General features: G+C 44.3%; 4 protein-coding genes across 10 annotated transcripts in view; 3 read left to right on the forward strand and 1 right to left on the reverse strand.

The window, feature by feature from the left end:
- The window catches only part of LOC133902212 (nicotinamide adenine dinucleotide transporter 1, chloroplastic-like), an 11,420-nt gene extending 9,725 nt beyond the window's left edge, over positions 1-1,695 (forward strand). Inside the window, exons 4-7 of one of the 7 annotated variants that reach the window (XM_062343815.1) lie at positions 373-464; positions 576-660; positions 756-840; positions 1,216-1,695. In XM_062343815.1, the coding sequence (XP_062199799.1) occupies positions 373-464; positions 576-660; positions 756-823 (245 nt within the window). In that variant the 3' untranslated portion in view covers positions 824-840; positions 1,216-1,695. Of the gene's footprint in view, positions 1-372; positions 465-575; positions 661-729; positions 843-1,195 lie in introns of those variants that run through there. The other 6 variants (XM_062343823.1, XM_062343831.1, XM_062343839.1 and 3 more) reach the window with 6 other exon arrangements.
- Positions 1,696-13,155: 11,460 nt separating this feature from the next.
- On the forward strand, positions 13,156-19,690 carry LOC133902305 (probable protein phosphatase 2C 3). The gene is made up of 8 exons (XM_062343908.1): positions 13,156-13,646; positions 14,090-14,261; positions 14,355-14,508; positions 14,974-15,037; positions 15,191-15,298; positions 15,414-15,539; positions 15,704-15,936; positions 19,144-19,690. The coding sequence occupies exons 1-8, from the start codon at positions 13,179-13,181 to the stop codon at positions 19,361-19,363; spliced, it is 1,545 nt and encodes a 514-aa protein (XP_062199892.1). The 5' UTR covers positions 13,156-13,178; the 3' UTR covers positions 19,364-19,690.
- Positions 19,691-24,904: 5,214 nt separating this feature from the next.
- Positions 24,905-34,341, reverse strand: LOC133902316 (protein ROOT INITIATION DEFECTIVE 3-like). The gene is made up of 8 exons (XM_062343916.1): positions 34,107-34,341; positions 33,154-33,267; positions 32,229-32,362; positions 31,959-32,118; positions 31,271-31,476; positions 25,458-25,585; positions 25,151-25,371; positions 24,905-25,060 (listed from the first exon to the last, which is right to left on the reverse strand). Exons 1-8 carry the CDS (start codon positions 34,326-34,328, stop codon positions 24,905-24,907), a joined length of 1,341 nt encoding a protein of 446 aa, XP_062199900.1. The 5' UTR covers positions 34,329-34,341.
- Positions 34,342-48,033: 13,692 nt separating this feature from the next.
- On the forward strand, positions 48,034-48,387 carry LOC133903504 (uncharacterized). Its single transcript, XM_062344917.1, has one exon. The coding sequence runs from the start codon at positions 48,034-48,036 to the stop codon at positions 48,385-48,387; it is 354 nt and encodes a 117-aa protein (XP_062200901.1).
- The last annotated feature ends 23,702 nt before the right edge of the window (positions 48,388-72,089 follow it).

Raw genomic sequence — 72,089 nt, forward strand, 5'->3', positions numbered from 1 at the left:
TGCAGAGATCACGCCTGGCCTCCAACCGTGCCTTCCCTTGATCCAGTTTCCATAAATCTTGAGGAGGATAGCATCGGTTGTTGGCCTATATATGTAACCTGTGTTATCTCCAGATAGATATCTCAATCACCCATTAACAGCCTATTAAATTTTTGGAGTACTACTTGAATGTTTTTTTAGCAATGATCAAAACTTCGATTCGCTCTATATGTTATCATTAAAGCAGATTTGATCCTTGACAATCTGATGCTCATGTCTTGAATTAGGAGCTGTCACTTATTTGAGGGAACATATGTTATCTTTAACACTTGCTTATCTGTGTTGCCTTGGATGATGTTTAACCATTCTTGTATCCTATTTTTGCTGTTGAAGACTCAAGGGATGAGAGCTGGTTCAGTGCGTTACAAGAGCATCTTATCTGCTTTACAGCGGATTGCAAAATAAGGACTCTGTGGATTGTACAGGTAAATTGCATCTAACTACAATGCACATCACGCAGGTCGGTTCATTTTCTCTGTTTCATGAAACTATGTATTGACCTAGTATGCCCTTGATTCTTTTCTCCATGATGATAGTGGTCTTCTTGCTTCTCTAGCTGGGGTTGTTCACGTAGGTATCCAGTTTCACGCGAGAAGGTGAAGCTATACTTTGCTAAAAGAGGTGACAATTTTTTCTCACTACAGCAAACATAGATAAAAGATTGATCATCTGTAACTAACAGATGGCCAGTAAGTGCACACTATTTTTTTTCCCAGAGAATACTACAGTTGATAATCTCAGCCCTAAACAAGTAGCTATCTGTTCGAAGTCACAGCCTCGATAATGACATACCCATATGAGGTATATTTATTGATAAAATGCATTTCCTAGTACCTTTTCCATGAACATTAGTTTGTTCCTTCTCAATCCTTTCAAATACCTGGATACCGTATTATTCTCTTCTCAAGCCGGTCACTGTGTCTATTGTATTTGGTATGTGACATGTGTCCTCCATTTTGGTATAGTGAATGTGGGGGTGGGATAATTGCTGATTTCTTTTACTTCCTTACTAGGATCTTTTAGGCTTTTGCTAAAAGGGGTTAAAGGGAAGAAGCAAGCATTTTTTGGTCGGTTGGCTCTTTTAGTAATGCTTTGGAGATGTGTAATAGGCCCTTGAAAAGGCACTTTGTTTTTTGTCCAAGTTTTAAACATTCAGATATTGACTTATGATGGCAGGTTGTACGATCCAAATTGCAAGGACAAAGCTGTGATCATCATGGTGCTATGTGGTACAGTGGTGTAACTGACTGTATCAAGCAAGTGTACAAGGAGGGTTTTGCTGGCTTCTACTGAGGCTATGCTACGAACTTGCTGAGGACTACCCCAAATGCTATCATTACTTCTACCAGTTATGAGATGATCAACTGGCAAAGTTTCATTGAGATTGAAATTCCGACGAGACAATCTTCAATCAAGCTGTGGGTGTAATCGTTGGTTATCATGGATGCATTTCTGTTTGCCCGTTGTTGAAGAAAAGGTGGAACACAGATTTTGGTGAAAGAGAGTGAAATGGGCTGAAATACTATGTTTTGGCATGATATAGAAACATTCTCCTTATTGCATGTGTTCCAAATTGTTGATAGGAGCCAATCCTTGTCTCCGAAACATGCTGACATGCTAATTACCCATTTATACTGATTTATGCTTTCAGATGAATATGTCTCCGGACGTTACGGTTGATCATATATCGCATATATAAGTGTTCGCCAGTTGATACGCCTAGAACTCTCCAAGAAACAAGGACCCCTGGGAGTCAGGGACATTGACATGTATCCGTTCATTGTTTCGTAACATGGTATACTTTATTTCTCTCTAGATCAGCAACTGATGCCCTGTTTTCCTGAGTTTGCTGTCTGGCTATGCTATTTATTCTTTTTGCAACGATATGAACTCAGGTTTTCTTTGAAGCAGATGCGATATGTGTACTGAGTTGTGGCCATCCCGACCGTCATACTGCCCATGGTAAGACAGAACGGGTTGCCATAACACATTCGATCATATGCAATGCATCCGCAAGGGTTCGTCTATTCATCTGCGAAAGGACGTATTTGAACCGGAATACGATGCGAGCATATTGGCACATGCCCACAGCCCAGAGTATTCCAGGATGTTTGAAGTCGATCCGGCTATAGTTTTTTTAATTTAGTGGAAACAACACACACTATGATCATGGTAACCAACCTTGACATTCCTTTGTCCAACTTTTTGGTGAATTAGGGGTGCTATGCCAATATTTATACACTATTGGGTGTTGCTCGTATCTTATGAGGATACGGAGTACAGACTTTTCACAGCTTACCAAGGAAGAAAACTCCGATTTCAAGAAGAGTTCAGCTAGGCTCTTCTTCAAAATATAAATTGCGGCTATTGGACGGGCATCTGTGAGAAATCCAACCACGGACCTGTGTGTTCTCCGTTGTCAGTAAAGAACTTGCCCTCATCATCCAACTGAAACATCTAATCAATAATTTTGAGCTTCCAGGTAGGTAGATTCAACCTTATGGATCGGCAAATTCAAAATTTAAATAGATAAAATTCGGAGCTTTTCAACTGGTAAATTTCACTTTCAAATCAGTGAAAATCGAGTTTCCAATCAGGGGCACAGAACTTTCAAATGGAAATTCACTGCATGGGAAAAACTGTACTTGCAAAGACCAACTAAAGTTTTAAACCATGGTCCTTGAACATTTCAATGAAAATATGGAAACACTGAATGGAGCAAGAAGTGAACTTGCAAATGCCGATTCAAACTCTCATATGCGTCTGTGAGGATTCGAAGCATTGATTTCGAATTCTCAAGCGCTGCCAAGGAGGAGTTCTAAAATCTTGGCATGCAATAAGTAGGTGCCTTAGAATTAGCGAAACCATTGCGTTACTTCCATGTAGCTCACACTAGTTGATGGGGCCATCGTGCATGGAGACACCCTGGTGAAGCAATTCAACCAATAGCGAAAAGCTGTCTGTATTAGTGATTTTGGAAAAAAAACATTTCTTTGGTACTCACTCCTTTTCTTTTTATATGGTGTATTAGAATTTGAATTAATCTTTAAAAGTATACTTTGACCATTAATTTCTTTTATAATATATTGTAATCCCTACAACATTAATATTATATTAAAAGATCAATGAAATATAAATCTATTTATATAACTTTACACTAAATTTGTATATAATTTAATTAATTGTTGATCAAAACTTACAAAGTTTAATTTTTTCAAAAGCTAATACCCCTGTAAAAAGAAAAGGAGTGAGTAGTACCTCCAGTCAAGAAGTCGTTGAGGCTGGCTGCAGTCCATAGATGTTGTCCTTGTCGTTGGGGGAGTTTTATGCTCATTTTTGCTGGGCGTGCCTCTCAATAGTACGGCAGCTGCATGCTTATATCTTAACGTCGTGAATTCACTCGCCCGTACTCCCAAAGCAGACCAAAGGCTGAGATAACTCTAAGATCATTTTTAACGGATACTCTAAAAATTTATTCCCTATAATACTATTATAACATCGCCTTACACTATTACAGTACTTTTTATTTTTTTCTATCTTCAGCAACTAACTTGTTTTATACCTTCTATTACTCTTCTCCTCTTTCCGAACCTACAGTCAACCTCTATGAACAGTTTGAGATGGTCTATGCTTGCTAGAATTACCTCATCCTAAATCATGGCCAAAACAAGAGGATTATAGATTTTGGAAAAGGATGTAGAGAGGAATGATCTATGCAAAGAAAAAGAGAGAGATGCAACTTTACATTTCGTACTGTTAACCATCTCTATTTTTTCTGTACACAATTTGCAAGTCGGTTGGAACAAATATGACTCTACATAAAGGGGAACCCAAATGTAAATGGGACTGCTAAATTATACCGGGCAGTTTAGGGGAGGTTGGCACTCGAATTTCGGCTAACGGATTTCTGCCACGATTTGAGTTTCCGAAGCTTCTTCTTTGACTCTGGTGACGCTCTGACAACAAGGTTATGGTTCATAGTCAGGGGTTTAGGGTTATGGGGTTCACTGAAACCGAGTAACTTAGGAAGCTCGTGGCGGCAATGCTAACCTGGCAATGGGCAGAGCAATGAGGCAGTGGTAGTGGAGGACCGGCGGTGGACAAAGAGGCAATGAGGCGGACACCACCGGTCGTGGTGGTGGAGGACCAGCGGTGGACAAAGATGGAGGCGTCATTGGCGACAGATTAGCAAGGCATGGATGGCTACTTGCAATAGCAGGCCCGACAACAGAAGTCGCTGGAGATGAGGAAGGAGTACGAGGCGTTAGTGATGACACAGTGGGATAGCTTGTCGGAGGCGAGGAAGGCGCAGAGGCAATGGCTTGAGAGGGATGCTCAAAAGGTCAAAACACTCGAATGGGTGGCAGAAGGCTCCAACTTAAAACACTACCATCCAAATTAGGAACACGACTTCCTCGTGACATAAAGTTTCTGATAGGTGACGATCGCCTTGACCGGTAGCACGTGACATCCCTTTAGCAACGCACGATCATCGTGTGATGGGGCAATGAAGAGGCGAGCAAAAAGCGGAAGAAGCCGAGCGGAGCCAAGGGTGTCTCTAGCTATCCACCACCATCAAACTGAGCAACTCCCCCGAGGAAGATAGACACAAATAAAAAAACAACAAGAAAACATAATGCATCAACGAGGAGGGGAGGAGAGGATTGCAGGCAACATGACGATGTGAGGCCACCACAAGACGGTCACTTGCGTCGCTCCAGTAAGAGTGTGATTGGCTATATGTATGGATAGTATACGTAGGTTAAAGGGAAGCAAGTTGAGTGGAGTTATGCTTGTTAAAAAGAAGAGTGTTTAGTTGGTTATAGTTGTTTGGACAGGTTGTGTAACAGTCCAAATGGCTTAATCATGTCATTAAGCATCATAAACATCATTGGCATCATGCTTAATTGTTTTGGTGAATTATGAACATGCATTATCAATTAAACATAAATTGTGAAAATCAATGTTAATTGGCACATTGTTAAGCAACTCACAATATTGCTATACAACATAGTGTTGGAAACAATTTTCAAAATTAGTCCATGTAATATGAAGAATATAAATAAAATTTCCCAAATTTTTGGGAATTATTTTGAAGGCATAAAAATGACCACAAGTTAGAAAAGCTGGCATCTTTGGAGGATTTTAGTTTGAAATTGGCTCAGACATTATTGGTCAAACTAGTTAAAATGGGTTGCATATGAATTGTAGTTTCACATAAATTTGTCCCATAATTTTTGGACCACGGGAAGATATTCTTCTGAATAGAAGAAGTGGAGATGATATTTTCTTTAGTCGATCACTGTTCATCGGCCCCACCTGTCATCCCTCTCTCTGCCTCTCACCTCCCCTCTCGCCGAGCACTGCTTTGGGCGGCCACCGATTTTGCTAACTTCGGAGGCCAGCCACATCGCCAGCAAGTTGAGCACGGCGTCGTGCTCCTTCCCGAGGTGCTGGCATCGCCCTTATCTCTCCCTGGCCCTCTTTCTCTGCTCGCTCTCCCTCATTCCTCTCGCGCGGGCCCAGAGCAGAGCCGAGTAGTGCAGAGCACACGCACGCACCCCACCGCTCAAATTCGCCGGAGCTCTACGGTCTTGAGCCCGCCCAACAGCCAAGAAGCTCAAATGATCTTCGTTGAGCTCTCCTCACGCGATTTCTCTAGCCGAATTTGCCCTCTCCTCCACTGGACCGAGCTCCCCGCACTCCTGCCTCTTCTCCGGCGTGTTTCCTCCGCTGCTGTCACGTCCCAAATTCCATAATAACATAATTAAGCATAATTATGCTTCTTAAGCATTATGTTTAATTTTGTGTAATTCATTTTGTGACACTAATGCAATTTGTTTGAAATCATTTGGATGAGAGAAAGAAATTCGGGAGAGAAAAGGATTGATTTCGCAGCAAAAATGAACCCTTTTCACTTACCTGTGGGCCCCACATGTGGACCCACTCCTCACCCACCCTCTCTCTCATGTGGGCAGCAGCCCACCTGCTCCCTCCTCACTCTCCCCCACGCTCCACCCGTGCTCCCCTTCCCTCTCACTCTCCCTCTCACTCCCTCTCTCTTTTCTTCCAAAATCCGAGCTCAAGAAGGGGATTTGAGGTGAGTATGTGGTACCATTGCGATCACAAGCTCATGAGCTATCCATTCCCCCAATTCATTTTCGTTTTCCCGGAGGATTTGAGCCGAATTTGGTGTCTTTTGGTGTTAGGGTTGAAATGTGAAGAACACCGGATTTCTTCGTCTCCCAAGCGTTTCCCTCGTTTCCTCTTTCAATCGGCGGTCCACAACCTCGGCAAAGGTCATTGGGTGAGTCCCCTAAACTCCCATGGCAAGAATCCACCTTTTGGATGGTTGGATTTTGAATTTGGAGCTACGGGTTTGAAGTTCATGAGTTCTTGATGAATTAGAAGCAATAGCCGAGTTTTTGTAGATTTCGGCATATGCATGTTGTCCTATGCAATAGAGAAAGTCAATGCGATGCTCTAGGTCCAAGTCAAAAGCTCGGTTTCCATAGCCTCTTGAAAACTCCTCCATAAATGAGAAGTGAACTGCGTGCCTCGATCAGAGACAATCTTCTTTGGAATACCATGAAGGCAAACTATCCTGGTGAGGTACAACTCCGCATATTGCTTGGCCGAAAAGGTGGTCTTGACGGGCAAGAAATGAGCGGACTTCGTCAATCGGTCCACAATCACCCATATCGAGTCGTACCCATTCGAGGTCTTCGGCAAGTCGGTAATGAAATTCATTCCAATTTCCTCCCACTTCCAAGAAGGAATGGGCAAAGGCTGAAGTGTACCGGCTGGCTTGAGGTGCTCGGCCTTCACCCTTCCGCAGACATCACACTCGGAGACATACCGAGCAATTTCTCACTTCATGCGAGTCCACCAAAACCGTGGCTTGAGGTCTTGATACATTTTCGTGCTCCCTGGGTGAATGGATAGCAAAGAGTCATGAGCCTCATCAAGAATGTTTTTCCTCAGTGCTTCGACCTTCGGAACCACGAGACGGTTCCCAAACCACAGAATGCCCTGCTCATCTTCAGAAAAGCATAAGGCTTGACCGATCTTCATCTTCTCTCTGATTCAGACTATACCTTTGTCATCCTTCTGAGCTGCCTTGATCTCATCCAGAAGAGTGGACTTGATCTCCAAGTTGGCAATGAATCCATCCGTGACCATCTCGAGCCCAAGCCGTTGGAACTCATCACAAAGTGTGGAATTTCCGAGCTCGACCCTAAGACAATGGCAATGAGCTCTCCGGCTCAAGGCATCGGCGACCACATTCGCCTTGCCGGGGTGATAATGAACTTCCAGCTTGTAGTCCTTAATCAGCTCGAGCCATCTTCGATGCCTCATATTCAAATCTGCTTGAGTGAAGATGTACTTCAAACTCTTGTGATCCGTATAGATACGGCACAAGTTTCCCAACAAGTAATGACTCTAAATCTTCAGAGCGTGCACGACAGCAGCAAGCTCTAAGTCATGTGTCGGATAATTCTCCTCGTGGCGCTTCAACTGTCGTGAGGCATAAGCGACAACCCTACCTTCTTGCATAAGGACACATCCGAGGCCCATGCGAGAAGCATCGCAATAGACATCGAAACTCTTGCTCATATCGGGTTGAGCGAGAATTGGAGCGGTCGTGAGCAACTTCTTCAAGGTCTGAAAGGCGGATTCACACTCACTTGACCACTCGAATTGGTTGCCTTGCTTGAACAATTTGGTCATTTGCTTAGCAATTTTGGAGAAGTTCTCGATGAATCGGCGGTAATAACCCGCAAGTCCGAGAAAACTCCGGATGTCAGTGACATTCTTAGGCTGCACCCAATTGAGCACATCCTGCACCTTGCTCGGGTCGACTGTAACACCGTTTTCTGACAGAACATGACCCAGAAAAGCTGCCTCCCTAAGCCAGAACTCACACTTGCTAAACTTGGCATAAAGTTGATGATCTCTGAGTCGACCAAGGACAATATGGAGGTGCTCAACATGTTCTGCATCAGTCTTGGAGTATATAAGAATGTCGTCGATGAAAACCACGATAAACTTATCCAATTCCTCCATGAACACCGTGTTCATCAAGTACATAAAAAAATGCGGTGCATTCGTCAATCCGAAGGACATGACGGTGAATTCATATAGGCCATAGCGAGTCAAGAAAGCCGTCTTCGAAATATCCTCTGGTCGGACTTTGATCTGATGATAGCCTAGTCTTAAGTTAATCTTTGAGAAAACCCGGGCTCCAGTCAATTGATCAAATAGAATATCAATCATAGGGAGAGGATATTTGTTCTTGATAGTGACCTCATTCAATGGACGGTAATCAACACACATCCGCAGGGTACCATCCTTCTTCTTCACAAAGAGTGTCGAGCATCCCCAAGGCGAGGAGCTCGGACGAATGAACCCCTTCTCCAGCAACTCCTTCAACTGCTTCTTCAGTTCCGCTAATTCATTGGGTGGTATCCGATACGGCCTCTTCGAGATTGGAGCTGCACCAGGCACGAGATCAATAGAAAATTCGACTGCTCGGTCGGGCGGCATTCCTGGCAACTCATCCGGAAAGACATCTGGGAATTCCCACACCACAGGAATACTCATCATGTCTACGATAGGGACAACCTTCAAGGCGAAGAGACAAGATTTGACACCCTCAAGCTTCAATTGAATTCGGGTGCCGGACGGACCATTTAGAGTAACTGTCCACTGAGCACAATCTAAGACCGCCTTGTTCTTGGAGAGCCAGTTCATCCCCAATATGATGTCTATCCCCTTCAAGTCCATCACCAGCAAGTTTGCACCAAAATGCGTCTCATTGATAATGACCGATGCTCTGGGCACACACTGACTCACTAGAATCTTGGCCCCAGGTGCATCGACGACATACGGTGAAAAATCAAACTTCAACTAATGCTATTTTGCTATGTCGGATCTCGCTTATTTGAATCCATATACCACATAATGATGAAAATGCATGTTCAAAGTCATGATGCAAGATGAGCAATAAAACATGAAAGTATGCTCGTTCCTAGCTACCGTTTCTTTCTCGGGCACTTCTCTCCGCAACAAACATCGAAACTCACAAGCAGTTATACTTAGAGGCATAATATAGCAGATTCATACATATTGACAGGGAAATATATAAGTAAACTTTAGTTGGTTGCTTAGTGGGTTTGACACACTTACTAAACAACGTTCTAATTGTGTTTAGGCTACTTAATTAAACCAAGCTCTGATACCACGCTGTGAGGACCCGTCCAAACAGTATTCAAATTAATCATCAGGCGGATCATTATTCATAATCCAACCCCGACGATTAACCCGAATACCATTCCGGCAGTCCCGACACGTGTTTTGTACCCAAGGATCGGAACACATGCCTTCCAACATGTACATCACAACATAGCTTAATAGAGGGCAAGTAATAAACATTTATATTACAAAAGTTAAGCATGCAACTGATTTCAACAGTTTTACAACAAAAGCGAGCTAGGAGGAGACAAAACCCCTCAACTCCTAACCAACAAAAGATCTACGCAGCGGAAGAAAATAAACTATACAACAAAAGGATATGGGGCCACATGCCCTTAGGCTCCATACCAAGAACACCGAGTTCGGAGTAGAATGTGCTACTCCTGCCCGCCACCCTGATCAGCAGGCACAAAGTAGCCAAACACCGCCTCTTCCTCACCGACCTATGAACCTGCATCAACTTAAGGGTAGCATCTTGAGTACGAAGGTACTCGCAAGTCTTACACAATATGGGTATATAATATCCCGACTCCAAGGATTATGCATTGAGCTGTTAGCAAGAATAGGCCACAAGGTTAAGTAAAACATATGCGGTAAGCAACCTAGACATATGTGTGAGCAACTAACTTAACCAACATATATGAAACTACCCTGCAACTACCAACTGATCATATGAAACTGAAACCACATTAGTATCAATGTATAACAAGTACCATCTCGACCACCTCCCACATATTCGAACCACAACCACATCTCCGAACCGTACAACCGAATCAACCACGAGAACTCTACGACCGGGTGCAACTGAAACAATAGCATGCTCATGACCGAGAGCGCGGCATTTCGAAATGTTTATACACCCTGCAGGGGGATACTCCTGGACCCACAAGACACGAGGACCATACGGCTTGTGCCACTCGCTAAAGTGCACACAAGGGGGTACCCGTGACAACCTTTCCCAACTAGCCCCAACCATGTGCGACATGCAACGCTCGGCGTGGCGGTACCAGAACTACTCCCGGAGCAAACTAGTACCGCTTACAAGCCCATCCGCTCACACCGTCGTTGTTCAGGCCCCACAAAGCCACAGCTGCGAAGGTATTCGACTCGCCTTACCATTAGATTGGTATGTGGTGAGTAAGGTAAGTGCTAAAGCCAACTACCCCGACGATCGACCTTAAACGACGCAAGCGGCCTACGGTGTCCGGGTTCCCTTCCCGAACTACCCCTGGACTTTCCTTGAGGGCAGATGGCACCTCTAACACTGCCCACATCTCGTCTCATACTCACCACTCGACCAACCAACATCATCGACCTAACATTGTAATCATTGTGAAGGTAATTAACCTACAGCTCACGAACGATGGGACGTTCCACAGCTCGACTTCTACCGAGGATCTATGCATTGCTAAGCATCTCACATTACTTTTAGGTTAGACCTTAACATGATTAAACCCAGGCTACAAGGATATGGATCAACAATACATCAAGGTAGAGACAATGCAATTCAACATAGGATCTACCCAACAAAACCCAACATTGACTTCCTATACATGCAAACCTATATATAAGCATAATTTATCAATATTTAGACTCCATTCAATACAACCGACAGGGTTCAATATGATAGATGCTTGCCTTGATGCACTGGTTCACAAAGTGCGGCGCCTCGGGATCGACCTCGCTTGCCGGAATCGTTGGTTCGGCGATGGTGCAAATATATGCCACAACATGCATATAATGGATGAAAACATTTTTCCTAGATAGAACAAGTCATAAGGAAACTAGAAAATTGAATTCATCAATTTTGGACTTATGATGAATTAATGGTGAATTAATGAAGCTTTAACCTAATTAATTAATCTCAGAAATTTAATTCATTATTTCATGGCTGAGGATATTTTGTTTCATAATAACCTACTCTACCTATTAAAAATATCCTCAGCCATGAAATAATGAATTAAAGTTGTACCCACTGTAGGGTGTAAGAACAATTCGAATTGCCTCGCTCTCGGTCATAAGTGTGCTATTGTTTCATTTGTATCGATCGTAGAGTTTACGAATGTGAGATAAGGTTATGGTATGATGGTTCCGGATGGTGGTTTGTTGATGAGGTACTATGGTTACTATACATACATGTTCAAGTTGTGGTTTACAGGGTAGAAAGTGTAGTTGTTTTTGAGTTAAGTATAGATGTTCACACATATATATCTAGGTTGCTTACCGCATATGTTTTATTTAACCTTATGGCCTACTCTTGCTAACAGCTCAATGCATAGTCCTTGGAGTCGAGCTAAGTATATATGCTCTATATGGATTAAGTCTTGCGAGTACCTTCGTACTCATGCCTGCGCTTTCAGGTTCTATTGGTGATGGTGATGTGGTGTTTGGCTACTTCATGCCCGTCGATGCAGGTGGTGGGTAAGAGTAGTGCATCCTACTCTGGTGAGACGCAACTTTTAAGATGGAGCCTAAGAGCATATGTCCACTCTCTTTTTTTGGTTGTTAAGGTTTTATTTTTCCGCTGCGTAGTTCCTCCTTGCGTAAACTGTTGCAAATAGTTGCTTGTTTAAGAAATTGTAATATAACTTCAATTACTCGCTCTTTCTTAAGCTATATTGTGGTATGCATGTTGGAAAGACATGTGTTCCGATCTTGGGCATAAAACACGTGCTGGGACTACCGGAATGGTATTCTAGTTAATCATTAAGGTTGTGATTATGAATAATGATCATCCTGATGATTAATTAGAATACTATTTAAATGGTTCCTCACAGGTTGATCTGACTTTCTGTTTGGTTGATTGAATCTAAGGTCGTATGAGCGAATATAAGAGCTAAGATTCTGATTAGTTGCTCGTATGAAGATGATTTTGTGACACTGATAAGTGGATCTCTCTGCATGAGCGGATGTAATAGATTGTATCTATCAGGTTAGACTACGAAGGGAACTGAGCTCCCTCCTAGGCTAAATTATAGGTGTACATTTGTATTCACCAAGTCAGACTGAAATAGTATACATATATCTAAATACATTTTTATCTAAGGTTATAAGCATTCGTAATGCCAAAATCTATTTACGTGGGCAACGAATCCTTAGTCGGGAATGCTCCTAGCTGGTGTCTGACATCGATAAAATATCAGACGTTCTCGGCTCCCATGCCCCACCTCCTAACGACTTAAAAAAAATCAAACGCTCTTTCCATCCTTATCCTTTCCCATTCGTTTCCCCCCACAGCTCTTCCTCACTGGCCAAACGGATATTGATATTTCCTATGTTCTTTTCCTGTCTTTCTCTCTCAATCGCTTCAACTAATCAGTCCATGATCTGCTGCCATCACTTGTCGTACTCAGTAAGGGTGATGAAGTAATATACATATGAAGAAGACTTGATAATAATAGTAATTAAGTAAAGGAGCTCAAGTGTTTGAGATGTTGTAACTGATGATTTCAGATGTTGCAACATGTAATTAAGGATGCTGCAACAGATAGTTAGAGATGTTGTTATATGTGATTTGGTTGGACTGATGTGTTTTGAGATGTTGCAATAGTAATTTTTGGATGTTGCAGTTGTTTAGGATGGATGATATTGTATTTAAGGGTGGAAAACTTGATTTTATGGATATAGGACTTTTTCATGCTATTTTTAGTAGATTAGCGAAGGAGTCAATCTCATTTAAAATCTATTGCACGAGCTTACAGTCGAGTGACCGAATAGAATTTCACTTAAAAATATTAAGTGTAACATATGATATTATAATGAGAATTTTTCCTAAAATCGAATACATACAGTAAACTATTTTAATGCATATTTTTATGGTTGCACCGAAGCGTCCTATTATCTGACGTCAGATAACTGGCATTTCCCATCCCTAGTACGCCGCGATGATAAAACCAAAACCGCGTCTCGCCCTCGCCTCGTCCACCCTCCTTTCCTCCTCGTGCTCGTGCCCTGTCCTCGATCCGATCGGGGACGGGTCCGAGGGCAGGGGAATGTCGTCGTCCTCGTCGGCGGCGCAGAAGCACCACCACCGGCGCCAGGGAGGCGGCGGCGGGAGCGGGCTCGTGCCCCTCTCCGCACTCATCAAGGAGGAGGGCCGCACGGAGCGCCGCGTCGGCGCCGGCGGCGGGAGCAGGATCTGCGCGCGCGACGAGGACGGGGGCAGAGTTGGATGCGCAGGCCCCGGGGAGGCGGCGGAGGGGGCGCGGCCGCTGCGGCCGCTGCTGAGGTACGGGTGCGCCGCGCAGTCCAAGAAGGGCGAGGACTGCTTCCTGCTCAGGACAGACTGCCCGCGCCCCTCCACCTCTGCCTCCTCTTCCGCCTCGCCGCACCACACCTTCGCCGTCTTCGCAGTGAGTAGCCAGCCATCTATTGCATCTAGTCTCTGTATATCAATCTAGTATTCGGGGGTGAGTGCGCGATTTAGCATTTGGGGCGCCTGCATCTGTTGATTCGGTGCTGGTGCTTAAGCTCGGGTGTAGCATAGTAGCGACCTAGTGGGCTTGGATTCGCTGGCCCAGCAACTGCTGCTGCTTTGGAAGCATCGATCTTGCTTCCATCTATGGGGTTGGTCGGTGAATTGGTGTGCTCTGCTGGGGATGTTGCTTGGTTACAGATCTTAGTTGGCTTGTTCTTCGTTTAGGACCTAGGGTATGGGACTATGAGCTCAGAAATCGCAATTATGCACTTAGCTGCTGCATGGGTTACCTGTAAAGTGGCATGCTTGACGCTGGAAGGGCCATGGGTAGGCTGGACCGTGTTGCTATTCACTAATCGGATGTTTCTCTGTCTTCAGGTTCTTGATGGCCATAATGGCAACGCTGCCGCGATATACACAAGGGACAATCTGCTCAACCATGTCCTCAGCGCAATGCCACGAGGGCTCTCCAGAGAGGAGTGGTTGCATGCGTTGCCCCGTGCACTTGTTGCTGGGTTCGTTAAGACTGACAAGGAGTTCCAAAGCAAAGGCATGATTCTGCGATCTGCATTCGGCAATTACTGTTTAATGCTATAAGTTAATACAAATGCTGATAAAATTCCCCTTTTTGAATGTTTACCAGGCCTAACTTCTGGCACAACCGCCACATTTGTGATAATTGATGGATGGACTATCACTGTTGCTTCTGTTGGTGATTCCCGCTGTATTTTAGATGCTCAGGGTGGGGCTGTTTCTTTGCTTACTGTGGATCACAGACTAGAAGAAAATGTTGAGGAGTGAGTACAGTTGCTTTCAAAATATATGTTATTATGTCAACAAGCTTTTCCTTTGCTTCCTTGCAAGGAACTAGAATAGCATGCATGGGTGCTTTTTTTTTGTTAACTATCAGTTGTAGTTACTCAGTTACTAGTTGCTTAGAATGTTTACACCACTTCATGCGACTATTACTGCTCCCTCTATTTTAGAATACAAAGTCACATTCCATTTCCACAAAAATTAAACGAACCATGCCGCCGCTATTAATAGAGATGACTAGCTACTCTATTAACTCATTAGTAATTAATGTTAAGTAGAAAGTTTTATCTGCAGTCTTGGTTTTGATGCTAGCCTTATTAACTCTAATTTACAGAATTTCCTAATATTCTTTCTACTAAGCACTTGGCCACTAGTATGTACGTTATTGTTGACTAGTTAACTGGTGGTTTCTGCTGTACCTTAAGTGTCATGTAAAATGATCACAGGAGGGAACGTGTTACAGCTAGTGGAGGTGAAGTTGGAAGACTTAGTGTTGTTGGTGGTGCAGAGGTGTGCTCTCGCTTACTGGTTTTATTCTGTTAAAAGAATATAATTTTACATACTAGCTTGCTATGCTATATATGATACCCTGTATTAAATACTACTTTCTTAATGTTTGAAGGATTATAAAACAACATAACAATTTGTCTTATGTTTTATAAGATTGGTCCGCTTCGGTGCTGGCCAGGAGGTCTATGCCTATCAAGATCCATTGGAGATATTGATGTTGGCGAATTTATCGTTCCTGTTCCTTATGTCAAGCAAGTGAAGGTACTTGTTGTTTAAATCCTCCCACCTTCCATGTTTAGGCCTTCCACTCTCCATGCAGATGCTATCTGTGAGTATGCTAACTGTTTTTAACTCGGTTTATTGTTCTTTCCTGTAGTTGTCAAATGCTGGAGGAAGGCTTATCATTGCTTCAGATGGCATTTGGGATGCATTGTCCTCAGAGTCAGCTGCTAAGTCTTGCAGGGGTTTGCCTGCTGAGCTTGCTGCTAAGCAAGTCGTTAAAGTAAAAAGTTTGCTACTGGGTTGTAGATTCTAAGCAGTTCTGTGTAGCATTTTTTTTTAAGTTCTGTGAAGCATTGCTTGTGCTTCTTATGGTTGCCAAATTAGCATCATTACATCACCAGACATGTCTTTCTTATCAATCACATGTATGCAATAATCATTTAGGAGGCGCTCAGGACAAGAGGGCTAAAGGATGATACAACCTGCATCATTGTCGACATAATCCCACCTGGTGAAACAATACGACCTCCATCTCCTCCTAGAAAGATGAACAAGTTGAAATCTTTAATCTTCAGAAATAAAGCAAAGGACCCTTCTCACAAATTGACTAAGCAGCATTCAGCAGTTGGTATCGTTGAAGAGATATTCGAAGAAGGTTCAGCAATGCTATCAGAAAGGTCAGTTCAGTTGTTCCTCCAAATGTTTTCCTAATAAGATTTTTTCAAGTTTTTTTCAACTAGCTCCCTGTTGATGGGTGTGACTAGCTGGGTTTGTTTTGTTTCATAGGGAAAGCAGCATAATTTATTTTTGAACCATACAGATATACTTACTTATATACCTGACTTCGTTAGATCCTATTGAGCTAGCGTAGATAGTCCTAACCAAGCATAGCATGACAGCCTTTCATTCGCAGCCACATTGTTCTGCCATTGTCCAATCCCTGGCTTGATCATTGACCAACTCCAACATGGACCCTTGTTCCTGATAGCAGCTGGGCATATTGCTGTTTTGGTGTTCTAGAAGGCACTAGGTAGGTGGCGCGGTAATGGAGTGGTGCCTAATCGGGCTAGGCGGAATCTAGTAGTGAAGGGAACATGGGTTGAAAACTTTACAGTCTGATGTAAGGATATTCAGATACACAATTTTTGCCAAAAACCCACTTGAAATTATGTAGTATATCACTTGTTCATCATTCCTCACAAATCTCTTCACCTTTGCTACCTCCTACCATCTGGAAACGTAGATCCCATGTGGCTAAGAGAACTGAGCTTTAATCATATCGCCATATAAATCATGAACAGTACAAGCTACCAAGTGGTCCTAACAAGGATCTGGATCCTCACAACCCTCATTGAGACTCTCTCAAAACCACTCAATTAGAACCTAAAGGACACTTCTATGTGTAGATCCAAATAGGCTTGACATGTTAACGGAGTTCACCACCTACTGTTTATGATTCAGACCAGAGTTATTTGTTTTCGCTATGGCTACAGGATATATGTTGCGATTGTGCATGTGAAGTGACAACTCAGTTATTTTTGACCTAGTGATAATCCCCCCCGGGAAATAAAATCTACTAATCAATTTTTAGAAAGTTAGATTCTCATTTGAAACACACTTATTGGGTGACCTTGATTAGAACACACTTTTGTTTTAGTGTCTCAGCTTACAACATTTTGATTTCAGTTCAACTTTTTTCTTTGGGATCCTTTTAAATCCCTTGCAAGGGGTATCACATCCTTGCTGTATCCCGTAGTCCGTATTTAGCCATGCTGGCAAATGATCGTCACTAACAAAATCTAATTATATATTCGTTTTTGGCCCCACACTGGTCCAGTTGTACAAAGGCAAATGCACCTCACATTATTAAATTTCTGTCCTGCAGTACAAGTAGTTGTGCTCATTTGTAACACAACAACAACAACAAAGCCTTTGTCTCGGGCAAGTTGGGGTAGGCTAGAGATGAAATCCATAAAATCCAACTAAGAAGATGAAGATAAAACAATAGTAAATAAAGGTACTAGTAGTAATAAAAAGTAAAAGGCAAATGATATTTAGGAAAATTAATATTTAGGAAATAGCTATACAAAGGCAAATGCACCTCACAATATTAAATTTATGCCCTACAGTACAAGTATAATAATTCTCTGTACAAATGCACAAGCACTTTTTCTTCATTGCCATCTCATTCTCATATTCATGAGAATAGGGATGGCAATGGGTCGTGTTGGGTGCGGGTAGAGCAGATCCGTGCCCAACCCACTACCGAACTATGTTTCTTGACCCGCACCCGTGAAGGGTGACGGACAAATGTTTGTGCCCGTGCCTGTGTCCGTCGAGTACTCGAAACCCGCCGGGTCGCCTGTGGGTATACGATAGCGAATGGATCTGCGCTATGCAGTGGCGGCGGTCGGCTGGGGAAGTGGCACGGGCAGGATGACGATGGCCGGCTGCGGGAGGGGCACGGCCTGGCGGCAACCGATTGAGGGAGGGGCCTTGACGGGCGGCGGCCTACAGGTGGGGGCAGGACGTAGGCTAGTGACAACGGCCCGCTGCGGGAGGGGCATGGCTTGGCGGCAGCCGGTTGGGTGGAGTGCTGACGGGCGGCGGCGGCTGACAGGGGAAGGTGTGCGGGCAGGCGGCGGCCTACCGAGGGTGACGACGGCCGGCTAGGGATAGGGCACGGCTGAGCGGCGACGGCAGCGGTTGTGGCCGGTTGGGGGAGGGGCGTCGACGGATGGTGGTGGACGGTGGTCGACTGGGGAGGGGCGCAGGCAGGCGGCGGCAATGAGGTGAGGGTGGCGGTGGGGCTGTTAGCTATGGCTGGGTGGGTGCATTGGTGGGGTGGGTGGGGTGGGCTGTAGCTTAATGAAGGAAAGTTGGGATTGTTGGGCTGGGCTGGGTTTAGTAATGTACTGGGCTATGCTAATATTGTATATCAGGTATACCTGTGGGTACCCGCGACCAAATTACAAAACCCGTGCCTAACCCGATACTTTGTGGGTACCCGACCCGCGGCACCCACGGGCAAAAAGTAGACTCATGCCCGCGACTGTCGGGTGGGCGCGTTACCCGCGGGTACCTGAACCCGCAGGATGAATTGCCATCCCTACATGAGAAGACTGTTAGAGCTCTGGTCACTCCTTGTGCTTCTACCTACCAAGTTGCTAGAGTGCCAACAAATCTTCCCATCAATATGAAAATGTGAACGGGGGAGGCAAAGGGATATATTACCTGATAGGGGAGAAGGGATATCATTCTGTTAGTGCACTGGATCCTTAATTCTCTTTTGTTTACAGCAGAGATAAGCACCCTTCTCCATGTGTCCTTTAATTGAAACATTAGACATGTAGCTTTGTTCAGGCTTGCATAGTTTCTCTCTGGAGACATAGTTAGGCTCTGAGACGTTTCTATACTAAATCATACGAAGATTAACTGGCTACTGGAACTTGGTATGAACTGGCCAATTTTTCAGATGTTTATGTTGAGAAACGTCTGGTCCGCATTCAAGTTGTTTTTTCTTTTTATTATTTCAGATCACTAAAATCTTAGAAAAAAGAATTGAAATGTATGGTTAATCATTTGATTTTGGATGTTTATTCTGAATAATCTGTAATGTATCTGAATTTGAAATTACATAGTGATTCATTTTGATCGTTAAACTGGTACTACAACATCACAATACCACGATTATATGTTTCAGTTCGAGGCGAGTTAGAAATTTTCCTAGCCTAGCCTGTTTTCATTGTTTCATGTCCATCTTGTTGCATACTACCTTCTGTTCGATTTTCTTTCCAGAATGAAACGATGTATATGTATTGTTGTCTGTGAATTCGAGATATCCACTGCAGAACAATGCTCATTTCATCTACTTGTACCCGCAGGTTAGGTCATGATTCAAGTGGTGGGAGGACATCCTCAAGCTTGTTTACATGCGCCATCTGCCAGGTAGACCTCGAACCAAGTGAAGGTATATCAGTTCATGCCGGATCGATCTTCTCTTCCAGCTCTAAGCCATGGGAAGGTCCTTTCCTTTGTTCGGATTGCCGTGATAAGAAGGACGCCATGGAAGGAAAACAGCCAAGTGGCGTCAAGGTTCTGTAGTCCAACGGCCAATTGTAGCTCCCGCAAAATCTCACCTTTTTCAATGTGAGCACCCTTGCATTACAAATTTTTCCTTAAATTTTAGGTGATTCGGATAATTTCAGGCTGCCTTTTATTCTATTATGTGAAGAGCTAGCCGACAATGTAAGTAGTTCTTGGGAAAAGAAAATGTGAAGCGAGTGAATAGAGTATGTCTCCATTTTTTTCTCGCTTCTTTTCTAGGAATGGACTAACTGCAGCTTGCTTCTCGCGAGTTGAGTTTGATAGTAGCTATTCTTTATTTGTAACCTATTGATGCCTTTGCTAATAGATTTTTTTTTTTTTTTTTTTTTTTTTTTTTGCGGTTTGTTCCTCCCTTACGTTTTCTTTGAAATGCACCCCTACTTGCATCCCACGACATTTTTTCCAACCCTTGCCGTGGTGCGACTGAGACTCTTGTATGAGATTTTTATTTATTTATTTAAGGGTGCATTTAGTCTTAAACTGACTTACAAATCCCCTATTCACATATTCTGAATCGTTGGACTTAAGCTCCAACAATTAAATTAACCCTCCGCAGGTTTTGCAAGATTTAAGATGAAACCTCTTCATTATTGTAGTAGGATAAGTTTTTGGTTAAGGCACCCACACCTCCCTTGGTGGAAGGACAGAAGACGCAACGTCACACTTAGACTACTCCTAATGCACAGGATGATATTGTTGTATCCAAGACCGCCAATCACGTTTGGCAATAAATTGATATGTAAAAACTTCTACAATGCATAATATTGTATATTTGTAGCGTTGTTTCCTACACTACCCAAAGCATTTAATTATCGCATATGTTATGAGCAATTAAGTCTTTTCTACACTATTTTCTAGTATTGGATTTCGTGCCCAAGCAGTATTTTATAAAAGATACAACTTTTCTTTCTCTCATATTTAATTCTTTGCCATGTCAGGAAAAAAAATCTTATTTGACACTCAATAAATGTGCATAATACTATCTATTGGGAGTAGTCGAATGATTGAAAAAAAACCTAAGAGTGTCTCTAATAGTGTAGATAGCTTGCTAACTATAAAAAGGTACATATTATCTATAGACTAAAGATGACATCTTTGTATAAAGTTATCTTAGGGTTTAGGGTTTAGGGTTTAGGGTTTAGGGTTTAGGGTAGTTCCCGAGGCGCGCGTTTAAACTGCCATCTCCACTCACCCTTGCCAGCGTCGAGAAAGGTTGCTCGCTCGCTCGCTCGCCGCCTGCCGCTGCTTCCCGCTCGCCGCTGATTCTGGCTCTCTGCTTAGCGCGAGTTTCAGCGGCAAAACGCGCCCGCAGTACCAGCGCGCTAGCGAAATGCAAAGCGCGCTAGCGAGTTTCAGCGCCATGCAGCGCGCGCACGCCATAGCAAAAAGATCATCCGCATGCAGAAAGATCAGCGGCATGCAGCGCGAAGCAAAAATATCAGCGACATGCAGCGCGCGAACTAAAAAGATCAGCAGCATGCAGGCATGCAGCGCACGCACGCTTGCACGAAGCAAAAAAAAAAAAAAATGCTCCAAACCAGCACGATGCTCTTCACGCCAAGCCCGCGCGAAGAAAAAAAATTGCGGCATGCAGCACACGCACGCTTGCGCGAAGCAAAAAAAAAATGCTCCAAACCAGCACGATGCTCTGCATGTCAAGCCCGCGCGAAGAAAAAAAATAGCGGCATGCAGCGCACGCACGCTTGCACGAAGCAAAAAAAATGCTCCAAACCAGCACGATGCTCTGCATGCCAAGCCTGCGCAAAGAAAAAAAAATAGCGGCATGCAGCGCACGCACGCTTGCACGAAGCAAAAAAAAAATGCTCCAAACCAGCATGATGCTCTGCATGCCAAGCCCGCGTGAAAAAAAAAAATACCAAACCAGCGCGTGCGAAAAATTGGGGTGCCAGGAGTCAAACCCGGCACCTAAAGCTTCGAAAGCGTCGGCCGTAACCACGCGGGCTAAGAGGGAGAAGTGATTAAGAGTGCCACGCGACTCTATTTAATATGGGTATGCTTGGTATGCGAGATGGTGTCCAAAACGTCAAGAATATTGGAACCGGAGGGAGTAGTTAGCTGGTGTGTCCTTATTGGAGACGCGGTTCGTATGGTCTCGCAGATCGAAAAGGTAGTGCTGACGGTATGGACGATAGAAACGTTGGGCAATTGAACAGTATGAACGGCCAGTGGCGTATCTTGTCAAATAAGCCGCGTTATAAGAAGCCTAATTTGGGTTGGATGTGAAAGTGATTTCTTCCACTAAGAGTGCCTCCCAGTTCTATTACTGTTTTCGTTGTTGGATGGTCATGAGATCCGTTCTCTCTTCACACTAAGGATGGCAATTTTCCCCGTTGAGGTAGGGATCCGCCCGAATAGGGCAAGGATGGGGCTAGTTTTTCTCTCACGGGTCCCATGGGGTGGAGCCCCGAGTCCAGATTAGGATGAGGGTAAGGATAGAGTTTTTCCCACAAGGCTCCATGGGGCCCGAGTCGGCGGAGTCGGCGGTGGCTTCTCAAGCGGAGGTGGTGGCGGTTGGGGGGGGGGGGTGGCAGGGCCGCGGTGGGTCGGTGTGTAGGCGAAGGTGACATGTTGGTGGTAGCTTCAGGGCTGTGGATATGGAGGCACACGACATCGTATGCAGTAGCAGCCTTCTCGGCGGTGTCAAAGTGCCCAGCCACACGAGGTGGCTGCGCTGTGGGTCGTGAATCTCCACCACCCACCGGCCCCATGGTCGCGACAACACGCCCCTAAACCTCACGCCCTTCGCCTCCTCCTCTAGCCCGTAGCAGCACGCGCCTGCGCTTCACGCTCCCCGCCGCCACCACAGCTATAGCCGGCAAGCTCTCCTCCTCATCCTCGCCACTTGTCGGGGGTTGGGGGCTCTGTCGGAGTTCAGGGATCCGATAAGGCTGAGGACAGGGCCATCTTTTGCCCCGATACGCCTTTAAGAGTCAAGGTGGGGACGTCCACCCCGTACCATCCCTACTCCACACTAGGGCGGTTACCCATATGTATTGTCACATTGTGGCATGTGGGATTGAGGCGCGCATGAGGATTCCTTAGAGGACATTACCGTCAACCACCACCATAGGAGAATTTGCTCTTTTATGGTGAGATTGCACATGAGGACAGGCACTCAGGTGACTTTTGCTACCATGTCCTCTTGCTGATTGAGGGCATTCATCTCCATGCTTGGCACCCGGAGCTTAGAGGTGATCATCCTTCGAGACATCGACACATTTGGATGGTACGGATACGTGGCCGACCTGTTTGCAGATGGGTACTTCCATATTCTGAGTTTTGCCTTGGTGCACCATCCAACACAAGATACCTACCACTCGAAACCTAGCTCATTCTCGTCGACACGCCTTCGGTACCGGGCAATGGATTTCGGCCCTGCCTGACATCCCCTTTGACCTTTCATCTCCACCTTCAGGGCCATTATATGTGCACATGCACCTGGACGTACGTTAACACTCCATTCCTGACGACGTTCCCATGATTGACCACCTACGTTGGGAGCAGGGGGCCAATGATGCCCAGTAGTTGCCGTGACACATGCGTTTTTTCTGATCAGGAGCTTCATTACTTAATTAGAAGCAGGTCTACAAATCGAGTTTCAGTATTTCGAGTGGATCACCCTACTCTAGACCACCTGAGACAGGTCTAGTGCCCCAGGTTATATGTAGGAATAGTTTTCATCCACTAGAGCACACAATCAAGATCTCATTTCACAATAGGAAGTTTGAGAGAAAATCTACGATTCACCATTGAATAACTACTGATTCTATAATCCGTCATCGAATAAATTCTGTTTACTTCTATACCATCGAATAAATGTTTCAGTTCCTTATATGCCATCGACTTCCAATACTGCCCTCCGCTATACTGTTCATGAACAGTACCTGAGAATAAAAAAAGTCACAAAAAATATGTCGATTTTTGTGCACGCTCTATAATTCATAATCAACCTATTTTAACTATATTCACCTAAAAATACTGTGTAAAATTCAAACTAAAATTTCTCAAAATGAGCTACTTTTGTAATACTGTGCATTACAAAGAACTAATTTTTTCACCGCGGAAGATAATTTTAGAAATTATTGCATCACATTAGAGGAATATTAGTAAATTTTCTCAGATTTTTTGTAAATTTTTATGAGGCTTAAAAATTGCAAGAAGTTACAAAAGTAGTACATTTTGAAGAATTTTAGTTTGAATTCTATACAGTATTTTTAGGTGAATATAGTTAAAACAGGTTGATTATGAATTATAGAGCGTGCACAAAAATTGACATATTTTTTGTGATTTTTTTATTCACGGGTACTGTTCATACTGTTCATGAACAGTGCAGCAGAGGGTAGTATCGGAACCCGATGGCATATAAGGAACTGAAACATTTATTCGATGGTATAGAAGTAAACAGAATTTATTCGATGACGAATTGTAGAATCAGTAGTTATTCGATGGCAAATCGTAGATTTTCTAGAAGTTTGAACCTCCAATTTGAGTGACTTTATTACCGGTGACAGTAACACACGTTTTCAATACCGAGTTCAATTAAATTGTGTATGCTATGAGCTGGTTACAGTGGGGGTGCTGCAAATTTGGTTACAAAGGACTAGATTATTGGGAGAGAATGCTTGTGGCAGACGTGGTTTTTGATAAAATAAGAAATATGCTATATTCCAGGCGTCTGAAAATAAAAGTTTTTTCAGTCAGATTTGAATCCAAGGGTGGATCTTGCTTCTTCTACCTCCGGCCATGGTTGGTTCTGCTTCTGTTCTTTCTCTCTCTTCAATCAATGAAGAGATCCCTCACCCGCCGGCCTGCCTCCATCTCCAGTGGCGCTCCCACTTCTGGATTTATTGCTGCTGCCCTCGCTGAGCTAATCAATAGGTTTCCACCACCCCTGTCGTCAACCCTTGCCACCGCCTGTTTGTCGCTCATAGCGCCATTGTTGTCACTTGACCGCACCATCACACTTTAGCCCACCACCTCCCTAGCCTCACTCTACCCCTGGGGTTGTTGGTGAACCCCGAACCTAGCCATCTCTCCTAAACTCGCTGGCACCATCATGTTCACATGGTCACCTAAAAATCACGCGATTTTCAATGACAAAAGTACATGAAGTGTGATAAAGTAAAGGTTATCTAAGATGTTTTATTCTCATTTGTTGGCCTGCTCTTCTGGCTTGGGTTTCAAAACGATGTATCTTGGTATTATTTTTTACTGCTATTAATATGTAAGTTCAGTAGGGCTCTCATTTATTGTTTTCCTCAAAGAAGAAGAACGCACACGCAAAATAAAGAAACAAAACCACACCACAAGACCTTTTTCCTAAAAAAGTAGAGTATCTAAAAAATCGCCAAATTGAAAAGGTATTCTCATTTCACAATAGGAATTTTCAACCTCAAAATTAAGTGACTTTCTCACTACTGAGTCCGACTCACCTTCTCAACACTGACTCCCATGTTCAATTCAAACAATCACAGTTCTTTCAATTCTCGAGCAGCAGAATCAAGAACCTCCTCTGAGCTAATCCAGGGTTGCCCTTACCTCCATCACATTAAGTGCCTTCCACTGCAGTACCGAGTTCATATCGCCCAACTCCTTTGCCAAGTTTTGGTTCTTTATCTGCTCATCAATTGTCATTCCAACAATCATTTCTATTGCTTCAGGGGTTCTCTTCACCTAGTGCAACAGTGGAAAGAAATAATATTGTCACTGCTCACGATAAATAACTTCATAATTTTCAGTGATATACCAAGGCTTATGCTTTACCTCTAAATCCAATATTTGCTTACTCAGAAGGTTAGAACTATTAAAACGTGCACGTGTAGAATCTGCATCTTTCGAGAAATCAGACGGCTGCAAAAACGTTGGTGTTTCATTGGTCTGTCTGAATATTTTCTGAAGTGTAGGTATCTCCAGAGCAAGAAGATTTCTCGTGTGGACCCTTGTTATCACCGGATTTGGAATCACTAACAAGTTTGTTACAGGCCCTATTGTTGACAAAATCAGAAAAATTATATACTGTAAAAATTAAGTCACATATAAGGTGAGGTGAAATTTACTCTAGAGTACTCACCCATTTTGTTTTCTAATTTCCTGACAACATTCCATGTTGTTGTGTCCCAGATAAGGACATTGCAATCCTTTGCTCCAGAAACCAGCCATACTCCTTCAGAACTAAATGCTAATGCACTAATCGGAGCCCTGTTGAACAAGTAGGACTTATCATTTGGTCTAAAACTCTACTAGCTATAAAAAGATTGGACAAATTATTTAACTTTTTATCAATCTAGACTTATTGCATAGTCAATACTTTATGGCATAAATCATTAAAAGGCTGAACCTAATACTTTGTAAATAACTATGTCAAAAATCTAAAATTTGGATGTTAACTGAGATAAAAGCACTTCTCGACATTTTTACATCTTAACTTCAATTTTTTTATAAGCATCTTAAATGTTGAGTTCTATATCTTGGAATGTTGGAGCCCAAAGTCATGATTATATTGCTCCGTGTAATATTCATAGACTATAAGGGGCTCCTTGCATATTGTCATATGTGCATTTGTATATATACTGACTTAGGGCCTTTAGTGAATACAAGTAGCTATTTTTAATATGGTATACTGAGCCAAAATTAGGGTTAGGATTCACTAATCGTTCTTGCGTGTTGCAACTTCCACACTCTTCTCGATCCATCCACTGTACGTCTGTGCATCATCTGGATTGGGCCACCGCTCGCCGCCAGGGGCTGTGCCTGCCTTGATCCGGCGTAGTCACATCTTGACCCGACATCCTCCAGCCCTAATCTGCCTTCCTCGCGCCTGGGTGTTGGCTTTGCCTCGGATTTGCTCTAAACCATCGGCTCGCTCACGCCCCTATGTCGAGCCACCGCTCCCCTGAGATGGGCTGCCTCTGCATCACCGCCACTGGCCGCTCTTCTGGGTCGGGCCACCTCTGCCTCGTTGCTGGGTCAGGCCGCCTCTGCCTCGTCGATGGTCGGCCACTATCCTGGGTTGGGTCACCTCTACCTTGTCGCCGGTCGGTGCCCGCCTCAACTCACCCCAACGCACCTTAAAGACCAGGCTGGCTACATGGCCGCTCGCCGTGTCCCGAGTCGAGGTGTTCTTTTAAAGAACAGAACAACCCCGTGTAGGTAAGAGTAGTAGTAAAAAAAGTGTAAAAAAAGTAAAAGACAAAGAAAAAAAGAAAATTTGTAGCATTTGCCGCTTTTTTGCGCTCTTTAGGATGTCGTTGAGAATCGTTTCTGTTCCTCGGTGATCGGTGATCTTTGATGGTGCTAACTACTGGGATATTACAAAACATATGTGTGTCCCTAGATGGCTTCATCTTTGGGGTGTTCTCTGTGGTTACGTTCCTTGTTTTCCTTCCCTTGGTCTTCCATCAAAGCCTGTGCAACCATCTGTTGACAAAAGGGACAAAGTAGCTATTGACATCGTAATAGATGCTTATGAGAAGGCTGTCTCTACCTATTAGCATGCTTTGGAGCTATACAATGATCGGTTGTCTGACTGTGCTCAGTGGATGGATGATGATGCTCGTGCAACGTCTATTTTGATTGCTAGTGTGAAGCACATGTTTTCTTCTAAGATTGTTTATTTCTCTATTGCCTGTTAGAGATGGACACATCTTCATCATACCTATGAGCCATCTAGGGATGCTCTCTCTCTATCTATCTGTTGTTTGCCAGGAGCAGTCTCTTTAGCAGGGTGATACCATAGTTGATGTGTTCTATGCTCAGATGTCAGCTATGTGACATCAGTTGGACTCTCTTTGTGTTCTTGGTTCCACTCTTGTCAGTGCTATTTGGACCTGCATGATGAACATGATTTTTGATACTTCTATGAGTTCCTGACTTGACTTTGTCCAGAGTTTGAGTAGCGTTGGGCTCAACTGCTTGCATGACATCCTCATGTCATGCTTGTGGAGGTTCTTATGGAGCTGTGCTCGAAGGAGACTCATCTACGTGGTTTTGGATTGCTGCCACTTCCTTCAGTGTTGGCTGCTCGTCCACCTGCTATGCCTATGTCTCTGTCTACATAGTTGTCTGCTCCTCGTGCGACTCCTTCGCCTTTTGTGATCTTGTCAGGTGGTGGTGGTTGCCCTCGCTGTGCCTACTATAACAAGGAGGGCCATGTTGAGGCGAACTGCTACTTGAAGAAGAAGCATCTTTGATGTTCTTCTGATGCTTCTTCCTTGGCTACCTCTTCGGCTAACACTCAGCAGGAGATTGTGACGCTGCATCATCTCCTGGTTGCTACCTCTGGCTCTGCACCGATAGGTTCTGCTAATATCTCTTCTGTCACCGAGAGATCACCTTCTATGCAGTCAGGTACTTCTCCTTAGATTCTTAACTCAGGAGCATCTTTTCTTATGACTTCTAATTCTTCCAGTCTGTCTTTGCTTCATTCTCTTATTTCTTCTATTCATGTCGTTACCGCTGATGGTACTTCTCTTTCTGTTTCTGGTCAAGGCACCCTTTGCACTTCTTCTTTTAGCGTTCCTTATGTTGCTCATGTTCCCCAACTCACCATATAGCTCATGTTAGCTGGTTAGCTTATTGACTATGGTTGTCGTGTTATCCTAGATTCTAACTGTTGTTGCGTTCAAGATCATTGCATGGGTGCTCTGGTTTGTACTGGCCCCCGACGCCATAATTCTCAGTGTTTATGGGAGCTTGACTAACTTCGTCTTGTTTCTGCTGCCATCGTCAATCTCTCTGCTTCCTCGACTACTATCTCCTTCCAGCAGTGGCATCATCGTCTTGGTCATGTTTTTGGGTCACGTCTATCTTCATTAGTTCATCGTAGTCTTATAGGGCATGTCTCAGGAGATGCATCCTTAGATTGTCAGAGATGTAAGCATGGTAAACAGATTCAGCTTTCTTATCCTCATAGTGAGTCAGTGTCTCTACGTTCTTTTGATATTGTTCACTCAGATATATGGGGTCTAGCTCCCTTCATTTCGAAAGGGGGGCATAACTACTATATTATCTTTATAATTGATTTCTCTCACCACACTTAGATTTATTTCATATCTTCTCATAGCGAGGTGTTATCTATACATAAGCACTTTGCCACTATGATTCACACTCAGTTTGACACTCTTATTCATGTTTTTCATGCTGGTGAATTCCTTCTGGGCATCTTCATCCCTTTCTTGCTGAACATGGTACATTGTCTCAGTTCTCTTGTCCTGGAGCTCATGCTCAAAAGTGTTGTTGAGTGCAAACATCGTTATCTCCTTGAGACAGCTCATGTGCTTATGATTATCTCTCCTATTCCACCTCATTTTTGGGCTGAGGTGGTCTCCACTGCCACATATTTGGTCAATATCCATGCTCTCAAGAGTGGGATTCCTTTTGAGCATCTATGTAGGTACCTTCTTAACTACTCTTCTCTTCGTCTTTTTAGTTGTATTTGTTACATTCTTCTCGCCTCCTGTGAACATACCAAACTGACCTCTCAATCTATTGAGTGTGTCTTTCTTGGTTACAATGCTGAGCATAAGGGTTATATGTGTTGGGACCTTGTTGCTCGCCGGATGCGCATTTCTTGCAATGTTACTTTTGATGAATCTTGCCCCTTCTATCCTAGTACCTCTCCTTCTACCTCTTCAGCATAATTCAACATACTTGGTCGAGCCTCTATCCTTTCTTACTTTTCCTATCACACCCGTCCCTGTTTCTTCTTCTCTTCCTCAGGTACCATTGGCGCTCTCTGCTACTGTGCCTTCTTTAGTGTCTTTCATGCCTTTGGCCTCCACGTCATATGCTCCTCCTTCTTCTAGCCTTGTTGAGCCTTTTCCTTTCCACTACACTCGTCGTGCTGTCTCCCATCCTATTATGCCACCTTATGATGAGTCATCTCCTTTCGGCGATTCAATTCCTCCATCTTCTCATCGCTATTCCCTTCGTGATAGCCATTCGATTTGACCTCCTGACCGCTTTGGCTTTGCTAGTGCAGTTCCTGCACCGTCTTCTTATTGTGATCTTGTTCGTCTTCCTCTATATGCTCGTCCTATCACGTGTAAGTGGGTCTATAAGGTTAAGATCCGCTCTGATGGTTCTCTTGAGCGTTATAAGGCTCGTCTTGTCGCCCGTAGTTTCCAGTAGGAGCATGATCGTGACTATGATGAGACTTTTACTCCGGTGGCCCACATGACTATAATGCACACTCTTCTTGCTGTTGCATTTGTGCGTCAGGGTGAGTTGCCTGAGGAGGTCTACATGCACCCAACACCAGGGTATTCTGTTCTTGAGGGTATGGTTTGTCATCTCCATTGCTCTCTCTATGGCCTTAAGCAAGCCCCTTGAGTCTAGTTTGAGCACTTTTCTTCTGTGATCATTACCACTGGTTTTTCTGCTAGTGCTCATGGTCCTATGGTCTTTGTTCACACTTCCTCTCATGGTCCAACTCTTCTTCTCATGTATGTTGATAACATCATTACAGGAGATGATTATGAGTATATTGCTTTTGTGAAGGCTCATCTTAATGAGTAGTTTCTTATGTCTAATCTTGGTTCTCTTCATTATTTTCTTAGGATTGAGATTTCTTCTACTTATGAGGGCTTCTTTTTGTCCCAAGAGAAGTATATTCAGGATCTTCATCATGCTTCTCTCACTGATGAGTGCACTGTGGAGACTCTCAAGGAGCTTAATCTTCAACTTTGATCCACTGATGGTGAGTCTCTTACGTGTTTTGTGCTATCATCGTAGGACTATCTCTCATCGTCTCTTCTTTCCATGCTCCAGTTCTTTACAGTTTCATGCTTATTCTGATGCTACTTATGCTAGTGATCTTTCTGATAGTCGGTCTATTTCTGCCAACTGTGTTGTCATTGATGGTTCTCTCTTTGCTTGGAAGACTAGAAAGCAGACTGCAGTTTCTTGTTCTAGTGCAGAGGCTGAGTTGTGAGCTATGATATTGTTGACAGCGGAGCTCAGTTGGTTACGATGGTTACTTTTCTTCTCTGCACCTACTCCTCTTTACTCAGATAGTACATGTGCTACTAGTATTGCTCAGGATCCAGTGAGGCATGAGCTCACCAAACATATTAGTGTTGATGCTTCTTAGGCCCTGTTTGTTACAGCTCATGATTATAATAAGCTAGCTTATTTGTTCTGAGCTGAAATAAACAGTTAGCTTATTTGTCCAGATTATTATAAGCTGAAGCTCAGATTATAATAATTCCATAAGCTGTGAAAATAAGCTTATTTTAGCTTATTTTGGCCTTTTACTATCCTACTCATCAAATTTAGAGGAAATTACCCGCTAATGCCACTCCTCCCACCCTACACCTGAATCTCCCGCCTCCTATTGAGGGCATTGCAGACTTTTGCCAATAATCCAAATTCCAATAATCTAGGTTGCGAAATAGCTCACAACTTATTTCCCTCCAGCTTATCATAATCTAACTTATTATAATCCACCATCTATAAGCCGCTTATTATAATCATGAGCTAAAACAAACAAGGCCTTACACATAGACACAAGTACAAGATGAGGTGATTGCTCTTTAGTATGTTCCTTCTGAGCTTCAATTGGTTGATTTCTTCACAAAGGCATAGAGTACAGCTTAGCACATGTTCTATCTCTCCATATCCAGTGTAGTTGATCCTCCTTGAGTTTGAGGGGGTAGGGGTTGTGTGTTAGATACATATATTGCTATGTGTAATATCCCTATATTATAAGAAGTTCACTGCATATTGTCATCTAGTTGTCACCCTAAACCCTAATATAAGCTGCTATCCCTAAAAATTTGAACCCTAATACAAATAAAATGTAACTCATATATAGGAGCAAATATAATGTATGTGATAGGAGCGATTATTTTCATCCAAGGTACTGTACAACGTAACAACACTCACTTGTGTCCATATAGCACTTGACAATCATCCTTGGAAAGCGTGAAAGTCAAGTACGACATTCCAATGCCATCCAATCCAGTGACATATATTGCAGCATCACCAGCGCCACAAATCAGTAATTGCTCCAAAGGATCAATTGTAATTGCAGTAATTGGACTGGAGAGTTCCAGCATGTGAAGTAGTCTTTCAGACATAAGTTCTGTAACCTAGAAAGGAAACATGCATTGAAAGTGTCTTCAATTCTGATGGGATTTAACATATAAAAGGTTGTGTTCTACATTTAGTTTGGTGCAATGAAATGTTAAATAATACTACTGGCGATTATATAAGTACAATGTAACTCATATACGCACCAGGTTCAAGCTGACATGAAACCCAGAAAAAATTGTTAAAGCAAAAAATAACGGTGTTAGGTCTATCCAATTTCAAAGTAGTTGCAGTCGAATTTGTCTAAAGACAACAGAACACATCTTACCCTTGAGCTATATTTTAATCTATAATTGAATTCTATACTATAGCAAGTCAGTAGCTAAAGCCTATTGTGCTTAGCTCTATGAACAGTAGTCATTGTGTATATAATGTTCAGTGCAATATGTAGACTGCAAGTATCATGATATATGACATATGGATCAGGTTTCAAATCACACTATTGAAGGGTGCAATATATTGTATCTTGATATGCACAAACCTTGCAACTGCCATCAAGCGAGCTAGTTATCAGTATTGGACAGGGAACCCCTAGAATTGTAAGAATGCCGGTTACTAAGGCCTCATGCTTGACTGTATTACAGAAACTGGGGCAGTACTTTATGGCTTCATGGGATTGGGGTTCTTCAGCTTGAAATAAGCTGTAAACTCACATTAAAAAGACAAATTAAATAAATTTTGAGGTATAAAATACCGAAGCATTCATATGGCACTGAAACACTTGATTCATTTATCAGAACTCAGAAGGAACCTGATCATGCACCACACATGCACTGTGCCTTCTTCAGAGCCAGAGATGACAAGAGAGCTATCCTGAGAGAAGGATAAGGAACTTATGGCATTCTTGTGCGCCCTCCAACTTTTTAGCAATGCTCCACTTGCAACCTGAGTTAATAATTTTGAAGTTATCAAGACCTTATATTAATTACTTGGATCAGTAATACTTGTCACGGGGAGTGTAATCCAACCTTTTGATTTTGGCTACCAATATTCATATGTTTGTATGGTTAATAACAATAATACAAGCACATATTTCATAACAGATATTTTCATGATTATAGTTTAACAAATGGTTATCTACAAGCCGGATAATCTTTAGTAAAATACAAGATCATTATATGCCCTTGTGTGTACCAACATAGCATGGTGATAAACTCATAATATTATCCTTTTCTCCTTTCTATATATATATTTTTAACTTTCATTTCAGGATGGGCCTGGCTTCCATAATCTGGCTGGCCCAAAAATAGGTATGCTGCGAGAGTAACATCCTACCTATATAGCTGGAGCTGTACAACAACATGAGATGGAATCCAAGACCGAGAAAACAAGATTAGGCGATTGAAGAAAACATCTACGGGCATAGCAAGTTTGATAACATAACCTTGGATTAGCACTAATGTCATACAAATTAAATATTGGTGGCTAGATCAGTCCAGATGTGAGACTTTGCCAAAGTTCAAATAGGAAGGTCCCATGTCATGTACTCTTCAGCAAAAGGGTTGTAATGCCTGGAGACATCTTCATAACCTCTTAAAAATGGAGGTAGGTTCAAAGAAAACATTCCTGACAAAACCAATCTATTTCAATTCCAACAACATAGGCATTAATATAATTATGTTAAAGATAATCCAGAACAGAGTATTAAAAGGTAATGAAATTACTGAGGTAGATACCTCCCAAATGTAAGCATTGCCGGAATGAGCTCCACCAACTAAGTACATCCCATCTTTGGAGCAAGTGATAGGTCCAATGGCTTCTCCTATGTAACTTGTATGGGTTTCCTGGAGCTGAGAAAAAACATGGAAACCAGAAGGTACAATATACCATTAAGCTATACACATAGCAATCTTCTCATACAATAATTTGTTTTATGGTAGGCCGGAGGTATGAAACTACCACGCTGAATATTTAATTGTAACACAATATCTTACCAGCCAACTAATTTAAACTGAAGGGATTTTTGCATAAGCCTCCCCACAAGTTGGGACTGGCGTATTTTCTTTCAGAAAGCAGCCAGCAACAAGTTCTGTGCATGTCTAACATCTGCAAGCTAAGACCGATTTAACACTGACCTACCTATGAGATCTAATAAGTGGTTGACAATAAAATTAATTTTTTACATCAGGCCGGAGCAGATGCTTAGGATGCTACATTGGTTTGATGTACTAGGGGTGTCCCATTTTTATATCTAAATTCTCATCTAACTTAGTTTGGCCTCTACATTTCAACAGAATTCGGGAAATATAGACCTTCTATAAACTGATTTCTGATGTACCGCATCAGATCTTCCACCCCTGCAAATCCTTAGAAAACATAGCATGAAGACTATACAAATCTCCCAAATTTTATTATATACAACCACAAAACACAACAGTAAAGAATAAGTCAGTTCTTCATCCCTAGACTTGTTTGTTACCTTCTCATCAACTACGCCAAGTTATTACTCTGTACATAAGAAAACACAATATGATGCCGGAAAGCGACAATTTTTCATCAAATCTATTACTCCGTACAGACAAGAGAAAGATAAGAAGCATTGCCATGGATGAGAAGTGACAACATGCCGTCATACATGTCCCATAGCAATCCTTCGGATTATTGAAGGTATGGCATGATCAGCACGCACCTTATTTGTAGCCCAGAAATAGATAGCACCGCCGAAGATTGTTTGACCCTTATTCGATCGAGATGCAGCAAGGAGATGTCCTGAAACGTTGGCGATACCTGATGGAGGGGCAAGACAATCATTTATGTAGAGAATCTCCTCTCCTGTGTTGACGTCAAACATTGGCGCTGCATCGCTCTCTTCGTCGCACACCACCAATACGGCCTCCTTTTCTCTTTCCATTGTTCGGTCTTCTATGGGGAGTGGATCTGGTAGGTAGGTTGAGGAAAGTGAAGAATGTAATTCAGGAAAACTTTGTGTTGGAATATAAGTAGGGAAAAAGGTTGATAACAGCAATTGGAAACATCTCTAAAGTTTGAACTGAAATGGTCCTTTTAGGAGTAACGGAAAAGGAAAGTATACAAGGCCAGAAGCAAATCTCCTTTGATGTCATGCCTAAACTTCCCCTTGTATCATCAACCCATGGCCCATTAATACAATCTAGGGTCTTTTACCTTACCATTGCTTTGTTGGGAGTCTCAGAAAAATAAAGGAAACTTTGCTCAGGTGATTCGGGATGCAAAAGGCAAGTCTAAGGAAGTTCCGCAAAAAATAAAAATAATACAAATTCAAGGATTTTTCTTGGTACATGAAGTGCTAGATTTAGGATAAAACGTATAATTAACCGTAACGATTTATACTGAAGCATATATAATGAAAGTTAATAATAGTTCATACCCTAGATTGTTCTGTAAGTATAATCCAAGTTTAAATGTAAATAGCATAATAACATGAATGGCTTTTTAAGTTATTAAACATCCTTTGCTAAAATTATGATCTTCATTATCTAGTTGAGATCTTGAAAATTAAGAGCATCCGTACTCATGAGCACACTGATATATTGTTATTGCAATATTAAAATAAATAAACAAATGCTGCAAATACATGGATCAAAATGTAGGTTTTCACCTGCAGTTCTCGGTAGGCGCTAAAAGTTCAAGTCCGGTAGTCCTTTGGCACCGGCTTTGTACATTTTTCTTCGTTTAGTTTTTTTTACTTCTACTACATTGACACGGATATAGAAATCCTATACAGGATATTTTTTTGAACCGTTGCACCAAAGAGTCTATATAAATAAGATTTGTACATACGGCTATCGACTAGAGCCATCTATTATATTAGATTAGCACATGCGACTCTATTTCTAGAATTGTCTATACTAATTATTTAAATAGTAGTAAATTTATATATATTGAATACATAGCCATACCAACAACAAATTAAATATCTTTATTCATCAAGCAATCCAACTGTTGGGACTGGGTTCCCAGACAAGGAGAGCCTTCGGATACGGAGATATCGAAGGGCATTCAGAGCGACACGTATTGGAGGCGGAACAGTTTTCTTATTATACTTCTGGTTGCACTATGGCTCTATTTATAACCCGTACCCGACAACCGTAGGTGCTGTTTACAAATCCTACCTCCTTACGTGCTACATTCCCGGAATATCTGGGGGTATTATGGTACAAATAAGCATAATTGCATAATTACAGAAGTACCTTGGGCAACCGAAATCAGACCCACTGTGTCGAGGTGATGCATCTCTTTGAAGGGCGTCGAAGCCTCCTTCACTCGGATGCCCATCAGATTGCCTTTGTCCCCTGGCGAGGGTCAACTTGCGTCTTCGCCCGCTGCGAACGATACAGACTGCGGACCCGGGCTTCGCTCTTCAGGCGAGGGAATCCTTTGTCTTCGCCGGTCTGGGAAGTCGAAGATGCGTGCGCGCCTGCACCCTTCGACCAACGTAGCTCCACGATCTTCGCCGCTAACAGATGAACTCCCTGTAACAAAACCACACAAGCTATCACGCGGCATCTCTAGTAGACTTCGCAGTTCCCTTCGAAGTGGGGGGGGGGGGGAGGGGAGATCATCCCCAACACCAACACATACAAAAGTTATACACAGATCAAACATAACATTCATATACAACCAGCAACCCAACGTATACAAGTTCATACAAATATCAATGTCAACAAAGTGTTTCCATCGATCATATTGACATACAACAAAAGGATCTGTTACTCCTAAAGAGATCAAACAGATGAGGACAGATCAAACTGATGAAGTCCACTCAATTTACTCAGCTTCTCCCAGAGCTGCAAGCAAAACTGGAGCAAACTAAGAGGCAAAAACAGATTTACTGCTACTTGCTGAAGAACATATAATTTACTAAGAACATGTAAGATAACAAAACTAAGAAAAAAATGGAGAAATAATTTATTGAAGCCTTTGAAAAGGAAAATATTTACATGTAAGAGACCATATACAAAAACTACAATGTTAAGATTACAAACCTGACATAAAGTTCTCAAGATCATAAAATTCTCAGGTCTCCTATAAGATCTGGCCAAGTACGAAATTGATAATGAGTCTTTGAACACTCGTGATCGCATTGATGTGGAGCATATTTGTAGGTAAACTATATGTCTATAGAAGAAAATTAAAATAGTCAGGCATAGTGAAAACACAACAATAAAAAATGCTTTTTAATAAACTATAATAACATTTACAGGGAATATGATGGTGGACTAGAGCCAACAATTTTCAGCATATATTGGGTAACATAGTATTCATAGAGGTTGTTGCTAATAACATTAACAGGGAATATGATGGTGGACTAGAGCCAACAATTTCAGCATATATTGGATAACATAGTATCCATAGAGGTTGTTGCCCGTTGGCTGCTTGTGGCACTACAGAAATTTATTTACTTGCATGGTAAATTTATTTTGATGGAATGCATATTACATCATTAAATTCATGTGCGACAGAGGATTTATTACTAGGAACTTATGTTGGTGGGTCGCGCAAATTTTTTTGTTGAAACATACTTCACGAATATCCTTGTCAGCAAGTTTGTCAAACTTGAATAGCTATCTATGTCATACTCCCCGGGGTCAAAATATATGAAGTGTTGATTCTGTGGAAAGATACAAACTAGCATCCAATGTTTGTATTGTTGTATGGTAGAAGAAAGAAGTCATTCGTTTCACAGTGCATGACCATGATGTCTGCGATGTAATCCTCAATGTCCACCAGTAAGTTTATGATCATTGGGCCACATACGACACGTGGGTCGAGGAATATGATTTTCGGATTCTCCCTGCTAGCTTCTTGAATCATATATCTACACATAAGATTAATGTTAATAAAACAGTGTATCATTGAGTTAGGCAGTTCATTAAGCATAGACCATGATTAAAAACACTTACAATGTCCATCATCTATTTAGGCCGACGTCGAGGGAGTCATGACGGTAGAGGAGGAATAAATCATCGACGCCCACCATGAAGGATCCACTTGGTTAGAGAAAATGTTTCTGCTAGTACTTGATGCTGAAATACTTGATGCTAAAACAAGAAGGAAGGTGTTTCTCCTCATTGCACTTCTTAATGTAAATTTCGTGCATAATTGTAGTTGCCCAACCCATTCTCTCTAACTCTTTTTGCCTCACTAACGGCTGGCCTGCAACATAGGTGTTTGATAGGGGTCCCTTTCTGCCTCCTTGCCTCCTAGTTCTACGCTTTATGAGAGGTGCTAATTTGGTGGACTGTTGACTAGATTTTCTAGACAATTGTTGCTCTTGTAGTGCAGAAAAGTTTTGACCTTTGGCGTGGTATGACAAAAAAGAAGTCACTTATGTTGCATTCTTGAGACGGTGATCATCGAGGCTGTGGAGGTGGTGGATGGGCAATCAGGGATATGAACTTCTTCAGATTGGATGGAGTGGATGACCTCCCCAAATGTCACGATGTCAATCTCTAGGGGAATAGGATGTAGGAGGGATGTGCAATTCCCATATACTATGTCCGCAGACACCTTGGTGTAACCAGGCTATAGCAAAACTCTGTGAATCATCTGTTCTCTGCCACATGAAAATGTCAAGCCCGTGCCAAACTTAATGATGGGATCATATTCAATAGTGGTGGGAAGTAGGAGCTTGCATTTGGAGGTCACCTCTATGTCGTCGATGGGGAATCTATTGCTAATTACCTATTGTGGATTGTCACAATGGAGCATTCATCTAGAGATCCGCCAATAAGGAAAGCTTTTGGATGGAGGATGTTATTCTAAGAGCCAAGTTGGATGTACGCGTAACTACTCCGGTGCTGAGCCTATGGAGATTCTAGTGTCACGATAGCATACTACGGCCTGAGAACCCGTACTCTCTCTTCCCATCTCTGTTTAGGCTAGCTTCCATCCTTTCCATCCTTTGCTCCATCCTTTCTTCGAGCTCAATGTAGATCTCCGTTCTCATCTGTTCACACTCGGCTACTTCATGCTTAGCCTTGTTTCTCCTTCGGCTCGTGTATAAAATGTGTCATCACGGAATCCCAACTTCTATGGAACTGTAACCCCTACGCCACGCGTGCAACCCGAGTGCTTTTTGTTTCCCAGGGCCAATGTTAGTATATCTTTTTTCTGAGATATCTAGAATAATCAATGAGTGGTTTCTTCTGAGTTGTAGGATCCATTGGGCACTTGCTTGGATTCTAGCTTCCTGAAGGTGACAGAGCCCTCAGACGAGCATACGACCCTCCCTCAGTACTAGTTTTGGATGAGCTCTTTGGGATATGGGAAAATGGTGTGGGGCGATTCTCCTAAGCTATCTGCTCATACTCTATGTCCTAATCCAACTCTTTGCGTGTGTAGCCATCAGTGCTAAGCCTATGGGGGTGAGTGTTGTGTGCCTAGTACGCCTTGTTAGCCTGACTTTGCTGCTAAAGTTCCTCTGATTGGCACCTCTCCACAAACTCTGTTCACTAATCCACCAAGTACCCATAAGCATTGGGGTCGGGGATCACATCCAGTCTCACATATGTATTGTATAGCTTGCTCTTGAAGGTCTTCCACGCCTTGCCTATCTTGGCTAGTACCTGTCTTTCCATGACCTCTAATGACCCTTTGATGTAGAATAAGTCTTTAATTGTTTCCCACATGATTTGTCTTCCTCTGCGTCACAACCTTCTAGTTGGCGTAGGTTATCCAGACCCTTGTCCTTCAAAGTGTGGCACATGCTCTATGGAATGCCGCCTAGGCTGGCAAAGGCAATATTGACATACCTTCCTCATTGACATGAGTTATGGTGTAGTAACAAGTGGGCATTTGGTTTTTACCTCTACCACCTTGTTTTCTCTTCTGCACCATGAGTTTGTTCTTTTTGCTCTTGAGGAGTGGCCTCCTCATCTCGTTCAACAGTGACATTCTCTTCTTGTTGAGGAGAAGAGCCATGAGACAGTTCACGTTCATCGTCAGATGCCATCTTCAAAATAAGAAAAATTCATATGCTTAAGAAATAATCGAGTTGTTGATGGCAATTTATTGTTTAATAGTTAAATGTCCATTATTTCATTGATCATGCACCAATATTATCTTTCAAATTGATGTGCAAGGTGCATGTGTAATACCCATCTCAGTCAAGCTTGTAGTGGAGAGAGAGAGAGAGAGAGAGAGAGAGAGAGAGAGAGAGAGAGAGAGAGCTAGTACATACATGAATGAGTAAAGGATGTATAGTTAATTTGTATTGCTAGCAGCACCTATTTGAAAGCATGGCTACAAACGCTTAATTAAAGCAATATGGTCAGATGAAATTCAGAGATAACAAATATGTGTCAGAGAAACATACATGTTATATTGATACATTTCAGCTGAACTTAAGAGAAGCATGCAATGAATGCACCAGTTTGCAACAGAACATGAATTTAATACTTGAGCGGCAAATTCTATCATGCATTTGGGCAGGAATACTTCAAATCATCTTTCAAAATTCAAACCAGGACCACAAGTTGTGCTACTCTTTCTAGAAAGTAATCACTAATTACTATCGACTGCTCAAGCAGAGCAACATTTTTCAACTTTCAACAGTTTGCAGCCTGTAGTTTCACATGCAATTTGACTAAATCATCTTCTGCAATTTCAACATAACAACAGAATCATCTGCTGCAATTTGACTAAATCTTGCTAGTTTGCAGCCTGCAGTAAGACACGTACATTCAACAAAACAATAGAACACATCTTATTCTTCTCATTCCTAAGCATGGCAAGTCCACAACCATCTAAATCCTAGACATGAAGTCGACGATGACAAGGTCATGCTGGAGTCACGGCGAAGAGGAGGGAAACTAGGAGGAGTCACCGGGGAGGCTGGGGTCACCGAGGAAAGTGGCGGCTGAGGTCTCTCAGAGGCCAGGGTCGCCGGGGATGAGTAGGGACGCTGGGGAGGAGCGATGGCTGAGGTCATCGGGGAGGCCAGGGTCACCAGGGATGAGCAGGGAGGAGCAGTGGCTAAGGTCATCGCAGAGGTCGGGGTCACTAGGGACGAGCGGGGATGCCGGGGAGGAGCGGTGGCTGGGGTCATTGTGGAAGTTGGGGTCACGGGGGAGGAGCGGCTTCCGGTGCCATCGGGGAGGTAGGGGTCATCGGGGAGGTCACCGAGGAGGAGTGCTGAGGTTGCTGGCGGTAGCTAGAGTTTAGGTCACTAGTTGTGTAATATATATAGGAATATTAGTACAGACGGGTCATAATTACCATCTGTCTGTATTAATAATAGTACAGACAGGGCCGTTATTACAGACTGTTAGTACTATAAAATATTACAGACGGGTATGTCTGTACTATTAATGATATGTCTATATTATTAACAGTATAGATAGTTATTTATTACTAAACATCTATACTATCGATTTTTTCAAACAATTCATTAAAACTTGTAAAATTCATAACTAATTCATGCAAACTCCAAATGTGATGAAAATTTTATGCAAATTTGTGGTTTAATCTATACTATTACATGGTGTAGATCTCATCCATGTTACTTTAATAAAAAGTAAATGTGAACTAAAACTTGGCAAAATTCAAAACTAATTCATACAAACTCCTAATGAGATGATTTTTTGTGTGTAAATTCATAACTAATTCATATATACATATTACATTTGAAAAAAGGTACATAACAATACATCATATAGCTTTTACAATCAATCCTTCTTGATGATCGTTGTGTAGATATTAACGATCCCGACTGGAAGTTCTTCGTTGAGGGTGATGCCGTCTCAGAGAGGGTACTCATCAAATTGATTGTACTCTTTTTCATCCACAACATTATCAACTCCGACAGTCCTTATTTTTACCTGAAGGGCTACGTGAAGCTTTGGATTTGCTAGGTGTTGGACATCAAAGACCTGTACAACTTGCTTAGCGAGTACAAATGATTCATCTTTATATGTGTCTTGTTCGAGGTCCAAAGTAGTGATACCGTCCTTGTTGACCTTAACACTTGAGGGTGCGACCTAACGACACCGAAAGAGGGGGGGGGGTCTTTAAATCCACACAGTCAAGTATTCAAATCTCCTCTATGTACCCATTGTAAGCTCACACCCCACATTTTTCCTGGAAGGCATCTATGTGGAGACCGCACCATGCTCTTACTATCTTGTGCTCTGGAATAAAAATTACCCATTTGTGTCATATGTTTCAAATTTCATGATTGTGTGACTTGGACATCTTGCCAACTAGCTAATATTATTCTCTATTGAACTACTATTTCTAAATCACACTGTCAACCATTTGTTGAAGCTACGATTGTGCTCTTTTGTGATACAAGCCTCTATGCAACCTAGATTTTATCTACATAGCTCATCCTTGTGCATGTTGATATGCAGGGATATTTCAGTGATGTGTTGCAGAACCATGAAAAGGGCTTTAGATAATGTGTCATAGTAAGCAATGAATGTTTTCCTACCTATGATCACTTTCCTATCTAGCCTTCCCTCATGCCGTGACATAGGGACACCTATTACTTTGAGCTGCTTCATGTAATTAATGTAGAACTCGACTACGTCTTCGGTTGTGAAATCTTGGATGATGCTGCCCTCTAGACAAGGTTAGTTCTGCACATACTACTTGATATTTCCCATGTACCTCTCAAACGTGTATATTTGATGTAGGAATACCGGGCACATATCTTTATCTCTATCACGAGGTGGAACGATAACATGTACCATGATATTAAAAAGTGACGGTTGGGAATACGTCTGAAATGACATAGTGTTTTCACCACATCGGTCTGAAAACATCTAGTACTTCGAGATTGATGACCTTATGAGAAATTATATTGTAGAAGTAACACAACTTGATGATTGTGTTTCAGAGATAGGCCAGCTGAATATTTTGGATTGCAACAGGAAGCATCTGTGTCATCAATACATGACAATCATGGGACTTCATGCCAATAATTTCAAATTTTTCTGACACAAGTTTCTAGATGTTAGCAGAGTAACTGGACAGAACTTTCACACCATGCAAGCAATGCCACAGTTCGGTTTTGTTGTCCTTTTACAAATTATAGTAGGCTGGAGGAAGCCTCATTCTACCTTTTTTGGAGGACTCAGGTGCCAATTTGGGCCTAATCTTCATATCAACCAAGTCAAGCTTTGTTATGAAGCCACCCTTTTTTTGACGCGAAACTGTAACCCCACAGTGCATTTTCATTAAAAAAAGGTTACAAGGTTAGCAAGGAATTTACCTATACAAGAGAATCTAGCCAATTGTAAATACTAGGCCTAATTACATCTTTTACTCATATTAGATGTGGAATTATAGTTTCTCTGAACTTCAAGAGCCAGTGATGGTGCGAAGGCAGGGCTTGATAAAAAATCTTAGCGTTCCTCTATTTCCATATTTCTCAGGCTGCAATGAGGAATATCTCCATAAAGAAAGGGTGAGAGAACACCTGTTTGGCCAACAATATTCTTTCATTCAGATCCAGGTGTAATTTCCATATGATCCCTAAGGTTCTCCAACATCTTCTGCTGAAATCACATTGAAAAAATAGATGATTGATCATTTCCTCCACTTATCTGTTGCATAGAACACAATTGCATTGATTTGGATTTTGAAATCGAGGATGTTTTCTATGTTGTAGCATGTTTCTGGTGTTTAGCCTATCTTGAAGGAGCAACCAAGCAAAGAACTTAATTCTCGGAATGCATATAGATTCCCATATGAGTATGAAAGGCCGTGAGCTTGTTTGATGCTGAAAGACTAGTATGTAGAATTGCCGAGAAGTGTATACTTCGTTACCCCACACAAAACTCCAGGAATCTTTTGGATTTGTAATTATTACTTCCATCTAACAACCTTTGTAGCTGCAACAATTCTTCATAGGCCTACTCTGTCAGCGGCAGATTGAAAAGTACTCTCAAATTGTCTATGGATGCCGAAACTTTCTGGACATATAGTCTACCATTTTCCACAAATGAATATAGCCTTGGATATTTGGTTTGAGGTGGAGCATCTAGCCATAAGTTGTGCCAAAATAACACCGTGTCACCTTCACCAATCAAGCCTTCACACACTATTTTGTTTACATGCATGACATTGATGTAGTGGTGAACTTTAAGGTGCTGCCAATAGGTAGCTCCCATAATATTAATCTCTGCTTTCATATGCCACCAGTATCCTTTGATTTTTGACTCATCTTTCCAAACAAAACATTGAAATCCTTAACCATATTATACACCTTTTGCCCATTGTAGTGCCTTGGATATAAATCTCTTTCCCTCATTTCGCCGATTTGTTCCTTCATATTGTGGCACGGATGATTATTTTTAAGAAGCCTACGGTGGCGCATGAAAATTGTTTTGCGTGAGTGGGGTAGCTAGATACTCGATGTACCATCTAAACACTGAGGACAAACCGTGTCTACTTCTTTACTATAGTGCAAAAGGTTACGTAGGGCAAGAAAACCATTGATGTCTGACCAACCATAGCTTGCTTTCAATTTAAGCAGTTCAAGCACCGATGATAGCTTTGTGTATACCAGCTTGCAACCAAGAAACAATAGTTTCTCGAAATCCTGAATCAAGCACATAAATTTGTTAAATTGTCTATGAGTATTAAAGTTCACATCTGTATCGTATAACATTTTGTCCAACTATCATCATCCACCACCACAATCATCAATTAATGTCTGCAGCACCACAATCAACGACGTCTGCACCATCACAGTCATCATCTACACTAAAATCCTCCTCATCTTCTTCTATTTCGTCGACTTTGGGTTCTTTGACGATACCAATATTTTCATGTAATACATTATGCTCTTCACCATATTTGGTCCAACATGTGTAATCCGATTTAAAGCCCTTAATAATTAAGTGCCCAAATCGATAGGGTTTTGTTCTGTTTGAGAAAGGATCCTTCTTTTCTACAATTACTACAATGACAATATATAAATTTAACACCCTTCTTCAAACAACCCTCCTCGATAGTTTTCTAAAAAGTCATCACACCATTAAGATACCCTTAGTTCATACGAGAACCGTACAACCAGCCACGACCCATCTAAAAATGTATGGAGTAAATTAATGTTAAATTAACCTAATAAAATTGAGTAACCTAGCCAACTTTTCATTGAAAAAATGGATCTGCATGCATGCATGCATTAACCATAGAAATGAGAATTAATTAAAAGACAATGAATGATTATCAATACATTACATACATGTATACATTGACCATAAAAATGAGAAATTAATTAAAAAATAATTAATGATTATCATTACACATTAATTGTTCTAGATAAATTTAAGTTTTTTATTACATGAATTTTGGTATAAAAATATGAATTTATCAATAAATATCATTACACATTAATTGTTCTAGGTATATTTATCGATAATTTTATGTGTTTATGTACTGAAATTCATAAAAAAAAAATCTAAATTTATCTAGAAAACTAGATTAAAGCTAGCCATTTATAGTAATACATAATTAATCCTAGATCTATATTTTAAACATTATATATTCGTATAACAATTAATTATAGATCATCATGAAAAAAATCTAGATCTAGATATAGTTGATCTCTCAAGACCAAATTCAAACATAAATCTACATCATATAATACCTAGAATAATTATATGTCATCATGAAGAAAATCTAGATCCATCTAGTTCTCCAAACCAAATCTAGATCATCTAAACCAAATTAGAACATAATGCTCACCTTGAGTAACAAATGCCAATGAGTTTTTAAGTTTACACTGAAATCTAGCTAGCTATATTTTGGTCAAAATCGTCGGGCACTTCCTCAAGCATCGGGGAAGGGGATGATATACCAATAGTATATACGGTTCCACACTAGAGTTGGTTATACTATTAATATAGATGGCTCATAATTGAAACCATCTGTACTATTGTTATTAGTACAGATGGCTTACATACACCTCTATTTTAAAATGGAAACCATCTGCACTAAAGCGTCTCACCATATTGGTTCTAGTTTGAAGCCATCTGTGATAATCTTTACATAGAAAGCTTTATAGAATAATCTATATTGGGGTATCTTACTAAATTATTTATGTAGTAATGTCTCTTTTAAGAGATATATATTTGTTTGTAAGGAAAATGAGATATAGTTGTTTGTATGGAAAAAAACACCAAGCAAGATGCACACGTAAGGAAGGGATACACACTACATTGCCCTCCTTGCCAGAAAAAGAAAGCGCATACCTTTTATCATTATCGACCCCCCCCCCCCACGGCAACGAGCTCCTCGAGATGACGTCCGAGCTCGAGCAAGGTTGTTGCGCAAGCAATCGTGACGATGGTGTTCTAACATGGTGCCTGACGGTCATGCTCTCCCCCACGGGGACTAGCTACCCCAGATGCTCGAGCAAGGCTGTTGCGCAAGCGCTTGGGGACAGCGGCATCCTAGCCCCATGCCTAAAAGAAGGCTCGCCGGCGGAACGATGGGCACCAAAGGATATCAATACTGTAATGAAGAAGTACGTTTGAGTCAAGGATGTGGCCGAGAAAAAAATAACTTCAAGCACGCACTGCAACATATTAAGTAAAAACAGATGGAGTGTCCCATACGATTTTTTAATCTGTCACTGGCAAAATACCTTTAGTCAGTTGTTAAGATAGACATACCTGTAATAAGACTGTCGTCTGGATGTACTGAACTCACAAACTATTTTTATAAATCCATCTGTTTTATCATACAGATGAAAATTTCTCTATTATTGATCATCATAATAGAGATATTTTTGTGAACTGCAAGCCTAGTTTGAACTCATATTTCTTACTTGATCATGACCGGTGGTTTGACAGTAATGAAGTTTACTTCTAGTATATGACTGAGTTAATCAGGATGTAGCCTGAATTAAATAACACAGATATGATCAATGAAGATGATGCTTATGTTGATATTATGTTGAAATGCACGCGTGTGAGATGATGTTAATCATTGTGTCCTTTTGGAAGATGGCATCAACCAATGATGCCAATCATCTCGTCCTTCTAGAAGATGACATCTCTAATGACGTCAATCATCTCGTCATTCTAGAAGATTACATCAATGATGTGAACCACCTTGTCCTTCTGGAAGCAAAATGTGCATAGCTAGTTAGGTTTATATGTTCTGAATAATATGTGATGTGTAATGTTCTTAATCTTTGTGATATGTAAATATCTGTGATGTAGTACTGAACAATGTGTTATTGATGTTCTAAATAATATGTCAATGTGTGATATATAAATAATGCCTGTGATGTTGTTTAATTTGTGAATCATGAATTGTGAATGCCATATCACGAGGGCAGTCAGGAAACAAAATGGCTTCTCAGGGGGTTTCAACAAAAACCGTTTGTGACTCTTACTACTCACAGATGGATTTTAGAAAATCCATAAGTGACCTTAGTACTCACATATGATTTTTTAGAAAATCTATCTGTGCATATCTCTGTTACAGATAGAGTAGTAACTATATGTAACAAGATCAATATCATAAATATTTTTGTAGAAACAAAACCAATAAACATCTATGATAAAGTTTAAAATCCATATGTTGTAACACGTTCTGAGGTAGTGAGACAATGATGGTCTGATCAGATGCAAATTGATGGTGGCTCGACACATGTCCGTGAATATCCACTTTGGGTTGAGGCACTTGCTCAAGCTCAGTGAGAAGGCCGATGAGGACTATTACATGGTCGGGTGTTACGACGATGAGGCAAACATCTTTGTGCCGGTAGAGGAGGAGCGTAGCGGCAAAATCTGAAGGTGGTAGTGGATCGACCACGGGCACCAATGCCACCACCATCTTTGAGCTCCCCGGTGCATCAGGCTCGATGTTGCTGTTGGATATCCTGCACACCTCTAGTGCATATCCTGCACACCTCTAGTGCATATCCGGCAAGCTTGCATGGTCCTGATCCTCTCCGGATCACAAGCATGCGTTTGATTCTTTGTATACATCTGTAACTTATGTATGGAAATTAATGACCCTAGATTAGGAAGTTACATATTCTTGACGTATACACCTTGTACCCAGCCGTGTACATATACCGGCTATTGATCAATGGAAATGCATCTCGCTTATTCTCCAAAATCCTATCTCTATTATGGTGTCAGCTTAACGTTTTTTGATCGTCCCCAACCCTCCTCCCTCACCCCATCGGCCTTCTTCCACGCCATGGGTGACCACCAAGAACATGACGTCAAGGCTGCCCTTGCCGCTGCTATTGTTGTAGCCACCCGCAGCTAGGGCTTGTAAACCCCTCGTCTGCCCTTGCCACCATTAAAGTGTGACTGCACATCCTGTTCACACTCGAACTCCACCCACCCAACTACTCTAGATGGTGAGAACTCTTCCACACTCTTGTGGACAAGTTCGACGCCATGAATCATGTTGACGGCACGTCAGCACCTGTCCTGACCACCACTGCTTGGATGTCGACGGATTGTGCTGTCCACTCCCTCATCTACACTTCAATCTCAGAAGAGATACTCACCATGGTCCTCACGCCAGGTGCTACAACGTACGCCATCTGGACAGTGGTCTAGGGCCTCTTCCATGACAACAAGGCCTTGCGCGCTCTCATGCTCGAAGCTGATTTCCGCAACACGGTTCAAGGTGATCTGTCCGTGCTCAGCTACTCCCAACGCCTGAAAGCACTGGCCGACGCACTCGCCGACGTTGGGCAGCCTGTCTCCTCCGACACGCTCGTCCTCACTCTCCTCCGGTGCCTCAACGACAATCTACGGCACATGGTAGCCATTATCAAGACACGATCACCATTACTGTCATTCCTCGAGGCCCACTCACTGTTAACCCTCAAGGAGGCTGATCTACAGGTGAGAAAATCCACGACGGCCATGGCTCTTATGGCTCCTTCCACCAGCAAGGCAACTACACACTCCTCCAGCTCCTCCCCTTTCGGCACCCCCTACTAGTGCAACAAAAAGACCAAGCAGAAGGGACAGTCTTTCGGCGGCACTGACAACTCCTCCCCCAACTATGGAGCCCCATTGGGTCGTAGTGTTCCATGCTATAACCCCTGGACCAGCACATTCTAGCTCTAGCCCATGCCGGTCGGTGCCACCCGTCCTCCAATCGGCGGCCCTGACATCCTTGGTCGTGCCCCTCCACAAGCCCTCCTCATCTCATCTGCTGGCGTACCGCCTCCTACTCTATCGACGACCAACCAATCATCATGGGATTAGGCGTTGTTGATCTAGGCTCTGAACGCTATGGCGCTGTAGGGTTCCCTGCACTCCACATGGTTCATGGATTTGGGGCGTCAAACCACCTTGCTACTGACAATGGTAACCTGACATCATCCCTCTCCCCACCTTACGCTTCTCACATCGTTATTGGTGATGGCTCCACTCTACCTATCACCAACTCTGGCGACACATATTTTCACACCTCCACAATACCTCTCTCTCTCTTCGCAATGTTCTTGTTTCACCTCGTTTAATTGCAAACTTGGTTTCTATTCACAAATTTACTCATTACAACCAATGTCCTGTTGAATTTGATCCTTTTCGCCTCTCCATTAAGGATCTCCGCACCAAGACTGTGATGGTTTGCTGCAATAGATCCGACGATCTCTATCCCATACTGCCACCAGCCATGTCGCCTCCTTGTGCTCTCATTACTCCTTCCAGCACCGGCATCCTATGGCATTGACGTCTTGGCTACGTGGGTTATCATGCTCTCAAAAGCCTCACTAGTACCCACAATATTTCATGTAATAACCCTAGCAATGCTCCGTGTCACGCATGCCAACTCGGGAAACATGTTCGTCTCCCGTTTAAGTCTTCTTTGTCACGCACAAATAAAGCTTTTGAGATAGTTCATTGCGATGTATGGATCTCACCCATTTCTAGTATTTCTGTCAAAAAATTCTACCTCATTTCTCTAGATGATTTTACACATTATTTATGGACATTCCCTTCGAAATGCAAGTATGATACTTTCCATGCTTACAGACTTTCCATGCCTATGTCTCCACCCACCACAAGTCTATGCAATTCCTCCAGTGTGACAACGGCAAGGAATTCGATAATGAAGCCACTCACTCTTTCTTCCTCGCGCATGGCATTCTTCTTCGATTCTCTTGCTCGTACACCTCTCAACAAAACGGCAAGGCATAATGCATCATTAGTACAACAAACAATGTTGTTCGCACCTTGTTATTTCAACCCAATCTTCCTCCACCATATTGGGCAGAGGCCCTCCTCACTACCACTCACTTCTAAAATCATATTCCTAGAAAAACCATTAACCTCAAAACCCCTTTTGAGGCTCTTTTTGGTTATGTTCCAACATACTCCCATTTGCGCGTCTTCGGATGCCGCTGCTATTCCATAGCGTCTCACAAACTTACCACGTTTAGCCGAGTGCATTCTTCTTGGTTATCCTACTAACCATAAGGATATTATTGTCTCCATCTTCATACAAACCGCATCATCATTTCGCGCCATGTGGAATTTGATGAAGAATAGTTCCCATTTGTGACACGTTCCGCCGTGCAGCCCTCCATGTACTCATTCCTTGATGACGATGATTTTCCCACCTCAGTATTACCTGTAGGTTCTCTAGTACCCATGTAGCGTGCTGCATTAGTGCCTCTAGAAGGTGCATAAGTCAACGCACAATAGGTAGCCTTGGCGCCATCACCGCCAGGTGCGGTCTCCGCTCTAGGCATGGGCATGCTCCCTGCGTTGGTGATCCTAACCTTGCGCGTCGCTGGGTCAGGTGGGCCTGGCTTGCCCATCCCCGACAACCTCGAGCCTCGCTCGAGTCCTCTAGACATGGGCACTCGTGGCACATCTACTGCAGATGCGACTCTGGCCTCCACCATCACGCCACGTGTGGCACTGGAAGCTACCACTCATGGCGCCATCGGCCATTCTAGCCCACACACCTCCTGTGGCACCGGATCTTCCAAATTCCAACATGGCACCGGCCAGAACGTTCGATGAACACCCCTCCAGTTACACTGGACCTTCTGGTGCCCAACGCGTGGCACCACACAGATCTTTATCCAATGCTGACCCATCTACCTCAACTACTGCAGCATGGGCCCTGGCTCCTCTGCCTGCACCCTTGCTGAACAATATGCAGTCTATGCATACTCGTGGCAAGGATGGAATCCGATTCCCCATGGTCATCTTTGATCTTCAGACCACCACCACTTCGGAAATCTCCCAATTACTAATGAACCCATTGCTCCTTTGGATACGATCATTACCACCAATAATCCTTAAATCATACAAGGTCCAATTACAAGAGCACATGCACGACAATTAGACCACTAGGTGAACTCATTTCTCGCTGTTCATGTTTCCTTGGATAGAATACTACTAAATTCTTATGATATTTTATTGCTTAGGAATGTGGGAGAAGCACTACAACCTTACCCGGATGTCACCCCTCGAAGGCCAAGACTACTTGGACTTGAGACTAAGCTCTCGTTGAAGTCGTGGTCGAGTTTGTAGATAGCACGTCAGTAAAACATGCATAACTCTCTCATACGAAGTCCGTTTTAGGCGTTTTTGGACTTGTTGGAAAGATTATGTCAAACCCTTTCCAATGGATCTATGTTGGACCAAATATTCCTTATAGTTTAGTCAGAGTCGAAGGAATAAGGTGCTCCATCACCGTCCTGGACCCTGTCGGGTTTTGTAATCGTGTTTAGGTCGGAGTCCTGATTGTGCACGCCTCTTTCCACGGCTGCACAACCCTAGGTTGACCCCCTCATGTACCCCCTATAAATATATGGTAGCCATCATAGTTTAGGCTCGGGTTTAGCTTGGATAATTCTATTTTAGATAGTTTCACCGTTTATCAGTTTGTTAAACCCCAACTCGAGCACTTCATTGGTAATTAGCAATATTCAGATTGCATCTACCTGTTCTTGCTTTTAATTCTCTTGCAGGAAAAGCCTTCTTGGCGAGGTCAACCGAGTCTTGGCACTGTTGATAACCACGGAGTAGTGGTGTAGTGGTTGCGAGGGTTCTCGATCTGTTCTGGTCGGAGCCTTTGGATAATCAACGACAAAACTCCACCAATCGACTTATCATATTACCTTCAGAAGATCGGGCGTCTCCTCATCAATTACCGAAGACTAATCACAGGGCACTCAACGACCCTCACTGGAAGGCCACCATGCTTGATGAATTTCATGCACTGACAGTCAACAACACTTGGGAACTCATTCCCCCACTGGCCAACATCAACATCATCACTGGCAAATGGATATTTTGGGACAAGTTCAATCCGGATGGCTCTCTCTCTCTACAAGGCCCGTTGGGTCCTACACAGTTTTTCTCAGCAGTCAGCATTGGATTACAATGAGACTTTTAGTTTGGTTGTCAAACTAGCAACAATCCGGACTGTCCTCTCTCTTACATTGAGCTCCGACTGGCCCATCCATCAGCTTGATGTCAAAAATACATTCCTCAATGGAACTCGCCGAGACCGTCTATTGCTAGTAACCGTCGGGTTTCATTGATGCTACCAAGCCTTATTACACATGTTGCCTCAATAAATCACTTTATGGCTTAAAGCAGGTTCTATGTGCATGGTTCACTCATTTTTAGACATTCTTGCAGTCCCTTGGCTTCACTAATTGCAAGAGTGAATATTCTCTTTTTACATATCATCATGATGCTGCTACAGCTCATCTACTACTATATGTTGATTTCATCATTCTTATAGCTTCGGATGCATCTCTTCTTCAACACATCATCATCGCTCTCCATGGAGAGTTCTCCATGATGGACCTTGGTCCATTACTTCATTGGAATTTCTGCTAGCTAAACTACTAATGGGATATTTCTTTCTCAAGAAAAGTATGTGGCTGATATTCTAGAGCACGCCAACATGACCAACTACAATCCTTGTTCCATGCCCATTAAAGCCCGCTCCAGGTTATCTACAGCTGCTGGTGCACCGGTTTCCAACCTAACTCCCTTCTGCAGTTTAGCTAGAGCTCTTCAATATTTGACTTTCTCATGGCCAGGCATTACTCACACAGTTCAACAAGTATGCTTGCACATGCATGATCCATGTGAGCATCATTTTTTGTTGATCAAGCATATTCTTTGATACATCAAAGGCACACTGGGTCATGGTCTTCAGCTCACTTGCTCACCATCCCATGACCTCGTCGTCTATTCTGACGTAGACTGGGTAGGCTATCCAGACACAAGGAAATCCACCTCTAGCTACTGTGTTTTCCTTGGGAACAATCTTCTCTCTTGGTTGTCGAAGCGACAACACACCGTCGGGCGCTCCAGTGCGGAGGCGGAGTACCGCGGCATCTCAAATGCAGTTGCTGAAGCTTGTTGGCTTCGTCAACTCCTAGCTGAGCTTTGACTTTCTCTCAAGAAGGCGATGGTGGTCTACTGCGACAATATCTTCACCGTCTACCTCTCCACCAACCCAGTTCAACACCAATGCACCAAACACATCGAAATTTATCTCAATTTTATTCATGAAAAGGTTATGCTTGGCGACGTATGGATTCTTCATGTACCGATGAAGGGCTTACCAATGGCGGTCTTCACCAACTTCCGCTCCAGTCTCAACATTTGCTCCTCTCCCGGTTGACACTGCAAGGGGCTGTTGGAGTATATGCATACAGTCTGCATATACTGCACACCTCTGGTGCATATCTGGCAAGCTTGCATGGTCTTGATCCCCACCGGATCACAGTCCTGATCTTCTCCGGATCACAAGCATGCGTTTGATTTTTTGTATACAGCTGTAACTTATGTATGTAAACTAATGTCCTAGATTAGGAAGTTACATATTCTTGCCTTATACACCTTGTACCCAGCCGTGTACATATACCGGCTATTGATCAATGGAAATGCATCTCGGCCATTCTCCAAAATTGTTTCTCTATGAGTTACCAATGCCTCACAGTCGAACTAAATTGGATATATGTCAGGTAGTACGATGATGCCATCGACAACCTCTATGATGGAGCACAAGATCTTTGACAAGGGCTTAAGTTCATAGAGCATGTCATTAAGAACTACATGGTCGGGCCTAATGACGATGAGGCGGACACCTTTTTGCCAGTAGAGGAGGAGCACACCAACAAAATTCAGAGTTAGCGCAAGATTGACCATGGACACCTATGCCACTACCATGTGTGAGCTCGCTGGTGCATCGGGCTCGATGTCGCCAACACCTCTGTCGGTGAATCAAGAACTAGGGGTCCCCGAATCTCGAGGTGTGCCAACAATCCGCCACATGGCGCCCTCTCGTGGGGATCATCTCCGCGAGGTACGAATAGACTAAGTCCCGGGAGAGGGCGCTCGGGGCCATGAACAGTGGTCCCCGAGTACCCGGGTTCCCCGATGATCTGCGAAGACCAAGTGACCGGGAAGAGAGTGCTCGGGGTCACGAACAGTGGCCCCCGAGCACTCAAGCCCCCCGATGACCAGAAAAGCCGAGTACCGGGAAAGGTGTGCTCGGGGCCGCGAACAGTGGCCCCCGAGCACCCGAGTACCCCGAGGACCCAAGGAAGGTAGTTCCGGGAGAGAGTGCTCAGGGCTGCGAACAGTGGCCCCCGAGCACTTGGTTCCCCGAGGAATTCGAATAGTCGGCTCCGGGAGGGAGTGCTCAGGGCCGTGAACAGTGGCCCCCGAACACTCGGTTCCCCGAGGACCAAGAGAGGGCGTTCCCGGGAGAGAGTGCTCGGGGAGGTGAACAGTGACCCCCGAGCACTCAGTTCCCCGACGGCCCAAGAAGTCCTTCGTCGGTGGTCCCCACAGAGGTCCAGCGATGAGGTGTTAACCAGTGAAAGGCCCGATGCTGCATTTAAGAGGGCGCGTGGCCTGTCACCTCCAACTGCTCCTGCCACGCTCGGTGTCAGTCCCTGCCACATTCTGGCAGAAGGGTGTGGGGACATTTAATGCACGGGTCCCATCCCGTGTCATCCGGTGCTTATCACAAGGCCCGAGGCGCCCCGCCTGCCGCCCTGCTGTGTCAGATGAACAAGACCGGGCGGGCATGCCGGGCTGCTCTGTGGCTGCCCGGTGGGCCCTCTCCATGCCGCCAGTTGCCAGCGCCATCATGACGGCCGAAGACTGGGCGGGGGGCGTGTTTTCAACCCCCTGTCACTTCGCACAGCAGCCCATAATGACCACTTTTCCATTTATGGCGCCTTGGAACTCGTGCCCTCCCTTTCGGGGCATGCTACTGCCGGTGGGTATTTAAGAGAGCCGGCGGGCACGGACAAAGACAACCAGAAGAACTTTCGGAGGACTCTCAGAGAGTACAGACGCCAAGACTTGAAAAACACCTTAGTACAAGCACAGAAGCTGAGACCATTGAAGAGCAAGGAGCCACCTGCCATCGCATTTACACCCATTTATTTCTCCCGCAAACATATTCAGAATCATCCCCCCGGCCGAATCTCAAAAAGGGGTCCCTCAGGATCCCTGCGATAGGAGTTCACCCTCCGATAGCTGGCGTGCCTTCACGTTGGCCCGCTTGGCGGTAACGGTCTCGAGCTCGTCCTTCACGATCTGCAGCCGCTCCTCAAGGCTTAGCTCCTCGGTCGCGCTGGTCGGGACGTTGCTGGGCGCTAGGGCTTCAGCTTGCTTTTGCTTCACTTGCTCGGTGAGGGCAGAGAGGGCCTGCTCCCGGGCAGTCAGCTCCGACTCCCACTTGGTGGCCTGCACCTCCCGAGCAGTTAAAGCCACCGACGCCGAGGCAGCCTCTGCTTCACGGCGAGTCAGCTACTCCTCTCGGGCATCCAGAGCCGTCGCCGTAATTCCGACGTCGGTCTCGCGGATCGCGACCTCCTCCTCCTGACGGTGGACTTCGGTGGGCTCCGCTCGAGCTCGTCCTTCCGGCGGGCTAAGTCTGCTTGGGAGGCCTCCACCTCCTTCTCGCGCGGCAGGATGGCATCCTCCCGAGCCCATACCAGCCGCTCCCTGGCGAGCAGCTCTACGGCCCGCCGCCGTGATATCTCACCCAAACGGGTGGCTTCCTCTTGCGCTGCAACGGCCTCCTCGTGCACTTCATCCAGGGTCTCCCGATCGGCGGCCATCGCACGCCTCTCCCTCTCATGGGCGGCGCGGGCCGAGGCGACGTGGGCCTCCAAAAGCTGGCCGACCTTCGCCAAATGCTCCCTCTCCTCAACGAGGGTGGCGCGGTCCGCCTCGAGCTGTACCCGCTCCCCCGCTACGGCCGTCTCCAACCGCTCGATCACCTCCCGGGTACTTCCTAGCACGTCCGGGAGGCGTTCTGAGGCCCGGCTGGACGACGGTCGGGCGTTGGGTCCCCTGTAAGCCCTCTCTGCCGAGGCGCTCGGGGTCCCCGATTGCTGCCCCGTCGGCACCGCCCTCGCCGAGGCCATTCACCCCGCCCTCGAAGTACTCAAGGCGGGCTCGGCCGGCGCTGGCTGCTCGGGCGCGGCCTCTGCCCTCGGTTCGGGGCAGGGCGGCGCCTGCGGCTCCAGCTCGGCCGGTGCGCTCTGCGGCTCCAGCTCGGCTGGCGCACTCTGCGGCCCCAGCTCGGTCGGCGCGCTCGGCTCAGGCACGCTCGGCTCGGGGGTAAGAGCCGGCCTTGGTGGCTCCGACCGTCCCTGGTCTCCGGCGGCGTCCCTCGGAGGCCTGAAAGCAAACAAGGGTTAGTCTCCTAACTTACCCCGGGCAAAGCATGCTCAGGGGAAAGAAACTTACGCAGTCTTTGGTCTTCAGTATTGCCATCGTGATTTCGGGATCTTGAACTCCGGGCTGGACGGCTTTGGCCCAGAATCTGCCCTCCTTCTCTTTGGCGGGGGGCTCTGCGGGGCCGTCGCGGAGCCCGTCTCTTGCGGTGGGCCGGCTTGGGCACTCGCTATAGATGCACTCCCGTGCCGGCCTTGGTCTCTGGGCTCCGACGCCTGGGGCCTCACCTCCTCCTTGGAGCCCGTCTCCGGTGGTGAGCCGGCTTGGGCACTCGCTGTAGACCCAATCAAGCTTTGGCCTTGGTCTCCGGGTTCCCGAGCCCCAGACCTCGCCTCTGTCGCAGACTCCGCGCCGGACGACTGGCCACCCCGGCCTCCCTCCTTTGTGCCACCCGCTGACGGCCGCTACCGTGGAGGTGACGGTGACGACGAGGATGATGGCTGGGGCACGAATGTCCGGGGGCACTTTCCTTTGTCCCCCGGCCCCCCCGCCGCTCCACTGCCAGTGGCACTTCTTCCGCTGGCCTGGTGACTACTGCCTGCAGTAGCCCCATGGCCGGCCTGTGGCCTGGTGGTCGCGGCACCACTGCCGCCGGTCTGCGTCCGGCCGCCCGCGGCCTCCCTGCCGCCCGCCGGTCCTTCGGGCGCCGCCGGTCTCCTTGTCCACCCCAGGGATCTGGATGGTCCTGGGGTTCCGGCGCCCTGGCCGGTCGACCAGACCCTGGGCTTCGAACTCGGGCAGCGTCGCTTGCAGCGCCACCCACCCCGGGTCCGTATAGAGCGCCAACTGCTCCCGGGGTAGCACCGCCCAGGTCAGGTCTTCCACGCCGGTCAGCACCTGGAGCAAGCCTGCCAGCGCCGCCTCGTCCAGGTCCCAATCCTGACCTATCTGGGTCCTGGTGATGTCTTGGGGCCCGGTGTACATCCAGCAGGGGTGGGCCCGCTCCTGCAGAGACGCCAGGCGGCAGCGCAGGTAATCCGCCACCACCATCACCGACGTCAACCCCACCTAGCGCAGGTCGTTGATGCGGTTCAGCACCGGCCGCATCCGCTCATCCTTCGCCGGTGCCATCTCCCAGATCGACCTTTGGAGTTCCGCCACCACCTCCGGCAGCGTGAGGCGGTCATGGGGGCTGAAGTCGACGTAGACCCAGTCGCGCCGCCAATCATCCCACTTGCTCCGCAGCACCTGGGGGATGTACACCTCCGTCAAGCCGTCCCACAGCCGGAAGTTGCAGCAGCCGGCGACGTCCACGGTGGAGTAGCCTCTCTTCTTCCCGGCCGGTCGCAGGACGAAGAAGTGGCGAAACAACCCCACCGACGGTGGCACCCCGACAAACATCTCGCAAAAATGCGCGAAGATCACCAGAATGACCACCGAGTTCGGGCTGAGGTGCGCCATCTGAATTCTGAAGGTGTCGAGGATCTAGAGGAAGAACGTCGAGAATGGCGGCACCAGACCAGTTGCCATGAAGGAGACGAAGATGACGATGCGCCCCGGCCGGTCCGTGGTGGGCGGGTAGTTCGCCGGCGTCACCACCGAGGCCTCCCACTAGCTTTCGGGCACCATCATCTTCTGCACCTTGTCCGCCCCCTCCTTGTTGACAAACCGTGACTCCGGCAGGATGCTGTCGGGTCCCTTGTCACGGCGGCTGCCCCCTGCCCTCGGCATTGTCTCGAGGTGGGGGGTTGCTGGAGCGGTGAGGGAGGAAGGATGTGTTACGGGCCGGAGAGAGGGCGAGAGTTCTAGAGCTTAAGGAGGAAGAAGGCGAAGACTTGATCGCAAAGATGGCATAAAGAGGGGGGCAGTTCACTCCCCTCTCCATTTTATATCTTCGGGAATTCAAACGACGCCTGCCGCGGCGTGTTTGGTGAAGCGAAATTCCTCGGCCGACGCGAGCGCCAGGCGAATCTCCCTCGACCGGCGCGGTTGTCAGCGGTTGCCAGGCGCACTATCCTCGATCTGTGTGGTTGCCACGCGCGCCGCCTGCCTCATTATCACGCACCGCTTGCCTCGTTATCACGCACCTCAGGAGTCGGCTGGACGCGCGTCCGTTTGGCTCCCCGTTGGGCCGTACCAGAAGCCTGGGACAGAGAGGCCAGCGCCTAAGAGCACGCCACGTGGCGTCGGTGCTGGGTTCGGCCTCGATGACAACGAAGGTTCCATCCGCAGTCTCTGGGCCATCGCCTACCAATGGGCCTGGGGGCTGCTGTCGGTGAATCAGGAACCAGGGGTCCCCGAATCCCAAGGAGTGCCAGCAATCCGCCACGTGGCGCCCTCCCGCGGGGATCATCTCCACGAGGTACGAAAAGACTAAGTCCCGGGAGATGGCGCTCGAGGCCATAAACAGTGGTCCCCGAATACCCAGGTTCCCCGATGATCTGCGAAGACCAAGTGACTGGGAAGAGAGTGCTCGGGGTCATGAACAGTGGCCCCCGAGCACTCAAGTCCCCCGACGACCAGAAAAGATGAGTACCGGGAAGGGTGTGCTCGGGGCCACGAACAGTGGCCCCCGAGCACCCGAGTACCCCGAGGACCCAAGGAAAGGTAGTTCTGGGAGAGAGTGCTCGGGGCTGCAAACAGTGGCCCCCGAGCACTCGGTTTCCTGAGGAATCCGAACAGTCAGCTTCAAGAGAGAGTGCTCGGGGCCGTGAACAGTGGCCCCTGAACACTCGGTTCCCCGAGGACCAAGAGAGGGCATTTCTGGGAGAGAGTGCTCGGGGAGGTGAATAGTGACCCCAAGCACTCGGTTCCCCGACGGCCCAAGAAGTCCTTCGTCGGTGGCCCCTGCAGAGGTCCAACAATGAGGTGTCAACCAGTGAAAGGCCCGATGCTGCATTTAAGAGGGCGTGTGGCCTGTCACCTCCAATTGCTCCTGCCATGCTCGGTGTCAGTCCCTGCCACATTTTGGCAGAAGGGCGTGGGGACATTTAATGCACGGGTCCCATCCCGCGTCATCCAGCGCGCATCGCAAGGCCCGAGGCACCCTGCCTGCCACCCTGTTGTGTCAGATGAACAAGACCAGCCGGGCACGCCGGGCTGCTCTGCGGCTGCCCGGTGGGCCCTCTCCACGACGCCAATTGCCAGCGCCATCATGACGACTGAAGACAGGGCGGGGGCCGCGTTTTCAACCCCCCGTCACTTCGCGCAGCAGCCCATAATGACCACTTTTCTTTTTATGGCACCTTGGAACTCGTGCCTTCCCTTTTGGGGCACGCTACCGCCAGCGGGTATTTAAGAGAGATGGAGGGCACGGACAAAGACAACCAGAAGAACTTTCAGAGGACTCTCAGAGAGTACAGATGCCAAGACTCGAAAAACACCTTGGTACAAGCACAGAAGCTGAGACCACCGAAGAGCAAGGAGCACGAAGCTCTAGGATAGACAAACATTCTTGTAACCAGCACATTCCTGAGAGACATTCTCAGGGCATTTATAGCATCCACACAGGAGCAGGGTATTATGCTCAGTGCGGCCCGAACCTGTCTAAAAATCCATCCAGTGCATTTACTTCTTTCCGCACTAGATCATTCCACCCCACCTGCCATCGCATTTACACCCATTTATTTCTCCCGCAAACATATTCAGAATCATCCCCCCCGGCCGAATCTCAAAGAGGGGTCCCTCAGGATCCCTGCGATAGGAGTTCACCCTCCGACAACCTCATAGTCGAACTACTACGAGACTGCATACGGTACTACGACAACGCCATGGATGAGCTCTGTGATGGAGCTCAAGATCTTTGATGACGATAGCTAAGAAGCAATGATTGTCACTACTACCACATAATCAGTGAAAGCAGATAGTGTGTAACAAAAATTTTCTTAGGATCCATTATGGATAAAATATCCTCAAATGGTTGATAAGCTTGCACTACTACAGAAACCCCCTTCACTGCCGGCTCTAAAACCTCCATCACTGCAGGTTTTGGAGCTAGTAATGGGCAACGGGCAGTCATAGTCGAAAACTATCACTGCCGGCTTGGTGGAACGACAGTGAAGGGGGTTATCACCGCCAGCCGAAAGATTTAGGTAGCAGTGATACCCAAGGCATCACTGTCGGCTGAAGCCTTCGGCCGCCAGTGATTCACTGGAATCATTACCGGCTGAAGGTTTCAGCCGACAGTGTTTCCCCTCTCCTCCCTCTCCCTATCCTCTCTGTATTCCCTTTCTCTCTCCTTGATCTCTCCGTCTCTCTTAATACATGCGTCCAATGATACATATTTTTACTGTAAATCAATAATAAAAGCACCTTCATTAATACGTAGTAATGAACACATATTACAAGTCAGATATCGACAAACACACATGTATACATAATAGTTCTCACAGGTCACCCCTTGAAAAGTCAGTCAAGTTGAGCCAGTCCAGTATCCCTCTACCTCTCCCACGATGAGGACCGCATCTTCGCACTAATGACTGATAGTGTGTGTACGTTCGGGGACACCAGAGGGCCGATGGTGGTTGAGCGGAGGACCCAGCCATGCCTGATCGACCGCAACGTTGCCTATGCTCTAGGCTTAACGACGTGTCAAAGACATCGAAATTTGATGCCTAAACGTTTCTATGGTATGAGCCTTCGGCCTCCTCTCCAGCACACTGACGGGCCATCCTCTTGTCCTCCTGCTCCTGGGCACGCTTACAGGATGCTGCTTCTTGCTCCTCCATAATGCATAGCTGACGGGCAAGCCTCTCATCCTCCTCCTCCTGGGCACACTTACGGGACACTGCTTCTTGTTTCTCCGCAGTGCACAGCTAAGGGAACATCCTCTCATCCTCCTCTTGGGCACACTTACTGGCCGCTGCTTCTTGCTCCTCTTTCATATCATTGTTGGAAGGCCATTCTATCGAAGAATCATTCTACGATACCAACTTCGCATCATACATAGTACTTCATATCATTCATTAATAAATACTCCCTCCGATTGCAAATGTAGGTCGTTTTAGACTTGTGCACAAGGATTAAGAAAGTAGATCAAATGACCTTGTTGCCCTTCATTTATTCTGCATTGGAAAAGATAACTCATTCATTTGTGAGAGTGGTAGCATTTATTAAACAAGGGCAAGATGGGAACAAAAGAGAAAAAATGCATAGAAGTTCGAGAATGACTTATATTTAGAGAATAGTTGAGGAGGCTAAAACGACCTATATTTGCAACCAGAGGGAGTAGTAATTAACATCATTCATTAATATTGTGTCAATTGACGAAATATAATACTTTGTCAAGACCCTTGATAGCATTCCTCCTTGTCGTATACTTTTTACTAGATGATACGGTGTCATTTGAAGGTCTCTCACGCGTGGACAACACGATCAGTTCATGAAACTCACCATTTGGGTTGATAACATGTTCCAAGAAGAACCCGGCCATCTATTCTTTAAGGGCATGTATTTCTACAGGTTGTAATAGACTTGTGTGTAGTTTAGCACACTGCTTTTGAAGAATTAAAAGAATTAGTCCTTGAACACGTGTAGAAATTACATACATCAACATCATTAAACATGACATTATTTTCGTCTCCGCTGAATGCATGCATGAAAGTAAGAACATAGAACCTGAAGAGATTGTTAATGGCTAACTGCCTCATACACTTCAAGAGGAAAGGATTCATCAGTGGAACGAATTGAATATTTTTATCTAGTAGGAAATACAAGACATGAGTATTCTCCGCGTACCGAAAAGTTAGTTTTTACATCATACTGCTTCCTATATGGATGGTAGGCAACACTCCTTTTGCAGTATTTTATTTACGCCCTCTACGTGAATATGAATACCAATTAAACTTAGATTCAATCGTCAAGAAGATTAGATGATCAATTAACCTATTTAGCATATCGATGAGGTGTTGGTAAGTCATCTTATCTCTCTTTTGTGAGTCCAAGACAACGATCTTGCTCAAGTCTAGGTGGATGACAAAGAGAATCCAATGAAAACTGCAGAATATGTCACCATAGCAAATTAGTACTAGAATCAAGTTGCCTATAAAATGAGGATGCCTTGGCATACTGTAACACCCTGGTTTTTAGAATGTACAATTTTTTTTAATTTTTTTTCCAACATTAGAAAGTAGCTTCACCAGTAGAATAGGTTTAAAACCTATTTTTATAAACAATCAATCAATATACGTTATTATTTTGTGTGCATTGCAGGCTGAGTTTTGCTAGGAGCCAGGTAACTACATTAGAGTTCTTTTTCTTTTTCTTTCTCTTTGGTGTTTTGAGTGAAAAAGATTTTGAAAAGGTTTTTACAAAACTTGGTAGTAAATTAGTTAAGGATCTTAATGGTTGAAATTCAAAATCCTTGAATTCATCATCTATTCAATACTTGATCATACCTAATTCTTCTTTAGTTCAATTCAAATCTTATCCAAATTCTTGCTTAAATATAATCTCTCCTCTTTCTCAAATTCTACCCAAATACAAAATCAAATTCCTTATCTACTCCCATTCTTATTCAACCTTATCTTTTCGTTTCTCTCAAATTCACTCCAAGCTCAATTCAAATTCAAACTCTATTCAAATTTCTCTGCAAAAGTTTCTTTTCTAGAACCCTAGATATGCCTAAGGTGCAATTGCATTCAATCCTACCCAAGCCCAAGCTAGAGGCCACCACACAAGTCATCTAGGAGGCTCAACACAAAAGATCCACGAAATCTGTGGATATTCGTGGAGTGCTGTACAGCCTCATGTTCCGATGCAGTTTCGGTGTTTAAGACGCTCTCAAATGCAAATCTTAACAATACTTGTAGGAATCGCCGAGAGCTTCGATTTGAACCTACGAAAGTCCCCTTTTGGATAACGGAGCTAGGAGTTATGGCCCCCGAAATCAGTGCTGCGCAGATAAGTCTCAGTTCAAACAGTTTATCTTGTGACATATTTTTGGAAGTGAAAATGACATTTTCAGAAGTTCCAATAAATACCAAAGTTGTAGATCTTTTAGAGTACTACAATTTAGAATCCAGAAACGTCCAATTAGGAGTCATAGAAGTGGCGATATCACCCTCGGAAAGAGAGCTACGAAAAAGGAAATCCTAACAGACTCGAATTCGAGCCCGAATCGTGTCCGGCTTGGACTGCACCTCAACCAGCCGCCCCTAGCATTATAAATAGTTGTTGCACGTCCTCCCCTACCCCTTTCCATGCCTCCAAGCCCTAGCCACCATAGGTGCACTATCCGTGCATCGCCGTTGCCGCTCGTGATGCGCTACGTCATCGTCTCCGCGAATCCTTCTTCTCCGAACGTCAAAACTAGGTTCGAACCCCTCTTTCTCCTTCCATACCTTGTTTTACTATCTTACTAAGTCCCTACCCAAGTCCTAGCCTTGGCCAAAGCTTGATCTATGCCACCACGATCGTCGCCGTCGTGGACAGCCGCACCATCACCGATTGGCATTGACATTTCCGGCTGACCAAAGGTCAAATCGCCATGCCCTTTCAACAGTGAATGACCCATTATGTTTCCCATGCCCTCACCAACCGAGTCATCCAGTAGAGCAGCCAAACCACCGTGATCAAGGTCGACATGCCTGTTGTCCGGTTTCTGGATGCGTTCTGTGCGCATTGAGATTGCTATCGCATTCCCTGTCAATCTAGAAGCCGTATGGATGTTCCATATGCGTCACAATATGTCCCATGAAGTGCTATACATGATCCTAGGAGCTTTTCACTTGTTGTGTAGCGACTCCACCAGAACGTGTTTGCTAACCGCAGCATATCGTAACCGCCACTCATCTCATCTACATTGTTTGTTCTTCCTCTCAGGGGATGATCTACCCAAACCTGTGCTATAGCATTGTGTTCCCAGGATATATGAATGTCTCTGTTAAAATGGTTTCTCAAATTTCATAGTCAATCTCCTGGAACGCGAGCATTTTTGTTGCATTGTGTTCCCAGGATATATGAATGTCTCTGTTAAAATGGTTTCTCAAATTTCATAGTCAATCTCCTGGAACGCGAGCATTTTTGTTGCTGCATTTGTTCGCGGTCACCAAACCTAACAGCAGTCATTGCTATTTTGCTGCTGCCTCGGATGACCCCTTAAATCGACCATAACTTGAGTTAGACTTTCCGCGTTCTACGCTATGCTTCCCTTGTTTTGCTGAAACACCACTGAAGCCCAACATCGATGTCAGTGGTCACATGCCCAATCGCCATCTCCGATGAAACCCTAGCCGTCGCCGCTACGCAGAGTGGCCGGCAGTATCCTTAACCCAAAAGTGCAACCTCTGGCCTTTTTGATCCATCATAGGTGGTTGAGACTAGATCTCAACGTACCCCCTCTTTAATCCAAGTTGGTGCATGCATATCATGCCAAGTTAGCTCCACATCCTCCTCCTTAGCCAGTCAGCAAAGTCTAGTTAATCCTATACTTCTTGAACCTTGTGCAATGATGTTGTCAAGCCTGGCCCAATGATTGTGCGATAATGCCTATTCCCATAGGAAGATAACTCCAGTAAACTAGCCTTTCCTTTTCAACCTAATCCATCTTCCGAAAGTTTGTTCTTTTTCGTTCCAACTCTGATTTAGGCAATTCTTGCGTCTAAATTCTTCTAAAATCATACTTATCCAACCATAGTATTTTTAAAGTGTTTTTAATAATGTTTGGTGTACTGTTGTTAGTTAGTTTTATTGTGTGCTTTTCTGATGTGTTTCGAGAGCAGACAAAGAATAGTTCGAGAATCTCTAGGACCAAGTCTTTGAAGAGTCTGAGCCGCAAGTTGAAAGAGGCAAGTGTCCTTGAACATTTTGATCCTAGTTTTTCAAATGTGTTCTTTATTTCAAACATGCATGATGTTAATCCTGAATCTTATTTACTTAAAGTACCCTGTTCCATATATTCCTTGTCACCTAGTTGTGAGTAGTAGTTTTGTTTGGTAGCTTATGCTTAGCTTTGCACAAGGGTATGGATGGGTACTCAGTTAAACAAAACTAATAAACTATGTAACTATGAGTTGGGAATTCTGGCAATTGTATAGCATCATGGGACCTTAGGCCCTGAGCAAAGAGGTGTTGGTGATGGTGGTCATAATTATATTGTTGGTTTAGTGTTTGCTCAAGTGACCTAAGTAAGGACCGGTTCGTGGAGCGACAACTCAAGAAATATCGTGTCAAACGGAAGAGTGGATGTGTGGAGACGGCTAAGGCCAGAACCATTTGGTTAGTGGTATATGATGTGTAGTGGAAGGGAAGGGTGAAAACTTGCTGGATACTACAAGGCGCAAAAGGGGGCTTCTGGGTGGTGTGAAAACCACTTTGAATGCGGTGAAACCTAGTGGGCGTGCACATACTGAATAAAACTTTGTAACGGATTTGTAGTGATCTCCGGGCGACACACCATAGGCGTGTGTTAAGTGCTTGGCTGGCACGATAACAAGGAAATCACGACTCGTGGGGAAAGCTGGACAACATCTGTAGAGTGTAAGATCTGATATATCAGCTGTGCTCACAGTCATGAGAGACTTGAATCCTCACATGATTAGTTGGTTTGGTTTAGTTGGCTTGGTTGGATATTTCTAGGTTACCAGTGGAGGGTATCAAGTCGGATGGTTTGAGAATTTGAAGTGGTTTTCAGGTAGTTGAGAAACGTGTGGAGATGTTTCTAGAGGATGGAAGTTTAGTTGTGATTTACCTAGTTAAATAAGATGCATTTATAACTCTTCATTAGCATAGTTGACATTTATGCAAATTTAACCTATTACAGCTTATTTCTTTTGTTAAGCTTGCATGTCATTTATTTCCCACACTTGTGTGAGTATGATTTGTACTCACACTTGCTATTTCTATCCAAATGTACATCAAACGCTGCTCAGACAATGAAGAACTAGACTACTTCACCAACGAAGATAAAGATTGTTAGACTGGTGGACCTCCGGTCGATTGCCTGTGAAAGATGAGAGCTTCACTGTGTTTTGATAGTGTATTTTAGTTAAAGACTTTGAGGTCTTTCTATTTTATTTAAGTTAAGCATTGTAATAATGACACTGCGTGATACACTGATGAATTCACTGCATGTATGAAACTTGAATACATGTGGTTTACATCTGGTTTTGTCCCTTTATAAAACCGGGTGTAACACGCGCATACACGTACTCATAGCTGTAGGGTAAGAGTATAAATTTCTTATATTGGTGGTGAAGCAGACACTTCAATAAGTAGTCCTTGGTGAAAACTGGATTCTTCATTACAAGTTTCTGGTTCACAAGCCCAGGATTGATGAATCCTACTTTCTTATCTAAGTCTTGTTTGTATACTTGGATCTCCATTCTACGAAAGAGAGAAGTTAGCTATACAATTTCAAGGTACAAGATCATATAATGTGAATTATATGCATAAGTCACTTACAGAGTCCATGCATCTTCCTTGTACAGTTCATACAAGTGCAAGAATTCCAACCAGAAGAAGCCATCCCCATTGAGGAAGTATCTTACAGGGAATGCCTGAAAACCCTGCCTAGACTGCTCCAAGAATCACTGATGTAATTGGCGTATTTGAGTGGTAAGGTTTGTCTCTATATCTGGTTTGACTAAGGTTTGCTCAACTCAAACGACCATGTAACATGCAACTTTAATATATCCACTCCCATAGTAAGCTGTGCTAGTTCCTCCGCTGTTATTCTTGAATCAGTCAGGAAGTCCGCAATTCTTGGAGCATCCTTAATGATTGGGCCAGGTTTGCTCTTAGCTTGCTTCTTGCTGATGCGTTCATAGTGAGTCGGCAACTTACTTGAAGCCGCCCCATCTGTTTAGCTGTGGTTATTTTCATGAAAATTTCAAGGCATCTTCAGGCACAACAGGCTTCGGTGGAGGTGGTGGAGGATGGAAATGAGACATGACATTGGCATCCATAATCTTTTATGTTTCCTCAGCAGTGAATGAATAGACATCCTTGGGTTCTGCCAACTTCTTAGATGCCATCGACTTTTTAGATGATGTCATCTACTTAGATGTTGCAGAACCTGATCTTATTTTTCAAGCTGATGGCTGGCTGCTTGATGGTGCTGGCTTCTTAAGCGATGGACTTCTTTGAGGCGATGGCTGAGGAGGTGGACTCCTTTTGGGAGATGGTTGAGGAGAGAGAGATCTTTGAGGCGATGGCAGCCTGGGTTGTAGTAGCGAGTAGAGATTCTCAGGAGCTGTCCATGGTAGAAACACTATGTAGACCTTCTTCTACGTGATGAATGTGTGCTCGTTCTCTCCTATAGTGTTCGCCCCCTTCTCTGCGGGTAGTCCACCTCAACATGGCGGTACTAGTCAACTACCTCGTCTACTTCAACCATGGCATAGCTCTCCGGTATCAGATGTTTGTGCAAATGTTCATGAGAGCCGTGAAGATAAGCCATGCCGAAAGCCACATTGATGTGATGAGGTCCATAGCATAAGTGATGGAGGTAGCTCTCGGAACTCCCATGATGCACAACTACTCCGACGACCATCAGGGCTAGAGCGCACAACATTAGAAGATGCTGCCGGCCGTTCCTGTTCTCTCACAATGGCACCGCGTTCACACATGAGGGCTTGTCGCACTGCTTTGTGCTATTTTTCTTCTGTATGTTCCCTCTCCTTTTTAGTACTTGTTCAAGCATTTCCATCATCCTAGCTTGTTCTACCTCTCATTCTGCATCTTGCTTTGGTTGGGATCTCTTTCGACTCTTGTAACTATCGAAGTCGCCTGGAAATCCATATTTCCAACCCGGCACCCCAACACCTCATGTGCGACCACCGTGCTCCTTGTTTTCCAGGGCCAAGGTGAGCTTGTCACTATCCCTATATGGCTTAAAATAGCCTTGTGCAAACTTCTCGTGGGCCACCGCAAGCGTTTTTGCAAGATCTTGCATCACATCTGGGTCTTTGGAGGTCATAAAGGATAAGCTTCCATCAGACGAGTAAGAAGCACCCCTCCCAAGAAGGAAGTGTGTCAATCATTCGCTCAAGCCCTCCAATTCATGCGTGACACCTCTCTCTCATAGTTCATCTAGCTATTGTTGCCATTGCCTTTCTTTCCACACGTACCCATGACTGTCGACTTTGTGGGGGTACAAGTTCTTCTTTGAGTTTGCTTTGTTCACCTCACTCAACCTCTGTACTTCTTTTGACAACTTGTACTCTGCATTGCAGCCATTTACGAAAATCTAGCATTGTACCTTTCTGCATATACATTCTATTCAGTGTCCCATTCCAGTTCTTAAATGAAAGGCCCATGATCATTAGCGTATTACGCTTAACTACTTCCATATCAGTTTCTTCAGGGAAGTAGAACTTCTATAATATCTTGGGTCACAAGATGTCATTCTTGTCGAATTAGGAACCACAAGCAGATAACCTCATTCATCAGTCCACAATCTGTAGTTGATGGGCACGTGATCTTTAACAACAATCCCACAGACTGACTTGTATAACCCCAGAACTCTCTCTGGTGCAGTTGGCTCCCCTGCTGGTAAAACCTATGTGATCACAAATCGACCCATAAAGATCTTCGATGGACCTCGAACACGATGCCGCTCCTGGGATTGCTCATTATTGTGACCCTTTAGAGCATCAAGCATCTGCGTATAAGTAAAAAAACTATTGAGAACCTATTCAATAATACGTAGAACAGATGCATTCATCTACTTATGAATTACCTCATCGCCTCCACAGGCGTCTATTTGGTCCAGTTGATGTAGTGGCTCGGGCTACCTTCTTCAATGTTTGACAACGACACTACATCTCCTTCTAGCACCTGGGCTGGATCGGTGGTTGGTGATGCCATCCCTTCCTAGGAGTTCTACATATGATGACGATGAGTGGTTGAGTATTCTATATATAAAGAGCAGAGAAAGGACGGAGATAGAGATAAAGCCGACGAGGGAGAGAGGGAGGGAGGGAGGTTGTCAAAAGAGTGAGATAACCATGAAAGAGTCGATAGATAGAATGCATACACATATAATATTGTAAATGAGTACGTTACAACCACATTTAACAAAAAAAGTCACATCTTATATAACAAAATAGGCATAAAGGTTCTGATAGTTGACACATTAATCTTACAAGTCATATCATCTTACATAGCAAAATAATGATGGTTACAACCAAAACTAGGATTATGACATCTTTACACTTGAAATCACTCTTCTTATTTTCGAAGTTAGCCAATTTTAGCTCAGCTTGGATGACTTGACTGTTGTATACTGCAACAGCTTCATGTTTGGACTTGTATCCTTTGTAACATGCTCCTTTGAATCCATTAACTTGTGCGTGGCATTCCTCCCAACTAGAGAACACTCCACTTTGCCAACCACAATAAACAACAAACCATGTTATAGCAGTCCTAAATTTCAAAGAATATGCAAAAATGATATACTACAAACCACACTAGCACCAAAGACCGTGCATACATAATTCATGATCTAGAAATTCTAATTCTAAAACAACTGTGAAAAAACTGCACCCTATCCACAGCCTAATAATACAGAGTGTCAGCATAGGTAAAACCATTTGCTACTAAAGAACATGAAACTAACAAATCGTGCGTATGTTCCACAAATAGAAAAACAAGAAACAATGCAGATAACCAGGAGTCTATATTAAAAACTCATTCTTTTAAGTTAGTTATATCCATACATGCTGAACTCTCTTTTGGACTAAATCAACCAATATATTGCATTGGTGATAATCATGTGTAATTACATTGTGATATCAATTTACATTGCCATATGATTGATTCTATTAAACACATGAACTCTCTTTACAACTAAATAAACCAGTTTGTGAGGACCCGACCAAACAGTATTCGAACTAATCATCAGGCGGATCATTGACATAATCACAACCACAACGATTAATCAAAATTGTGCTCCAGTAGTCCCAGCACGTGTTTTGTGCCCAAGGATCGGAACACATACCTTCCAACATATTCATCAAAATATAGTTTAATAAAGAGTAGATAATTAAATATTTATATTACAAGTCTTTAAACATGCAGTTATTTTCACAATTTACATCAAAAGGAAACAACAACTACGTGGCGGAAGATAAACCTATACAACAAAAGCCGACGGTGCCATATGCCCTTAGGCACCGTCCCAAAAGTATTGAGTTCGGAGTAGAGTGTGCTACTCCTGCCTGCCACCCTGATTGGCAGGCACAAAGTAGCCGAACACTGCCTCTTCCTCACCGACCTGTGAACCTACAACAACTTAAGGGCAGCACCCTGAGTACGAAGGTACTCGCGAGTCTTACACAGTATGGGTATATATTCCCGACTCCAAGGATCATGCATTAAGCTGTAGCAAGAATTAAACCTGGTTAAGTTAATTAAGCGGTAAGCATCCTAGACATAGGTGTGAGCAACTAACTTAACCAACTTATATGAACTACCCTGCCATAACCAACAACTGAGCATATGTAAATGTAACAACAAGTATATCAATGTGAACAAGTGCCAACTCAAACCACCAACCACCATACCCAGACCATAATCACATGCCCAACCATCAACCTCATGCCATCATCCACAATCCACAATGAGAACTCTACGACCGGGTGCAGATAAGCGATAGACATGCTCATAACCGAGAGCGCGACAGTTTAAACTGTTTATACACCCTGTAGGGGGATACTTCTGGACCCACATGACATGAGGACCATACAGCTTGTGCCACCCGCTAAAGTGCACACAAGGGGGTACCCGTGACAACATTTCCCAACTAGCCCCAACCGTATGGGGCATGCATCGCTCGACGCGGCGATACTAGAACTACTCCTAGAGCAAACTAGTATCACTTACAAGCCCGCCCGCTAACACCATCGATGTTCAAGCTCACAAAGCACAACTGCGAAGGTATTCGGCTCGCCTTACCATTAGATCGGCATGTGGTGAGTAAGGTAAGTGCTAAAGCATACTACCCCAACGATCGGCCTTAAACGATGCAAGTGGTCTATGGTGCTCGGGTTTCCTCTCCCGACCTGCCCCCTGGACTTCCCACCGAGGCAGATGACACCCCTAACACCACCCACATCTTGTCCCATACTCACCACTCATACAACCATGTCAACCTCAACAAGTGTATATAATCATAAGAAGGTCCTATGCTCGCGAACAACGGGATGCGCCATCGTTCGACTTTAGACATCGACATCACCTCTAGGCTTCAAGGAACATACATGAACTTGTGACCAAGGTAGAAGAATGCAATGGCATAGGTTCTACCCAAAGGTACCCGACACATGCATACATACATAAGCATAGATAATACTTTAGACTTTCAAGTTAACATGGTGCAATATGATAGATGCTTTCCTTGCTGCCCTGGATCAGAAAGATACGGCATGACGGGATCACCTTCGGCCTCCGGAATCGACTGATCGGCGGTCACTATAAGACATACATGCGTGCTATACCATGAGTATGAATAAAGTGCAACAATGCATGCCTCAATACGCACAAGATGAAATGCCATAAAAATATGATTTACAATGCATGAAAATATTTTTCCAAGCTAGAACAAGTCATAAGAAAACTAACAAAATTGGACTTGTGAAGAATTATCAGTGAATTAATGAAGCTTTAACCTCATTAATTAATCTCAGAAATTTAATTCAACATTTAACGGATGGGGATATTTTTAATAGATAGATTAGTTTATTATGAAACCAAAAAAATTGGTTTCATAAGGAGTTACAGAGAATTTATTATGAATTTTACAAGTTTCAGCCAACAAAAAACTATGCTGAAACAGCTGACAGCGGTCAGACCGTAGGCATATGGGCGGTCAGACCACCAAGAGTCGCTGTTAGACCGCTAGAAATGTGGTTAGATCACCTGCGTACAAAGACTTTTGGCCCCTGACGGTCTGACCGGCCTGAGCTGGCGGTCAGACCGCTGTATACAGCTGGGGAAACTTGGCGAGCTCGCCGGCGATGATTCCGGTGAAAACTTCAAAAACAGTTTGGACTAAAATAACTCTAGGACGTATG

The sequence above is a fragment of the Phragmites australis genome, chromosome 2, assembly GCF_958298935.1.
Source record: "Phragmites australis chromosome 2, lpPhrAust1.1, whole genome shotgun sequence".
NCBI lineage: Eukaryota > Viridiplantae > Streptophyta > Magnoliopsida > Poales > Poaceae > Phragmites > Phragmites australis.

Bases quoted from the DNA above. Each gene is read 5' to 3' on its own strand.
- LOC133902305 (XM_062343908.1), top strand. From the start codon at position 13,179: ATGATAAAACCAAAACCGCGTCTCGCCCTCGCCTCGTCCACCCTCCTT. The intron at 14,509-14,973 runs GTGAGTACAGTT...AAATGATCACAG, and splicing joins CTAGAAGAAAATGTTGAGGA to GAGGGAACGTGTTACAGCTA. The intron at 15,937-19,143 runs GTCAGTTCAGTT...TTGTACCCGCAG, and splicing joins TCAGCAATGCTATCAGAAAG to GTTAGGTCATGATTCAAGTG.
- LOC133902316 (XM_062343916.1), bottom strand. From the start codon at position 34,328: ATGGAAAGAGAAAAGGAGGCCGTATTGGTGGTGTGCGACGAAGAGAGC. The intron at 32,119-32,228 runs GTTCCTTCTGAG...GTGAGTTTACAG, and splicing joins CATGTGTGGTGCATGATCAG to CTTATTTCAAGCTGAAGAAC. The intron at 31,477-31,958 runs GTTTGTGCATAT...TTTCCTTTCTAG, and splicing joins CGCTTGATGGCAGTTGCAAG to GTTACAGAACTTATGTCTGA.
- LOC133903504 (XM_062344917.1), top strand. From the start codon at position 48,034: ATGCTCGAAGCTGATTTCCGCAACACGGTTCAAGGTGATCTGTCCGTG.